The sequence below is a fragment of the Bidens hawaiensis genome, unplaced genomic scaffold (genome assembly GCF_021521415.1).
Source record: "Bidens hawaiensis isolate Kalapana, Puna unplaced genomic scaffold, B.hawaiensis_p1.1 tig00006055_1, whole genome shotgun sequence".
Classification (NCBI taxonomy): Eukaryota; Viridiplantae; Streptophyta; class Magnoliopsida; order Asterales; family Asteraceae; genus Bidens; species Bidens hawaiensis.
This window is the reverse complement of record NW_027491399.1, coordinates 1,281,830-1,353,918: the sequence shown is the minus strand read 5'-3', so window position 1 is coordinate 1,353,918 and position 72,089 is coordinate 1,281,830. Positions and strand designations below refer to the sequence as shown.

The 72,089-nt window shown below is 35.7% G+C and overlaps 2 protein-coding genes and 1 pseudogene across 2 annotated transcripts; 1 reads left to right on the top strand and 2 right to left on the bottom strand.

The window, feature by feature from the left end:
- Positions 1 to 43,260: 43,260 nt before the first annotated feature.
- On the top strand, positions 43,261 to 46,496 carry LOC143631269 (protein FAR1-RELATED SEQUENCE 5-like). Its single transcript, XM_077100084.1, has 5 exons — positions 43,261 to 43,291; positions 43,973 to 44,074; positions 44,894 to 45,123; positions 45,527 to 45,763; positions 45,843 to 46,496. Exons 1-5 carry the CDS (start codon positions 43,261 to 43,263, stop codon positions 46,494 to 46,496), a joined length of 1,254 nt encoding a protein of 417 aa, XP_076956199.1.
- Positions 46,497 to 67,964: 21,468 nt separating this feature from the next.
- Positions 67,965 to 68,423, bottom strand: LOC143631268 (protein SMALL AUXIN UP-REGULATED RNA 12 pseudogene; annotated as a pseudogene).
- A 1,960-nt stretch (positions 68,424 to 70,383) lies between these two features.
- Positions 70,384 to 70,812, bottom strand: LOC143631267 (protein AGENET DOMAIN (AGD)-CONTAINING P1-like). The gene has a single exon (XM_077100083.1). It carries the CDS (start codon positions 70,810 to 70,812, stop codon positions 70,384 to 70,386), a length of 429 nt encoding a protein of 142 aa, XP_076956198.1.
- Between the last annotated feature and the right edge of the window lie 1,277 nt (positions 70,813 to 72,089).

The window sequence follows — 72,089 nt, the reverse complement described above, 5'->3', positions numbered from 1 at the left end:
GGTGCAAATTACATGATTGGTTGTTAAGTCGTGACTATGAATATCATATAATTATTCTAAGTCTAGATAGATGGTTAAAAGTCACCAACGGGCCGTCGGTCAATATTTTGGGTCAAAAGTCAATATTTTGGTCAACGGTCAACAAAACTCAAACTTTAGTCTTCGGTTATCGAGACTTGGACTTTTCAGTCAACGGTCCATGACTTGGACCTTTCTGGTCAAAGTCAACAAAAAGTCAAATTTTGGTCAAAGTCAACGAAAAGTCAAACTTTGGTCAAACTTCTAATAAACAATGGGATTGTTTGGATACTAAGGGTTCTAGTGATCGCTTAGCAAATACTTATGGAGCTTGTTTGATTTAGGCACTAGAAAAACTTTGACTAAAGCAGTTGACTTTCATTTGAACCGCATTCGAGGTGAGTTTCACTGCCCCTCTTTTTACTTACTCCTTTTGGGGGAGAAAGCATGCATACAAAACATTTTGGATATTTTACACTTTGTTAATACCTCATGTGTACATAGTGAACTTAAACTGAAGTCCCCCATACACATTGGACCGTTAACAATTGTACATTGGCTGGGTAATGAAAGGTAGTACTACTTGATTTGACGAACCCCCTCGGGGCTTTCGGGAGAGGGAGTCACCAGGTGTCTTCACTTAATAGACACGCAATATACACTAGTCGTATTAGACTTCGTGGGTGGCAACAAACTAACAAGTTAGCCTCGGTCACAATGGAACTTACACTAATGTAACATGATTACTAGCCTAATTAACTAGTGGTATTACTGATGCATACATTATCCATACTTTATCCATTACAATGTTTACTTATTGGTTTGTTTGACAAACTTGTTTTAAACTCAAACCTGTGAACTCACCAACCGTAGCGTTGTCTCGTTTAGCATGTCTTTCTCAGGTGTTTAAAGTGAACGTGTGAACTTGAAACGAGTCTATGATGCACGGATCCCACTAAGAATCGAACTATGCTGGGAGCCTTTAATGAAATGTTATGTCTGGGCGTTTGGACACACACTCTGGGTTTTTAAGTGTTTTCATAAATTATACGCTTCCGTAAATGTAAAAACTTTATTGAAAATATACTTACCTCATTTATGATGAGCAATAGTATTTAAATATTTTCCATTATAAATTGGTTGTTAGTTATGACACATGGATAGATCCTATTATGTCACGCGCCTCACGGTAAGACCCCGTTAGTCAAAATCTGAGGGTGTGACAAGTAACAACAAGACAATAGGCTTCTCGACTTATTGCCAAAGGATTATTATGACCAAACAGATCCATATGAAAAGGTTGAAGAATGAAATCTATAGAATTGAACGTTTTGGCATGTGAAGGAGTTTGTTTTGTTCTCATGTTGAGCATGAAATACATTTTTCGATAGTAGAAAAAAATTTAACAGAAAAACCACTCACATGCTCGCCTTTTAAGAGTATGTTCAAATTCCTAAATTTGACATGTCCAAAATGATAATGAGAAAGTGATGAATCATTCTTCAAGGCCTTAGTATTCAAACATGAAGCAGTTTTTCTAAAACACAGACTGTTCATGTCTAATAAATAGGCATCAAGTTGAACACTTTGAGAGCCACCATATGGAGAGCATATACCGAATTTGTGTAATCTCATGTACCAGACGGTTTAATAATATAATCGTGTGCATTTGGAATATTACATCGTGTTCATCATATTCATATTGTTCGCATTATTGTTCTTGAATCACCATGGTGTTTGGATTCCGCACAAATATCGTGTTCGTGTTGATATCATATTGTAGTGATCCAGATTCGGGACTTACAATTGGTATCAGAGCCTTGGACGATTTCAGGCTCGTTATTGTGATATCAACGAATTCAAGATCCTGATATTAGCTAGCTTTGTTTGTAATTCCGGCAAGATTGTAACCGGAGAAGAAGAATTCTATTTTCGGCTCTGGATTGGATTTAACTTGGTAACAAATTAAGCTCCCTAATTTACGAAAGTTTGTTACAAAAAAAGTGGAAAGTTGGAGTATTCGGCCAAGATCAGCTCTAATTTAACCTCCGTTCTCGGCCACACTTAGCTTTGGCTAAAACTTGCTCAAAATCAGAGATTTCAGTCATTTTTGGTCAGTACTTGTGTTCTCGGTCAATAGAATTGGTCAACAAACCTAGTTCTCGGTCAACAGCCTGTCAATATATTGAGTTCTCGGCTAAGAAGAGTTTTCAGTCAAAGAATTGCTCAACGTCTGTGTTTTCGACTAATCTTGGTCAAACAATTGGGTTCTCGGTCAAACTTGGTCAATTCCCTTGTTCTCGGCCTACGTGTTTAAGTGTACTCAGCCTAGTTTGTTGGTTTGGGCTTGTTTTACTTGACTTATAATTTATTGGACTTAACATTTAATTGGATCCAAAATAATCTGTATTCTAGCTACAATGGCCCAGTTAACATATAGCAGCAGCTCCATCAACTCGTCTCTTCACCAAGAGCTTGATTCCATCATGGGCACCGCTACTCGTATACCCCGCTTATTATCCAATGAGCGGTTCAGTGAGTGGAAGTTCCGTTTCGAACACTATGCCAAAATGAAAGATGTGAAAATTTAGAGAAGCACTGTGAGGGGACCTCAGATGATCACGTATCAAAGAGAAAATTCAGACGAGGTTCTTGTAAAGCCGATTGCTAACTACGATGATGATGATTTTGCTAAGGTTGAAGAAGATGAGAAAGCTCTCTCAACTCTAACCATGGCACTCTCACCCGAGATTGCCCTTCAGTTTAGAGAACTCCGAACAGCTAAGGAATTGTGGGCCGTACTGATAGAGGTTTATGAAGGAAATGAGGATATGAAAAGAAGTCGCCAGGATCTGCTGAGACAAAAGTTTAACATGTTTAATCATATTCTGGGAGAGACACTGGAGTCTCAACTTCAAAGATTTATATCTCTTGTGACTGAAATGAGAACTGCTGGAATCTTTCTACAAACCTCAGAAATTAACAACAAGTTGGTGAATTCTCTGCCTAATAATTGGGACATGAATGTTGCAGTTATTAAAAAGACTAAATACCTCAATAGAATGAGCATAACTGAAATGATTGCTACTATTAAAGCCTGTGATATGGATGATAAACAACGGGCAATAAATCATTCTAGTTCCTATAGTGCTGCTGGATATAACGTTGCGTCTAATAGTGCTCTCATGTCGCAAGATAGCTTCTCACTATTCAAGCCCACTCAAGAACCACCACAGGGAAACTTTCAGATGTTTTCATCTACCCTTATTCAATCATCATCATCCAATTCACCCAACTCAGCTCAAGTATTTTACACCAAGTCTGGTCAGTCTACAAATGATTCTGGTAAGACCAACCCAAGTCAGAAATTAAGCCAGATCCCCACTATACCAAAAGAAACTCAAGAGAATATCGCATTAATGGCGGGACTTATGAATTGTTACCATGCCTTTCTGGCCGGAGATTTGGTCAACCCATGGCTACTACTGAATTAGATCAGATTCATCCTGATGATGTTGAAGAAATGGACATTTCGTGGCAAATTGCCATGGTGGTTTTCCGTGCTAAGAAGTTTACCAAAAGGACGGGTAGAAATAATTGGAACATGCCTAATAATCAAAAAGTGGGTTTTAACAAAGAGACTCTCAGGTGTTACAACTTTCACGAGCCTGGTCATTTTGCTCGTGAATGTACTAATCCGGCTAAGGATGGGAATACGGAAAGGGCTTTGGTTCCAGTCGGAAATGCTCGGGGTGAGGCTGGAGGCAGTTCGGGTAATGGTGAAAGAAGTATGGTTGCTCAAACGTTCTCTTGGGAAGGTCAGATGGCTGCGCTGAACATTGGAAATCAGACTGCGAATTTCGCAAATGTTGAAAACTCGTAAGAAGAAAACATTGCTGAGGAAAGGGTCAAGGAGCTCCAGTTTGCATACATGGCATTCACTTCTCCAGAATCATCTGAGGTACGTTTTCAACCATGTTCCTTAAATTGTGGTGAGGAAATAGAAATGTATAAACTTCATAATGACAGTCTAAGTAGAGATATGGAAAGAATAAAATCAGAGAGTTTCAAACTTAAGAAAAATGAAAATGGATTTTTAGACAAAATTGAATCTCTTAACAAGGACATTAAGAAACTTAAGTCTGATTTTAGCATAAAGAGCTGTCACCATCGTGATGCCAAACAAGAAATTGTTGAGTTAACTGCAAAACTGTAAGCCTCCAAGTTAGAGATCTTGAATCTAACAAGTAAGTTTTAAAAGGCTGAACTTGATTTTAAAAAATTCGATGGTTCCAGTAAAGTTGTTAACTCGATGATTGAAAACCAATTGTGGTAGAAGGAAAATGAAGGTGAGGGAATAGGATACAGTCAAGTTCCTCCACCTTACAACCACAATTATTTCTCTAACCCTGTCACCAAAGAACAGGAGGAAAAGATAAAAGACATGAAGTATGGTAAACATGTTCAATCTGAAACTGTTGGATCAGGATCCCTAGAGGAAATCAAGCCTGCTTTTAAATGTGTGAGCAATTTTGATGCTTCTACTTCATGTGCAGATATAGTCACTAATGTTGCTTCTGATAGTAAAGGGGTTCAGAATAGTGAAAATGAATCTCATTCTAACGTGTCATCAAACTCAGATGACACCACAACTCAAAATTGTACTTATAATAATACACAAAGTTGTGGCATCAAAGGGAATGCACGTAAGAAATCAGCACAACAAGGACAGTCTCGTCCTCATAGATCCTACGGATCTCCATGTGTTGATAAATCATCGGGAGCTACTTATATAAAGAGGCAAACATGTTACCACTATGGCACGCCAGGACATATAGCCAGAAATTGTGTCCATCGTCTATATGTTCCATACTACAAGCAAAATCAGAAGGATGTGCCAAGGGGAAAGAAGAATGGAAAAACCTTTCCTAAGAAGGAATTCCAACATGAGGCAACTCTATCCGTTCACATTAGAAGAAGGGTGAAGGCGTGTTTCGTCTGCGGGATCGGCGGGCACTTGGCAAAGGAGTGTCACTACCGTGCTGTTAATAGACAAGATCCTCAGGTGAAATGTAACAAGTTTCAATCGAATCCAATGGTTAAACAAAATTCTTATTTTAGAAAACCACGAGTATCTGTACAGCGGGTCACAGATACTTAAGGATTCAAAGCTGATATGACAGGTTTGCACTCAAATGATTTAGAAACTGTTAAAGAAAAATAAATTTTCAAAAATCAAAGAGTGTTGAGAGTTCTAAGAATTCGAATTCGAATTGCTCCACTCCAAAGTCTGTTCCATCAAATTTCACTAAACCAAGGCAGACTTGGAAACTTAAAACTCAGCATCCAGAATCTGTCATAACAAATGATTCTGTTAAAGACGGGAATGATATGAGTTGGCAAGAGGTCACATATGTTGATGCTCAAGGAAACCCCAAGACATTTATGACTTGGGTTCCTATGTCCAACTAATCCCGCTATGTGTGTAGGAACAACCTCAATTTCATTGTCTATTATATGGGTTGTTCCAGGCACATGACAGGGCAAATATTCATTGTTTTTAAATCTTTAAACCTTAAAATAGATTATTTGTTGCCTGGACGGGGATTTTAGGGTGATAGAACGTTTTTAATCTGCTCTCAAATGTGTAGGAACAAATCAGGGAATACATTGCATATTAAAAGGTTTGTTCCAGACATTCAACTCGCAAGGATGCAGAATCTCAACACAAGCTTATTTCTAGGGGGAGATTCTCACAAATGAAAAATGATATCTTGAAGATGAAAGGTAACCATATCACTTTGGTATGAAAGATTGATCAATCAAAAAGATTTTAAAATTTAAATTTTTATAAAAAAAATACAAAAATATGTTCACGTTTAGTTTTTCAAGTATAGTTTTTTATTTTGATTTACTTAAAAATGAGAAAATGACTTGAACGTACATGAGAAATGATAGTACATCAATTGGCTGACTATCACACTTTTTTTATTAAATACTTCGTTTTGACGATTGAGTCTTTTTGAGGTTAAATTTGTACATAAAAGTTTTTGCACAAATTTAGGGGGAGAAAATTAAAAAATTCAAAAAGAGTGTGCGTGCGTTCTTATAAAAAATATAATAAATGTCTTTCAAACTTCACTCTCGCTTAAAGTTATGTCAGCTGCTCAAGTTTGAAGAACATGTACTTGTATATGTTTGGTTCGGTGATCTACTTGTAGATTCACAGGATAGTCATTTATCTAAAGACTGAAAGCATCTGGGGCGATTATGATGTGTTTTTGTGTTTTGAATTCTTTCACTTAAAATTATGTCGGTTAACCACTTGTGGTCATACGGGATAGCCATTTACCTGACAACTGAAGAGTGACCGGGGTGACTGAGTTCTTAACATGTGTGTCTTCTATAACTTGTTGGGAAATGATATTACTATTCAGTTAATAGCTTTTTAGAAGCATCAAAAATATTTTCATTGATATTGTATGGTAGTTTTCCATGATGCGTAAAAGTTGAGGTGATATAAACTAAATTTTCTAAACTTAATGTGGAGAGTTATTTTGAAGATGTGCATGTCTCCAGATACATCTCTCCGAATGATAGGCATAAAGCAATTACCCAGTCATACACGAGCCCGTTAGTGTCTTGATCACCAAAAATATTGTGCTATTATGTTTATTATTATATAAAAAAAAAAGGAAAAGAAGAAAAAAAAGGGAAAGGATGAAAAAAAAAGGAATGAAAAAAAATAAAAATAAAAAAACTTATTATGAGTATGTATATAATTTGTGCTGTTAAAAACTTGGTATTTCAAAAGCTTAAAGGGTCAAACTAGAACTACAGAGATGGGGGCACACAAGTAAGTCCTGTCATGTCTCGAATGAAAGGCTTGTCAGTTTACTGGCACTAAGTCCAACATTCAACCTTAAAGCTTAAATTTGCTTTTATATAAAATCTTTTGATCTAGCACTAGGGGGTTGGAGTCAAATTGGGGTGATCTGGGGAAAGCCAAATACGCTTCGAGAAGAGACAGGAGGCACCACAGGTCCATGAGTGATGTCCATCTAAGCTTTATGTCGAACTAAACCTTAATCATATCACTGATGCAATGAAAATCATGCTAAGTATGTTATACCTGTTATCAACCTGTCTCTTTGTGTCGTAGTAACGCTGAACATGAATCCTTGTGACAGCCTCTTAAACGATATGATTCCATGTTCGGATCTTTTCAAAAAAGGCAGCGTTTTTATCAAAACTGAATTTTGATCCCTAATTTTGCTAAGTTACAAGAAGACCGGGTGATTAAATTTGTTTTATTTGTTGTTTTTGGTTTTACTTCTTGATTACTCTTTTCGAAACAAATGTGTTAAAAATTGTTTGGAAGTTTTCAGCTCATGAAATCTGATGTCGGTTATTGTGTTATAGTTGGTTTAGCTGGTATGATCTCATTTCAAGTCTTTTCAAGAAAATTAAAAAAATCAGAAAAATAAAAATTACAAAAATATGTCTTTCTTATTTTGTTTTTTTTTTAATTGTTTTCAAAATGTTATGGTTGATCTTTCTATCAAAGTTGATTGTTCTTTCAAGACTGATTTCTTGCAACGGAAGCATATGAAGTATCTGAGATTCAAATTGGATGATGCTGTCAAAGAGGGGGAGATGGTAGATTATTGGATGCAGATGTTGATGTTGTTGATCACTGAAGTTGTTGATTATGTTCTAATGAAGATTCTGAAGATCTTGAAAGCATCAGTCTAAGGGCAAGATTGTTGGGCCATAATTTGGTTAGACTGACGCGTATTAAAAGGCCATGACATGATCAAGACTAAAGTGATGTAAACGAAGACGAGTTGAAGAATTGCATTGGTGTAATACCGAAATCCTTATGGATTACGGCTAGGCTAGTCTGAAGTAAAATAAACAAGAACGAAGCTACAAACCAAGGGGGAAATTGTTGGGTCCATATTTGGTGGTTTGTACTTAGTTATATGTTTATTGAGTTTTGTATTGGGCCATGAATGTAAATCGAGATCCTTATGGATCTCGGTGGGCTTTGGGCTTTACTTGGGCTAGTGTTTTGGTTTCCCTATAAATAGACATTATTCTATAGGGTTTAGGGGTTGTTCACATTAAGAGAAGTTGAACACTTTGAGAGCCACCATATAGAGAGCATATACCGAATTTGTGTAATCTCATGTACCAAACGGTTTAGTAATATAATCGTGTGCATTTGGAGTATTACATCGTGTTCATCATATTCATATTGTTCGTATTATTGTTCTTGAATCACCACGGTATTTAGATTCCGCACAAACATCGTGTTCGTGTTGATATCATATTGTAGTGATCCAGATTCGGGACTTACAGTAAACAACAGGACCCATTCATTGAGAATTTTGAAACCAAGCTTCAAGATCAAGCATTCAATTTTAGTGAAATGAGTGAGTATTTCTTATCGCAAATTTGTGAGACGTTGAGCATATTGTAAAATTGACTTCGTCGAAGCATATAGTCCCATTTGAAACTTTCTCCTTTTAGTTAATTGCCCTTCCATGTCTATCGCGACATAGACAAATCGACCATCAAATAGTTGAACAAAAAACATCAAGGATTCATCTCCCGTCATATGTTGGGTGAAACCACTGTCTAACTACCAAATACTGTTGACAGTCCTCATTAACTAACCCTACATGTAATAAGCGATTAGTTAAACATGGGTTCCCGAGACATTTATGTCTCGTGGTCAACAGTAAAGTGTCCAAACTTGATTTTATTTCTAGGAAAACATTTATTTTTTTATTAGGCATCACTTAAAGATGAGTAATCTTTAAAAAACCAAGAAAAGACTTGTTCCATAGTTTACAAACTTTTGGGTTTCTCAATCTTTGGTTTTGAAATTGTTTTTGATGGATCTTTAGACTTTTCAATGTTAGGATCCTTTTCGATTTTATCCCTTTTATTTTTCCAAAATGGCTTTCTATTATGTTTTTATTTATTGACTCGAGATCTCACATTCATTTCACTGGTTTCACTATCAGCTTTATCGGTTTGAGATCCTGAGCTACTAAAAGATCTTTTCTGGAACTGATTACGATGCCTTTCAATATCAAGCTGTTTCTTGAACCAATGCTTGCAAGTTGAGAGGGATGACCACAAACAAAACAAAACTTTCTTTTGGGAGAAATGTTGCAGTCATCTATACTATATAACTATATGAAATGGGAGAAGATGGATTTGAAGAATGATAATAATTCTCATATATCCCGTCCTCTATCACCAAATTCATTTGCATAATATGTTTCAATGTTTTCATAGCAACCACAGCCATAATATTTTCTATCGACATAATTGTAATATTGAGGATGATTAAAAAGATTAATTGTTTTAAGAAAATGTTTGGCGATTGCGAGGTGGAACATACTTTCTTAAGGTACTAGGATGATTAACATTTTCAAACACTTTTGTTTTAATTGATTCAATCTTTCTGGAAGTACGAGGATGGTTACCATTTTCAAACACTTCGATTTTAATTGGTTCATCCTTAACATCAACACAAATTTTCAACCACATTATCACATTAACACAAACATTCTAAACCACATCAACACAAATTTTCAATCACATTAGCACAAACATTCTTAACCACATCAATAGATTTAATCATCTCATATTGAGTTTTTAGTTGTTTTTGTTTTACAATTTCTTCGCTACTTTGTAAAAAAACTATAGTTTTATTATCAACAATTCCACATTCACAAAGACATCACAAATCCTTCTGCAACTAGAAGGGTTTAATCATTCAGTGTACCATGAACGAGAATCAAGCCAACAATATTACAATCCAACTAAGTATTAAGTTTTTCAACAAAATTATTGCATGCCAAATTAAAGTATAAATCCAACATGTCAGAAGATCCCTCAACACACACATCACTCTCCTTTTGCTCCTTATTGACTAATCCAACTTCTACACAAGATGAATTACTCTTAGCACTTACGGATTTACTGATTATATCAATAGTATAAGATACCAGTGACTTTCGTGGCTTAGGTTTTGGCACATGACCAACACCATAAATCATTTTATCTTCAGGATACTGATTGAAATCAAACTTTGGCAATGGTTTAAAATTACTGTTAAATGGGGTGATACAACAACATATTTTGACCCAATCCCCCCCCCCCCCCCCATTTTTGTTTAATATCCAATTAAGGTTCAATAATGCCACCAACTATTTCAAAGGATATTTCAAATTTATTAGCTGTGATTTATCTGTCAAGAAATTTTATCTTAAGTGTTTTAACCTTAGCATGAAGTTCTTTCATCTTATTCTTATAAAAATTACGACTAGAGGTGGCATCAAGCAACAAGACATTAAGTTCAACCATATTAACTTTATGAGATTTAGTTCTTTCATTAAATAGTTTCTCAAATTTGCTAAAAATATTCTTATAGTAGATAAGTTCATCAATTTGATTTAGCAATTGTACATTATGAGCTCTATATGAATTTACTTTATCAATACAGAGTTGAGAGCATAGATGTTCATGTACCTCGAGACTAACCTTATGTGCTTGTTTGGAGATTCCATCCAACAGTCTCAACATCAGCTTCCTTCAACTTCTTCCCATCAACACTTGCACTTCACCCTGAACAAACGTCATCCCATAAAAGTTTATTGGCACCATCAGCTTTCGTATTTGGTTTTCCAGATTAAATCAACATAGCTTTGCCATTAGCACTTAGGCTTCCTTTGCCAATTAGCTTAGCTCCCGGGAATTTCTCCATCGGTAACCTCCATAATTATCAAACCATTCCCGGGCTTCTTTGGGTTGGTGCATTCTCTTGCAAAGTGACCAGGTTCGTTACACTTTTAACAACAAAGTCTGTCCTTATCAAACCCAATTTTTTTATTTCTTCTCGTCTTCTGAAAACTGTTCTTCCCATATATCTTGATGAAATTCGTTGCTTTGTGAATAGGCATTTCATTTGATACTTGATACTTGATATTCATCTCTTCCAGATCTTGCTGATTGATTTTGGTAGATCACCTTGAGTAAAGTCAGGTGGCATGAGGGTTCCTTGAAGAAATTCTTCATGAAATTTCATAAAGGCTTAAACAGTGTGATATGACAATCATTAAAAGGAGAATTTTGGAGTTTGGAGAGTTAACAAGATTTCCCAAACCATGAGCTTTCAATGCTTTATTAACAACTTGATTCGCTATATCTTAAATTGTGCTTTGAATGGATATGCCACTTAGGTTTGCAGACAACATAAACGCTTTATTTTCTTTAGTTTGCTCATCGAACTGATTACCTTTGATACCGTCGACAATATGAACAATCGGATGGGCTTGAGACAGTGATGTGTAGTGAAACACACTTACTTTCCGTATCATTTTTATCATGTTTTAATTACTTTTTAGTTTATTTATTAAGTTTTATGGTTTGTTTATGCTTGATATTACAAAGATGATTGTTTTCTTGTAGGTGATGAAGTTTGGTGTAAAAAAGAGTTAAATTGGAAGAGTTTAGGGGCTTAATTGTTCAACTTTCAAACTTACAAGTCAAGGCCCGACCCAAGCCCACATCTTAAAAGCCTTATATAATATTATATTAAGTTAATTAATAAAGTTTCCAGCCATTAATCATTCAAGAATCCCGAAATAAGAAAAAAAAACCCTAAAACCCTAGTTTCATCAGCTGCCGATCGCGGCTACTGTAGCAGCGGCAGAAAAAAAGAAAAACCGGCGGCTGTGACGGCTGTGGAGGCTAGAGGAAGAAGAAGGAGGCTCGGGGTGATCTTGGGCAGCTACTAGGGACCTTATACATCATAGATCTCAGCCATACTTGATAGTAAAACACTCATAAACTTTATTTATTTTTCAAGAACCCTAACTTTATTGATTTGGTCTATTGTTTTGAATTGTTTTGCAATTGATTGATAGTTTGTCTTGTTATTGATATTGTTTGGATCTTGAATGAATTTAATCATGTTTATGATGATGTTTATGATGTTTTCTTAAGTATATATGGCTGGCCAAAATCTATGTTAGGCTAAACTTGTTTGTTCTACCTAGGATAGATGATTGTTGAGTAGTTTAGACTTGTTTAATGGATTGTTAATGTTCAAGACTTAAATTATTGATGTAAAGTTTAACTAAACCATAAATTAGATTGTGTGTGATGGCTGTGTTTTATTGTTATTACTTATAATCCTCTTGCATTAGTTAATTGAATTAGTTTTGATTAATTGATTGCTTGTTAGACTCTTGACTTGGTGTTTGGGTTTACTTGCGGGGTGTACAACCGTAGGGATAAGTGGGTATTATAAATCATCTAAAATCAGTTAAAATACACCTTCTTTGAAACCGAGAGGTGATAAGAAATAATATTGTCTCGTTGCTTTTACTTGTTAGAATTAAGACTGCGCGAGAGCGGGTTTTTGTCTTGTCAAGTTTGAGTGTTTATGTGCAATTAGTTGGTTTAATTTGGGTTAAGTTAAATTGTTCCTCTATCCTTGGTGACATAGTATTTGTCTCCATTAGGATAGTGTGTCGATGAGACCGAGAGGAGAGTCGTCATTTGAACACGTTAATAATTGTTTTTCCGGTTTATTCTTTAAAATCAACTAAAATAAGTTAGAGTTTGTTAGAGAGACTGAGAGGTAATTTGAATTTCTTAAACAAGTTTTAGTTGTGTCATCTTTTATAACAGGTGTCATGAATATTTTCAATCCGTTGTCTTTTTATTTCTATTAACATGATTCATTCCTAGGTAGACGTCTTTATTCATTGAATTTAAATCAAAGTTTTCAAAGTTTTGTTAAAAGTTTTCATTCAGTTAAGTTAAGTAGTTAAAATAAATTATAAAATAAATTAATTAAATATTTTGGTGAGTCTTGGTTAGAGTTTTGTAATTATAAACGTTTTCACGTGTCTTCGAGTTCGATTTCCGGACTTTCCTTATCTGTGCTATACGCGATCGGTACACTTGCCGTTTGTGTGAACTAGGATAGATTGTTTGGTTTTTAAAGCTTAGTTGCGACTTGTGTTTTATTAATATATATATATTTTTTCGCACATCAAGTTTTTGGCGCCGTTGCCGGGGACACGGTTAGAGGCGTAGTAAGAACGACTCGAGTTAAGACTTGCCTTGTTTACTACTTGTCTTTCTTATTTGTTTTGTTTGTTAGTTTAAAATAGTTTAGCTAATTAATATTTCTTTTATTTATTTTAATAGTTGTATGCGACGTACTCGATCTCTAGGACCACCAGAAGTTGAAGGATTTCCCGAACTAGAGAGAGAGCTTCTAGAGAGACGTCGTACAAAACCGTCTTCCAGTTCATCTACATACGTCGGTATTACTTTTTCTTCTCCTACTTTTTCTGAACCCGTCATTAGGGATAGGATTATGGGCGACGCGAATCCACTACCGAGGAGGACAGTTGCAGACCGGGCCCGTCCGGTCGATGCTGGCGCAAGATCCAGCATTGCTCCACCAGCTATAGGAGTTCAAACGACTTGACAGATTCCATCTAACGTTCTGAACACGATAGCTCATTTTGCTCAGTTTCACGGGTTGCTCTATGAGAACCCGCATTCTCATCTCACTCGTATTACACGTATCTGCGACACGTTTCATCTTGCTGGCGTATCCGAAGACGCCATCAAACTCCGAATCTTTCCGTTCTCACTCGTTGATCATGCGAGTCTGTGGCTTGAGTCCCTCCCACAGGGATCCATAGCTACTTGGGCTGCCATGCAGGCCCAATTTCTTGAAAATACGATCCTCCGGCTAAGGCTGTTCGCTTGCGTAACCAAATTCATTCCTTCCAGATGGAGGACACCAAGAGCTTCTACGAGGCGTGGGAAAGGTTCAAAATTTACTCGCATTATGTCCAAACCACAGCCTACAAGACTGGGCGGTTGTTGAGAAGTTCTACAACGGAGTGACATACGCAACTCAGAGTATGCTCGACACAGCTGCAGGAGGTAACCTACTAACAACGAAGGATACGGATGAATGCATTGCCTTGTTTAACGGTTTAGCCATGAGTGGATACCAGCGACCACCAGTTAAGAGTACCAAAACCGTCGATTCCCTATCACGCGGCATGCATTCGGTCGACAACAGCACCGCACTTGCGGCACAAGTTGAAGCGTTAGCAAAGATCGTGAAGGACTTGCAGGTGAAAAGTAAGTTATGCGAGATCTGTAGAGGGGGACATGATACTGTTCAATGCCCCGTAGGTTTCCAGGAGGAGGCAGTCGACTTCGTTAATAATCCAAACCGAAATCAACATTCTTTCAATTCTTATAATTCGGGGTGGAGAGGTAACCAAAATTCCAACTGGAGGAACGGAAATCAGTCCGGCTTCCAGGAACGTCAGAGCCTATTCCAGGATTCTGGTGAGGGACCGAGTAGTGGGGAGAAGAAGCCCACGTTAGAGAAGATGATGGCACAGCAGACACAGATGCTGTCGCAACTTATGACTCGAGAGGACTCCCGTCACAAAGAAACTCAAGAGAAATTCCGGGAGCACGAGTCATTCATGAGAAATCAAGGAGGGTCAATTCAAAATCTTGAGCGTCAGATGGGAGAGATAGAAATTCGTCTAAATGAGAGGTCGCCAAGTACACTTCCAAGTAACACTGAACAAAATCCGAAGGCGTTCGCGAAGGCTGTGACGACAAGGAGCGGTGCGGGGGCACGTAGCGAGCCCGTGATTCAAGAGGCGACGAGAGGAGTCGTTAACAAGCCTGCGGTAGATGTGGAGGAGCAGGTAGACGAGGAGATTCAGTTGGAGTCTCCACCGGCCGAGGTGCATCAAAGGGACAGACCCGGAAGTTCAGCACAGGCCGAGAACCAACCATTACCCAGCACACCACCGAGAGTCTACAAACCTAGACTCCCATTTCCCGGGAGAGTCCGTAGGGATAGAGACGAGGAGCAGAACTCCAAATTTCTTGATCTTCTGAAGCAACTACATCTTAATATTCCTTTCCTTGAGGCACTCACTCAAATGCCCAAATATGCAAAGTTTCTTAAAGATATTCTTTCAAACAAAGAGAAGTTAGCCGAAGTCTATTCCATTCCTCTGAGTGCTGGGTGCTCTGCAGTCTTGCAGAGAAAGTTACCAGAAAAGATGTCCGATCCTGGGAGTTTCACAATTCCCTGCATCTTGAGTGATAATACGGTCGTCCATGCGCTGGCAGATCTTGGTGCCAGTATTAATCTCATGCCGTATTCCGTGTATCGCAAGTTGGGTCTAGGCGAACCGAGGCCTACCCGTATGAGTATCCAGCTTGCTGATCGTTCTGTGAAATACCCCCGAGGGGTGGTCGAGAACATGCTTGTTCGTGTCAACAAGTTCATCTTCCCGGTGGACTTTGTCATCCTGGACATGAACGATGACGATAGTGTCCCACTCATCCTGGGCCGACCATTCCTTGCCACTGCACAGGCATTGATCGATGTCTGCGAGGGTAAATTAATCTTAACAGTTGGGGATGAGAACGTCACCTTTAACGTTCGACAGTCACTAAACACCCCAAGTCTGCTGATGACTCCTTATACTTCATTGATACCATCATGGAGTATGTCGGGGAGTTTTTCAGCGAAATTTGTGGAGGATCTACCTCCGACACCCAGATTCTCGATAGGGAGATTCCGGAGATTGAAATGGCTGCCGTAACCAATCAGTCCATAAATGACGACACCGAGTCGCATACCCCTGAATCTGGCGTGTCTGCTGAGATCGTACGAGACGATCCGATGGACCGACCTTCAGTCGAGATTCCTCCTCTTTCCTTAGAGCTCAAGGATTTACCTTCCCACCTTGAGTATGCTTTGTTAGATGAGGAGAGGAAGCTTCCGGTTATCATTGCATCTGCGTTGACCAAGGTCGAGAAGGAGAAGTTGTTGAGGGTGCTACGAGAGCACAAGGAGGCTATTGCTTGGAAGATTATCGACATCAAAGGTATCAACCCTTCGTTCTGCACTCATAAAATCCTCATGGAGGAAAATTTTAAAACTGTCGTCCAGCCGCAACGGCGGCTTAATCCGAAAATGCAAGAGTTCGTAAAGAATGAGATCATTAAACTCCTTGATACGGGGATCATTTTCCCCATTTCTGATAGTGCTTGGGTGAGTCCAGTCCAAGTGGTTCCTAAAAAGGGTGGCATGACTGTCGTCACCAACGAGAAGAACGAGCTTATTCCCACGAGGACTGTGACGGGATGGCGAGTCTGCATTGACTATCGCCGATTGAATGATGCCACCAGGAAAGACCACTTTCCTCTCCCATTCATTGATCAGATGTTAGAGCGTTTAGCAGGTCAGCAGTACTACTGCTTCCTAGATGGTTTCTCCTGGTATTTACAGGTTCCGATAGCTCCCGACGACCTGGAAAAAACCACTTTCACATGCCCTTACGGAACGTTTGCTTACAAACATATGCCGTTCGGACTTTGTAACGCTCCGGCCACATTCCAGAGGTGTATGGTGGCCATTTTCCATGATATGATCGAGGACTCCATGGAGGTGTTCATGGACGATTTTTCCGTATTTGGGAGTTCCTTCGATCATTGTTTATCAAATCTTGAGAGGATGATGTCCCGCTGCGTTGACACCAACCTAGTCCTTAACTGGGAGAAATGTCATTTCATGGTTCGCGAGGGAATTGTTCTAGGTCATCGAATCTCAAGTGCGGGGATAGAGGTTGACCGGGCAAAGGTCGAGACCATTTCTAATCTTCCCCCGCCTACTTCTGTGAGATCAATTCGTAGCTTTCTAGGTCATGCCGGGTTCTACCGCCGGTTCATCAAAGATTTTTCTAAAATCGCGAGACCCATGACCAAACTTTTGGAGAAGGATGCTCCATTTATTTTTTCTGAGCAGTGTATCGAGGCGTTTGATCTTCTAAAAGACAAACTAGTTAACGCCCCGATCATGGTTGCTCCCGACTGGTCGTTACCATTCGAGTTGATGTGTGACGCGAGCGACTTCGCAGTCGGAGCAGTTCTTGGACAACGGAAGGATAAACATTTCCATCCGATCTACTATGCAATCCGGACCTTAAATGGCGCACAGGAAAGCTATACCACCACCGAAAAAGAGCTTTTAGCTGTGGTGTTCGCTTTCGACAAATTTAGGTCCTATCTGGTTTTGTCCAAAACGATTGTTTATACGGATCATACCGCTATTAGATATCTTTTCAGCAAGCAGGATGCTAAGCCTCGTCTTATCCGATGGATCCTGTTGCTTCAAGAGTTCGATATAGAGATCCGTGATAAAAAGGGGGCCGAGAATGTGGCGGCTGATCATCTTTCACGACTAGAGGGAGTTGATTCAGGAGATTCGGGAGTTAGGATCGACGATCGTTTTCCAACGGAGAGTCTGATGTTCGTTACTGCACAAGAGGAAGGTTTTCCTTGGTTTGCTGATTTCGCGAATTTTCTCGCTGACGGATACCACCCAAAGATGCCTTACCAGCAAAAGAAGAAATTCTTTGCTGACATCAAATTTTACCTTTGGGACGATCCGTATCTTTTCCGCATTGGTGCTGATCAGCTTATTAGAAGATGTGTGGATGTCAAGGAAGGATGGCAAATTTTGAGCCATTGTCATGTGGGACCGACTGGAGGTCACCACGGTGTGAGTTCTACGGCAAAGAAAGTCTTTGATTCTGGTTTTTACTGGCCGTCTATCTTTAAGGATGCTCACCTGTTCGTTAAGAGTTGCGATCGTTGCCAGCGTGTCGGCAACATTTCTTCGCGAAACGAAATGCCCCAGAATGCCATTCAAGTTTGTGATGTTTTTGATATCTGGGGTATTGATTTCATGGGACCGTTTCCATCTTTGCGTGGAAACAAATACATACTCGTGGCTGTCAATTACGTGTCTAAATGGGTTGAGGCCAAAGCTCTACCCACCAATGATGCCCGAGTGGTAGTCCGTTTTCTGAAAAGTCTATTTGCTCGTTTTGGAGTCCCGAAAGCCTTGATCAGTGATCGAGGTACTCACTTTTGCAACTCGCAGATGGATAAGGCGTTGAAGCGTTATGGGGTCACCCATCGGCTTGCGACCGCCTACCACCCACAGACTAGTGGGCAAGTAGAAGTGAGTAATCGGGGAATCAAACGTATTCTCGAGAAAACGGTTGGTTCAAATCGTAGGGATTGGTCCGACAAATTAGATGACGCTCTGTGGGCCTTCCGTACAGCCTACAAGACTCCGACTGGTTCCACACCATTTCGGATGATTTATGGGAAGGCCTGTCATCTTCCTGTTGAATTGGAACACCGCGCTTCATGGGCCCTTCAAAGGGTTAATCTTGATTTACCCACCGCAGAGGGTAATCGTTTCCATCAATTACATGAATTAGAGGAGCTCCGGGATCACGCATATGCACAATCATTTCGGTATAAGGAGCATACGAAGGAACTGCATGACAGAAAATTGAAGGGTAATAAGCAGTTCAAGTGTGGGGATAAGGTTTTACTGTATAACTCACGATTGAGGTTATTCCCGGGAAAGTTGAAATCCCGATGGTCGGGACCGTTCACGGTTACTGAGGTTTTCCTGTATGGCACGATTGAGATATAAGATCGAAGCGGGAAGTTTAAAGTGAACGGCCATAGATTGAAGTACTACATTGGAGAGCCGATAACTGATCAGACAGTCGAGGTGTTCTACCTTGACTCATTCACCGAGGAATAGTCGTGATGGATGCATCACTCGGGAGACAGCCCGAGTTGTAGAGTTTGTATTATGATTCCCTTTACTTTATGTTTTTATTTGTTTTATTTTTATTTCTATTTATAAAAACATAAAAAAAATACAAAAAAAATAAATATTTAATAAAAATCATAAAAAAAATTAAAAAAATTCAAAAACACAAAAATATGTTTATTTCTTATGTTTTTGTTTTCTGTTTTGTACGCCGCTACATGCGAGCGAGTTTGAGTTGCTACAGGTATTATATTGCGCATGGTAGCTCTGATGGCGTTTTGGAACTGGTTCACCCGAGGTTGCGGCCGCGAATGAAATGCTATACGGTCGTTCGAATCATACACAGCTGATAAAGAATTTGCATCTAAACCAGGGGAGTAACCCGTTCTCTATTTTAATTTCTGTTCTTTCAAGTTTTAATTTTATGCCTTACGTTTTATTTTTATTTTATTCTTTTCCTTGTTCTCATCGAGGACGATTTCGTTTTAAGTGTGGGGATGGGAATTTATTTTACTTAGTTGTAGAAAAAAAAATTAAAAAAAAATTCTTAAAAAAAATAATAATAAAAAGTTTTCACTTGTTTTTCGTTTTCATACGTTGAATGATAAAAAAAAGAAAAAATGTCCCTTGTTTTTAGTTTCTTTTGCATTAAAGTGGGAGATGATGATATTTATCGTAAATCGGTTTTTCAAACTACTAATAATATGAGATAAATAAAAGAAAACGCACTTAACTTGGGATGTGTCGGTAGGCTCAGCCTTGAAAATGAAAGGGCAAATTTGATAAAACGGTTAAAACGGAAATCTTTTGTGGGTAAAGCGTTTTGTCCGTGGAAAATAAGCAATGAAAGGTCGGGCCATACTCAAGCCTCAAATTTTGGTATGAAAAAGTGGAAATATCATGAATTTTTAAAAATCTGAATACGTTATCATATGATGCTTGGGTAGGTTTAACGTTAGAGTATGCCGTGTAGCCTGTGATATAAATCTTAAAATGCTAGTTTAGTGTTTTACACCTCATCGGCGTATGGTTTTATAACCTTAAATCCTGCATTGATGGGATGCTTCGGGTCCGGAGACCATGGGTCTGTATGCAATCTATTTAGCTGGGTATTCACAATTTCTAAGTGGGGTTGTGGATATTTAAAATAAAGCCAAAGAGTAAACCCTTATAAGTCTATAAACATGATCACAAAAAGTACGAAAGTACAAATACACTACAGACTTGATCGTCCACGCTGTTAGTCATGTGGGGTCCCCTTGCTCGCGTCTCATTACCATTAAGAAACGGACCACAAGGGACACGCTACATGTAAGCCCTACAGATAAAATTTTGCATACTCACCTATGGTTATGGATTTGGGGTATTGCTTGATAACGGGGGTATGTCATGTTGTGGGGAGCACTAGCTATAAATAATTGAACCTTAATCATATCTAATGGCTGCTTGGTAGACTTTGATGCTTAAGCTTAGGTGGATAAACAATACCCTTGATCGTCTTAACTATTCATAAATATGGAGCAATAGAGTTTTAATTCTGCTAACTTTGAGGTTTAAGTCAAGTTGGGGTGGTCTGGTACGGTAAAAGCAGAAAATAAGCGGGTCTTAATTGTGTAAACCACTAAGTAATATTATTGTCGGATCCTATTTGTCCCGGTAAAGATTAAGGCGTGGGTTTAGGTGGACAACAATATCGATGATCGCGGTTTTTGCGTTTTTCTGAGCTTTAAAATATAACCTATATGTGTGATTTAACTTTGATTTTCCGATTCTGATCCAACTGCATTAAACTTTTTCAGGGACGAAAAAGGTTTAAATGTGGGGATGTTTGATGTGTAGTGAAACACACTTACTTTCCGTATCATTTTTATCATGTTTTAATTACTTTTTAGTTTATTTATTAAGTTTTATGGTTTGTTTATGCTTGATATTACAAAGATGATTGTTTTCTTGTAGGTGATGAAGTTTGGTGTAAAAAAGAGTTAAATTGGAAGAGTTTAGGGGCTTAATTGTTCAACTTTCAAACTTACAAGTCAAGGCCCGACCCAAGCCCACATCTTAAAAGCCTTATATAATATTATATTAAGTTAATTAATAAAGTTTCCAGCCATTAATCATTCAAGAATCCCGAAATAAGAAAAAAAAAACCTAAAACCCTAGTTTCATCAGCTGCCGATCGCGGCTACTGTAGCAGCGGCAGAAAAAAAGAAAAACCGGCGGCTGTGACGGCTGTGGAGGCTAGAGGAATAAGAAGGAGGCTCGGGGTGATCTTGGGCAGCTACTAGGGACCTTATACATCATAGATCTCAGCCATACTTGATAGTAAAACATTCATAAACTTTATTTATTTTTCAAGAACCCTAACTTTATTGATTTGGTCTATTGTTTTGAATTGTTTTGCAATAGATTGATAGTTTGTCTTGTTATTGATATTGTTTGGATCTTGAATGAATTTAATCATGTTTATGATGATGTTTATGATGTTTTTCTTAAGTATATATGACTGGCCAAAATCTATGTTAGGCTAAACTTGTTTGTTCTACCTAGGATAGATGATTGTTGAGTAGTTTAGACTTGTTTAATGGATTGTTAATGTTCAAAACTTAAATTATTGATGTAAAGTTTAACAAAACCATAAATTAGATTGTGTGTGATGACTGTGTTTTATTTGTTATTACTTATAATCCTCTTGCATTAGTTAATTGAATTAGTTTTGATTAATTGATTGTTTGTTAGACTCTTGACTTGGTGTTAGGGTTTATTTGCGGGGTGTACAACCGTAGGGATAAGTGGTTATTATAAATCATCTAAAATCAGTTAAAATACACCTTCTTTGAGACCGAGAGGTGATAAGAAGTAATATTGTCTCGTTGCTTTTACTTGTTAGAATTAAGACTGCGCGAGAGCGGGTTTTTGTCTTGTCAAGTTTGAGTGTTTATGTGCAATTAGTTGGTTTAATTTGGGTTAAGTTAAATTGTTCCTCTATCCTTGGTGACATAGTATTTGTCTCCATTAGGATAATGTGTCGATGAGACCGAGAGGAGAGTCGTCATTTGAACACGTTAATAATTGTTTTTCCGGTTTATTCTTTAAAATCAACTAAAATAAGTTAGAGTTTGTTAGAGAGACTGAGAGGTAATTTGACTTTCTTAAACAAGTTTTAGTTGTGTCATCTTTTATAACCGGTGTCATGAATATTTTCAATCCGTTGTCTCGTTATTTCTATCAACATGATTCATTCCTAGGTAGACGTCTTTATTCATTGAATTTAAATCAAAGTTTTCAAAGTTTTGTTAAAAGTTTTCATTCAGTTAAGTTAAGTAGTTAAAAAAAATTATAAAATAAATTAATTAAATATTTTGGTGAGTCTTGGTTAGAGTTTTGTAATTATAAACGTTTTCACGTGTCTTCGAGTTCGATATCCGGACTTTCCTTATCTGTGCTATACGCGATCGGTACACTTGCCGTTTGTGTGAACTAGGATAGATTGTTTGGTTTTTAAAGCTTAGTTGCGACTTGTGTTTTATTTATATATATATATTTTCGCACATAAGACAGAAAGGCCGTTCCAGCCTTGGATCTTGTTGATATTCCAGCTTGATTAAGAGAGCTCACGTGATTTGCCATTCTAAACCTGTCATCCACTAGGATTGGATGACGGAGATCAAGTCTATGAGCGTTGTCTCATACATGTCTATTGTTCTCTTGATTGTGGTTACATTATCATTCCAAGTATATGGTTAAGAATTCAATAATTCTTTGTTAATTTTTCCAACCTCTCGAGTGATACCAACACTTTTAATCTCGTTGTTTAAAGCCTCAAAATGATCAATGATTGACTCAATGGTTTCACCTTGAATGTGATTAAACACATTGAATTTACCATTCAACATTTCCTTTCGAATTTCCTTCATGTCAAAATTACCTTCAAATTTCTCCACCAAAGCATCGCAAAGTTCCTTAGCCGAAGTTCATTCTTTCACACTTTTGAGTGATCTTCTTATCCAAACACCTGGTCAAGAAACCAAGAGCCTTTTAATCAATTATTATCAATTCCATGTTATCGGGAGTCGTGGCACTTATAGGTCATTTAACCGTTTGACTGACATCATTTACGATTTGAGGATGATGATGTCCATTTTCAGTTGAATTTAACACTTTTAACTCTTGTGTCCTTGCAAAGTTCTTAATCCGGTATTTCCAATCATTGAATTCATCAAAACTTATGAGTTTAGAAGGCTTGTCCATCACCAAGTAGTGGTTCAACAAGATTTCAGCTTATAAGCCATGTTTAGGTTATTACATGTAAGATTTTCAAGATTCTGTTTAAAAATGAGATTACAAGTGTGATGGGATTGCGAATGCGTGTAGCATCCCAAATTTCGTTTGATATTTTAAATAAATCGAGGTTTAAATGAAGTATGAAAGATACATGTCATTATCTAAAGTATGAGGGTGTTAAGTGTCATTAGATGAAAAGTTAAACATGAAACTTTATCATCTTCCTATAAATGTAGCCACTTTCTCATTTATAACCATCCTAGCCTCCAAACACATTCAAAACCAAATTCCCGTTTTTGAGAGAATAACCCAAAACGATCCGACGATTCCCGGAGATCTAACCATCAGATCGGTCTAAAATTTTAACTGTGTGTTCAATTCATATAAATGAAGATTTAAATTGATCAGATCTTCGATAAGAGGTCGGCGAATCCATTGTTTATCAGCAAAACCGTAACAGCTAAAAATGAATATTATGGCAACTGTTTTGGTTTTTCGGCAACTGTAGCGGCAGTTTTCATCAACGGGAAACCAATGGACTTGTATATCGTGGCGAGAGGGTTCTGTGGCCACTTGAATCACTCAATTCCGAGTTCGTTTGATATGGTTTTGGTCTATTCGAGTGATTTCGAACATAAACCTCAAATGTACGTTTATGTTAAAAAGGTTTAGTTTTCGTGAAAGGATTCGCATGAAAACTTGTAGGATGATAGAAGGGGTCACTATTATTGATAAAGTAATGAATTTGATAGTAAATAGGTTAGTTGGTTCGTTTCGGGTAAAACGAGTAGTTTTCGGTTCGTTAAAAGGACGGCTAAACGAAATCGGTTTTGCATGAAACTTGATAGGAATAATTTATCTTGGCTGAACCAACATTATAGAACCCGACACCGCAGCCCCGGGATTCCGAATGTGCCATTTAAATCGAGATCTAGCTATAATCGTATGTTTAATCAATCAAAAACGAGCTTAAGGGTCACCTTATCTTGGATTTGGACCACCCGAAGCTACCTGGGGCATAAAAAATCAAAATACGGCCAACCGTGGTGGTTAACGATGGATGACGGTGCCAGAATCATTGAAAAACCCTAAAAACGCATTAAAGAGGGGCTGATCTACACATATCCAACGGATATGTGCCCAACGGATAAGCGAGGAATGGATAGCACTTATACGGCGTATATGTGTACACTTATACTGCGTATATGTGTACACATATACGGCGACACATATACACCGTATATGTGTACACATATACGGCGGATATGAGCAACCCTTATACGACGGATATGTGAAGCACGAAGTATACAACGGATATGTGTTATGCATATATGGGCGCATAAGTTCCACACTTATATGGTGGATATGTATTACGCATATACGGGTGTATATGTATGGAAGCATGTGTATATGTACTTATGCGTTGGATACATATATGACATATACGCTGGATAAGTGGATTTTCGGATAAAAGAGAGATATACGGCGAATAAGTACGTATACGACGTGTATGAACTTATACGGTGTATAAAAAAAGAATAAATGATAAATTTTATACATAAAGGTAATGATTAAAATGAGAACGACTTAGAAATAAAGACATAGGCTAGAATAGACATGCAAGAATACAAAAGTAGTAGTTAACTCGTTTGTGCTGAACAGTTAGCCGTGCTCAATAGATGAGAGGTGTTACCATCAATTTCGAAAGAAGCAGGGCACATGTGAGTTTGACGCCCCATTTCATTGTTATGTTTTCGGGGATGTGTGCATACTCGATGTGATTAGTTAATACATTTACCTTAATTGGTAAATGTATGATATGTGAATGCTTTATGAATAATATATGAATGATAAAGAAAATGTTTAGAGTATGTACGAAAGTGTGTGTGTGTGTGTGTATATATATATATATATATACTAGTAGGTACCCGCGCGATGCGGCGGCAACATTTACAACAGAGTTTTTCTACGGTACTCGTATAAACGCTTTATACTTGCGTTTGGTTTTGTATTGTCATATAAATGCTATATTATTTGATAATCCACAAAAAGATAGCGTAAATAAACATGAACTTTATAAACCGCTATATTTCATTACTAAACATAAAAAAATATATTCTACAGAGAACTTAAAATCAGCTAGTTCACAACCCAAGCCAGATCCTCCTTCGTTTCCCTTAGGAATACCATTCAAATTTGATATAGCCGAAATGCATCAAAAATATCAGCAATTGTTTGATTTCAACCACAAAACGAATCATGAACAACGTTATTAACCTTTTGTAGCGTAGAATAGACGTGCACAAAAAAACCGGTTCCGGAACCTAACCGGTGGAACCGAACCGGAACCGGTTCCAGTTCCAACCCGGTTGGAACAATACCTGGTTTTGGTATTTTTGTACCCGAAAATCGTACCCGGTTCTAATATTTATATGTCAGTACCGGTCCCAAACCGGTTCCTACCCGGTTATTAATTGGAACCGGTTTGGTTCGTACCCGGAATAACCGGTTCCGACGGGTTTTTTTGAAGGGTCAAACAAAAGTCAAACTAGCCGTTGGAACCGGTTCCAACGGTAATATAGCCGTTGGAACCGGTTTTTTTTAGACACCAATTAGCCGTTGGAACCGGTTCTAACGGTAATATAGCCGTTGGAACCGGTTTTTGGGCCAAACCTATATATAAGTTGTTTCCATTACTTGTTTCACCACCAAACTCAAAAACAAACTACAATACTACTCCTTTAGCAAACCCCTTTACTAAAAAATAACTATTACAAACATTATTAAAACATAAACGATACTAAACATAACAACTAAAACATAAAAAACAAAGTCCGTCGTTTTAACCCGGGAATACTTATTTTTGGGTTGTAGAGCCGGACGACTCTCCCACTTCCGTTTTTTAGCTTCCATTCTTCTTTTCTCTCGACAATACTTATTCGTATGTTTTCGTAATGTCGAGTTGGACGCTGCATTAAGAAACTTCGAGCAATATTTGCAACGTGCCAACTCATGTGAGTCGGTCATGAGACACAAATCGTAATGAACCCAAACATCAGGGCATCTTGTTGTTTCGATCACCATAACAACGTCATCATTGGTTGCCATTTGTTGTCGGTTTAAGGTTAATTGTGGTTTGGAGTGTGTTTTATAGTTTTGGGAGTGGTTTAACAAGTACACAAACAAACCTTGCTATTTATAGAAAGAAGATAACCTATTTATAGTTAAAAAACCGGTTCCAACGGTCTAAAACGGTTATATAGCCGTTGGAACCGGTTCCTAACGGCTATATTGTTTAAATTTCAAAAAAAACCGGTGGAACCGGTTTTTACGTAAAAACCGGTTCCGGTTCCAACCTACCCGGTTCCTAAAAGATTGCATTTTTGGGCATCGGTTCAGGTCGGGAACCGAACCGGTTCCTGACTGGAACCGGTTTCATTTTCTACCCGGTGTGAAAAAAACCGGTTCCGAACCGGTTCGGGTTTTCAAGATGAACCCGATTTGTGCACCTCTAGCGTAGAACCGTTTTTAGGGTGTACAGTCTGAAAGATAAGGGAAAATTTTCAGATATATGATCAGATTATGTGTATCATTGATGCATTTCAAGTACTATTACCTGGCACGTTCACCTTTGTGGCCTTTCAAGTTTCACCATTTTCGTTGTCATGTAAAACGCAAAACTGATGAAGTGAACCCAAGAATCAAAGAAAGGAGGTGGTTATGGTTTAGAATTCTGATTTGAATGGTTGAGAAAACAAGTTACTTTCATTGGGAACCACTGGGACGACTATGTTCAACTTTCATGCGATTAAACCCTAGTCGTAAAATCTAGCCACATAAAACAAGCTCAATTATGATCCATCTAAACACCTATATCAATACAAAAACAATCATCAAACAAACTCTAAAACGCTAAATAAGAACATATATCCATTTTTAACTATTTGTTACAACAAAACAAAGAAACTGCTATATGAACCAATAAAAAAATTCTAGTTTCACACACATCTCCGATCAATCCAACTTAAAATTCAGGTTGATTTTTGCAATTTCCAAGCCTATAAACACAATTTTGTTTAAAATGTAAAAGCATAAAAATACACTAATAGCTAAACGAAACTAAATTAAACAGAGGTGATAATTTAATCAATCTTCATGCAGCATCTTCTAGCAAACATAAATAGCATTTGTGTGTATGATTTTGAAAAAGAAAGTGTAGTTCCTTTCAACTGTTTGCATTGGTTTTGTTGCATTTTGGAAAGAAATTTGACCCTCGACCCGACCTGACCCGATTCAAAATTGATTCTTTCTAAATATTACCCGCCAAATTCAAAATTGGTTCTTTTTAAATATGACACAACCCAAATCTAAATTGATTCTTTTCAAAATTGAACCGACCCGTTCCAACCTGATCCGCTTTATATTAAATAAAAATCAAGAAGCGAAAAGGTTTATTTGAAAAAAAAAACTAATTAATTATTTTGAATAAGACTAAAAATGGACAAAATAGTGTTTTCAGATCGAACTAACCCAGCCCAGCCTATTTCAATCCGGCCCGTTTCAAAGTAAATAAAAACCAAGATGCAATAAATGGAATTATGAAACAAACTTTCCGACCCCATGTCACAAAAGAAATCCGACCACCATCTAGCATACCAGTAGGGATGCTCCTATTTGCATTGATGAGAAGCCCTGCCAACCCCAAATCACATGCGGGTCCACTGATATAGTTGCTCTTCTTTAAGAACATCACTAATAAGTAGTTTTGCTAAAAGAAAGTATCAAAATTAATTAAAGAATATATGAATTTAATAACAAACCTGCAAGCTTATCCCATTCATTATAGTTTTGCACAGAACCAGCAACATCTTTGTATTGGAGTGAGTTGATGGAAAGGCCCACACGATCACGGGTTCTAACGATCTTAGTTCGATCAACAATTTGAGATCTCCCGATTTATCCTCTTTGTTAACCCGTGAGTCCACAGCCCGACCTACATACAACTTATTTATTAAAATACATTACGCATATTGACTTGTTTAAAAATGTCAAAAAAATAATTTTATATATGAAGTTATGAGCACGAGGATTAAACATTTAAACAACTCACTTTCAATCCCAAGCTAAGTATCCTCTGTGAGTGCAAGTATCCGATGCGGTTAGTGTCTTGTATAACATATGTGTTGGCGTTGACTTTTCAATCACCTCATTATCATCATCTTTTTCTGCATATTCTACTACAAGTGTACTACAACCGACCCCGGGCCATTTTCGCTCTAGCTGTTCCATGTCACTGATATAAGTTTAACAAAATACTAATAATATTAATAATCAAAAATGCAAACCAACCTGAGAATCTTGAATCAATGATACTTTAGCATAAACATCACTGGACCCAAACACAGCCAATATTCATGAAATTCACAATAATGAATAACATGATTGAGCCTTTAAATACAATGAAAAAAAATAAGTAGTAACAAATATTATACCAGAAAAACAAAAGGATGAAATCATATTATGGACGAATTCACAATTGTTGCATCTCAAAAATTGTAACAAATCAAAATGGTATGTCTCTCATTGCGTGAGTTAGAAAAATGATACAAACTACAAAACATCAATTTCCAATTAATCAATTTATAAAACCAACAATCTATATTCAAGTTCTTAATTTCAAAATTCACAATTTTTAAATTTCAAAACCGCAACCCTATTTTCATAAGCTGAACTGACCACTAAATTGCAAAACGACATGAACTTATATGGAAAAATCAAAAGTAACTTTAACTTGAATACTAGGTGAGTCAGGAGAGGGCTTATAGATTTTGGAAGCAGTAAGAACCCTGAATAATGCAGGCAACAACAGCTCTTTTCTGTGAACCGCCACTTGGACCTTTCACCGCACCAGGTCCTTTACCGTCGCCGCCACCAGATGAGCTAAAAGTTGAGTTCAGGGCAGCCTTCGCAAAAGTTCTTTAAGTTGAACCAGCACGTTGATTCACATGGCCCTATATTAACACCAATAGTCAGTAAATAGTACAGTTAGCAAAACTGGTGGTACAAGTCAGATAACAGGTCAAATGGGCTGAGTGGGATCTGATAACAAATTAAAACAAATTCAGGTGCAAACGGACAACGCTGACAATAGTCCCAAATTGTTGGCTAAACTGATTGAATAGTTGTGTGTCCACCTTATGAATGAATTAATGAAACAAGGTACCATTTATACATGTTTTTAAAGTGTTTTATATACCTTTTTTAATGCCAACCGAAATAAATCCTTCCAATTTTGAACCACGTCCCCAGCAAGATCTTGTAAGCAAAAAAGAAAATAAAATATGACAAATTAAATTCAACAAAACTCATGATGATATCTTATGATACGATGTTAAGGATTATAGCTTACAAAACATAAACGCACAACAGATGTACGGTACACTACGGTTTAAAACGTTGTCAATTTTTATCTGAAAAATGTTAGATCAGATTATCAGCTAATTAATCTACTCACCCAAACATCATTAATTCACAAAAAGACTATAATGAGTAAAAAAGTTGCATTCATTTAACTTATTTATTGAAGACATTATGTTCTATTTGCAACAAAATGTCCATTGCATGTAACTTCAGAAGAAACAATCTTGTTTTTATCATGTTTCAACACAAAACAGTCAAAAGTTGAGAAACCGCATCAAAAACCTAAAAGACATACTCGTGACCTGTTAAAGTCGAAAATGGATGTTGAAGAGGGAGAATGAAGCCAGATAATCCAACTCAGAACCTGTTGAAGACAAATTCGTGCATGAAAATTCAACAACTTAAACATAAATTTAATGAATTAAAACTTTAACAATGAATTTTAGCTCTAATTTTTATGCTTAGAGAATCCATTAACCATGAGACTAAAGAAAATCAGAAGTTATAAATGACACAAACCTCTGCAATGGCTGTCTTCAACCCGACCCGACCTGACCCGAGCAGCTTCAATTGGTCCCTTTAAACACCAATTACACCCTTAAAAATAAGGGTATGGATCGAATTCAGTAGATTAAAATCATTAACGAAGGTAATCAAACCCAAAAGCATACCTCTTAAAGTCTCGATCGGAATATGCAAACAGAGCGGAATATATTTCTCTCAATCGTGAGGTTTGGATGCCATTTAGGGTTTCTTGTCTTGTTCCACTGCTCCCGTTTCTATACATCTGGCAAGGTGACTTTTGAGGTTTTGAAATTTAAAATATATGGATTGTAACTCTTAATTTTAAGAGTTTTAGATGAAATTACCATATTACCTATCCTATATGTATTTTAATATAGTATATATATATGTATGTATGTATGTATGTATGGTTACGAGGGTGGAAAACCCTGATAATATATGTGAAAGGAGGGTGACATACACCCTAATAATATCTGTGAAATGAGGGTAGCAGACCCTAATAATATATGTGAAAGGAGGCTGGCACACCCTAATAATACATGTGAAAGGTAGGGTGGCAGGCCCTAAATAATATATGTGAAAGGACGGTGGCAAGCCCTAAATAATATATGTGAGGTTATAAGGTGAAAAGTTCTTTAAAACGTAGAGATAATTATGTATGTATAAGTAGTTATAAACAAGAAAGTATGAAAGTATGAAAGAAAGAAAGAAAGAATGAAAGTATGAAAGAATGCAAGTATGAAAATATCAAACTATGAATGTATGTATGTGTGTATGTATGAATGAAAGAAGTAGGTTAAGTATGTAATATGTATCTACGGATACGTATACATATACATACATGTAATGTATGTTGTCTGATTAACTAGAACTCGCTCGGCATAGCTAACTTTTAGTATGCACGCAGGCAAATATGATGAAGGAGATGGCTTGAGTGGGGACACATGGCATGGACTGAGTCTACTGCATCTAGTGAAGAAAATTTATTATGTTTTATATTAAGATAATTTAAAAGTTTAAAGACAATATTTTAATATTTTGTAATGAATGTTTGATGTTTTTATATTCCGCGAAAAGTTTTCATTCACTCTGATATTTAGAACTGTGTTTATGAGTAAATCTAATGCTAGAGTAGAGCACCGGGACTGGGGCCTTACAATGCGTTCTTGATTAAAATTGCGAAAGCGGTTGTGAATGTGATTATGAAACTGGTTGTGAATTTTATTACAAATGCGGTTGTGAATGTGAGATTGCGAATGTGATTAGGTTGTGAATATGATTGCGAATGCGGTTGCGAATGGGATTGCAAATGCGGTTGGGATTCACAATATAACTCAAAATCCAAAACTTCAACATATCGTGAACCCACACATTTTCTAGGTTTCTAAACACTAACTTTCACAAATAACCACCCACACAAGTTCAAACATTTTGTTCTCACTCTCGGATTCACAAATCCGAATATGACAAAACAAAAATCCTAAATCTAGCCCATTTCTTGCAATATCAAGGTCCAAGATAGTTCAAATCTAGCGTCTAACACAAATCTAAGCTCAGATTTACCAAATAACACGATCAAAATATGAAAAGATGACCCGAAACCCCCAAAAAGTTGAGCCGAAGCTCTGATACCAACTGTAGATTTCCGGATGGATCTAACAACTTGTTTCAGAGCAATCTATGATATAATGAGTAGAAATCACTACTAACACATGGATCTAGGATGTTTGTAAACAATACCGAATGAAAAATAAGAAGGAAAGATAAAGTTTCAAGGATAACCAAAAGATGTCTAAAATAATGCTCATTATGTAGGGAGCCTCATGCTTCATTTATTGGGCCCAAAAGGACTTGCCCATTCGGCTTACAAGATAAATTAGCCTCATCCCAATACTAAGTGTTAAACGAAAGCTAAAATAATATTAAAATAATGAGTCATCAAATACACAAGCGTAACATAACATAATAGGGCCCAACACTTGCTTATCTTCCACACCTCTCTTCCATGCTTTTCGACTTGACACTCACAAAACTTCAGCAAAAGGAAGGGAGGTGGTTATGAATTTCGTGAACCTACCTCCATATTTGCCTTGGCCTATGGTGAAAAGGTGCATGTGTGGTCTTCAGTGGGGGTACGAAGAACCCAACCCATTATCACCAACTTTCATTATCTAGTTATGACAAGAAATGGGTAAAGATGAACCTTGATAGTGGTTGTAACTTGCATACTTGGCGGATGGGGGTGCTTGATGGTTTAGTTTTAAGATTTCCTCATCGAAGTCTGGTTCTTCAACAAACTAGTTTTCAAATGGGTCTTCTATGGGTGGTGGTGGGTTGTTGACTCTCTAAAAATGTGAACAAAAGGAAGGTAGCAAGGGGTAGAGTGGTGGTAATGGGATATCAGGTGACGCAACATTTAGACCATACACACTGATGCTCATTGTGAGCTTCGTTTTAGGGAAAAACGAGTCCCACACCACCCCCTCCCTTGTTGTGATGCTCGTTTTGGGTTGCATCGTTGTATATACAACGGTGGTTTGTGAGAGATAAGGAAGAAATGGTAATGACTGCAAGGGGGGTTAAGGTTTTTATTTTTACCAGTACGCCATTTTTTTTTTGTAAAACTAGTCGTTGATTGTGACGCCACACGTTGGAGAACCCCCCCCCCCCCCATGTGCTTAACTACCAATACACATGGTATTATAGCATACATGGTGTTAATTTGCAATATGGTGGCAACGCAGTGCTACCATTGGACTACGTTGCAACACCTTGTAATGCCACATCATCAGGCAAAATAAATGTATATATAAAATTTATATATTTTGCGTCATAATCTATACCAGTGTCGATACTATTTTGACAGTATACTGATTTATCTATTTTTTTTTGTTAAGTGCTCTTACCGTATATTTTTTTATGTTATGTTCATAAAAATGATCTAAAGTTATACAAGTCTTGATACTATTTTGAGCCTTTAATATTTTTTTTGTATCATATGAAGATCGTTAATGTTTTTACTATTTTTTTGGTTTAGTGCCGGTTACTAATTTTATTTAGTGATGGTATCATATTTGTTTCATTAATGATGCTAATATCTTTAGTATAAGCTATAGGAGTGTCGATATTGTTTTGAGCATTACAGATAGTTTTTTTTCTAGATTTAGTGTTGGCACCGTAACGAAACTAACTGATATCTACTGACTTCGTGTCGCTAAGCTGCAACACGATGGACTTTGATGTGTCTTTATATTTTTTCTATCTAAATTCCATAAAAGTCTTGTTATTACTATTAACCCCTTGCAAAGATTGAGAAATTGAATAAAAGTGGATTCGTTAATATCCACGGATCATTATATATTTATTTCACTACGTGAAAAATAGGCTTTAGCCACACATGTGCTGAAATCGGTTTACCACACTTCAGATTAAATGTGTGGCTAAAGGTCACCAATCATAGGTTCAACCACACAACATTTATTTGTGTGACAGAAAAACACACATGCTAGAACCTTTAGCCACACATGTTTGGTTCATGTGACAAAAACACACCTGTTATGAACCTTAGTCACACATGTTCGGAGCTTAAGCCAAACATGTTTGGTCGTGTGACTAAAAAACATACCTGTACACAGCTGGTCGAAACCTTAGCCACACTTTAACAAAAAAAATGTGACAGTTACTAGCCACACTTAGAAAAGTGTGGCCGAATGTGATCTACGACCACAATAGGTTTCAATGATGTGGCTGAATGCTGATACATATTGTCACACTTACGGGTCAATGTGACCATATAACATTGTTTGTTAGCCACTTATATGCTTTTACGTGTGACTTAAAGCTAACGATGACATTAAAACAAAACGCGTGACTATTAACATTTAATGGTCACACTTTAATTATTTCATATGTGGCTAAAAGCTAATATATATGGTCACGCTTACGTGTTTATGTGACCATAAAGCATTATTTGATAGTTACTTATAATATTTGATGTGTGACTAAAAGCTAATAGTGACAGCAAAACAACAAATGTGACTATTATTAGTTAATGGCCACACTTTATGCTTCATGTGACCATCACCTTTACCTCCTCCCAATTACGAACCTAATCCATAAACATCAATTGAAGCTCATTACTCTTCTTCATCACTTAGCTTCTTGCTACAAACTTCATCAACCATCCTACGATCAAATCTAACGGAGATTTTTAACATGATTAATTAGAACCCTAGAGATGTCATAAACATGTTAGGGTTTGAGTTTTGTTGAGAACAGTTGGCTGACAGATTCGTTCTCGTTTATTGATTGGTCTGTAAATCAATGTTAAACAATGATTATTAATCGATTCTTGATTTTAGAATACAGTATTCTGAATCTAGTTTCCAGAAAGGTAAATTTTGTAATTTTTGAATGAGTGTTGAATACGTTTTATGATTTTACAAAAACATATGTCAAAAGCTGATTCGGGGAGTTATATTCTGATCCATTTTTCGGACACCATAACTCCCTAATAACAAACCCAAACGGGTTGGTTCCACTTCTGTAAATTATTATTATGAGTTTAAAAGATAACCCAATTGGTCTTACACAATTTAGTTTAATGAGTTGATATAACCGCTAAACTAGTTTTTTTTGCGCAATCTGCTGAACTGTTAGTACCTATTTGTAATGGTTGAATTATAGTGAGTTTTCTATGCATAAGAAAAATATAATAAAAATATTTTGAAAAACCTAATTCATAAATCCTACCGTGGTAAATTTTGTAGAATTTATCCTTAACCTTTTCTTTGTAAATAAAATCAGTTTGTACATGCCAGAATCTATCTCGTGAGCTGAATGATCATAAGTTAAGTTGTATGATGAATATTTGGTTGCTTTGCCATGATATGATGTGTGGATACATGTTAGGACTTTTGATACTGTTAACATTACTTATTATCACCAACGATTTGTCGGGTCAAGTTTGTGTTTATATGTGAGTTCATACGTGGGTCTTAAAGTCATGTGTTGTTGAACATACTCTCATAACTTAAAACACTTGTACTAGGTAACAGTTAGCGAGTCAAATGCATTCATTTGGTTTTGAGAAAACTCTATTACACGCGACACAAGGTTTTGGATTGAAAACATGGACATACTTACATGCTGGTTTTGAAAACACTAAACGTTTGCCTATACTTGTTTTCTGGATTGAAAACACAAAACGTTTTGAAGTATTGGTAATGTAACCTGCTGAAACGGGAAAAAAGAGCTGAACTGCTGACTTTTTATTGCTGAATTGCTGCAAAACTGGTCAAAACGCGTTGAAACAATCTGTTAAGTGCTGAAACGAGCTGTTAAGTGCTTAAATGAGCTGTTAAGTGCTGAAACGGACTGAAAAATCGCTGAAACGAGCTGTTTAACATGTTGTTTGCTGTAAAAACGAGCTGTTAAGTGCTAAAAGGAACTGAAAACTCGCTGAAACGAGCTATTTAACATGTTGTTTGCTATAAATACAAGCTGTTAAGTGTTGAAACGAACTGAAAACTCGCTGAAACGAACTGCTTAACATGTTGTCTGTTGTTAAAATGAGCTATTAAGTGTTGAAACGATCTGAAAAATTGCTGAAACGAGCCAACACGAGTGTTCTCACTCAACGAGTTGGGTTTTGGTTTAGGCCCACTTCTCAGTTTTTTTTTGCTGAACGTTGACATGGGAGAAAACGTTTTTGTTTTTTTTACTTTTTGCGTTTTTAACGACCCGAAACCCATTTTGACCTGTTCTGACCTTGACCCATTTTGACCCGGACCCGTTATGACCTGAACCTTTTGACCTTGACCCGATACGACCCGAACCATAACAACCTTTTTTTTAATTGACTCGTTCGGACCCTGACCCGTTTCGATCCTAACCCGTTCAGACAACCCATTTCAACCCAACTCATTTGCCACCCCTATGTTTAATGTATATCGACGGGTTAGGCAAGTTGTACCTCTTAAGACACAATTTTAAAAAAATATTCAATAATAGTAATAAAAAATCATAAGTCAAATTATAAATAAAAACGGAAAAAGTAAAAAAACTAAAACATTTCCTCTGTTGTCCTTGTTAAAAAAACGACCCGAAACCCGTTTTGATCCGTTTCAACCTTGACCCATTTTGACCCGGACCCGCAATGACCCAAACCTTTTGACCCTGACCCGTTCCGACCCGAACCATAACAAACCTTTTTTTAATTGACCAGTTCTGACCCTGACCTGTTTCGACCCTAACCTATTCCGACCCATAACCCGTTTCGACCCAACCCAACCCATTTGTCACCCCTATGTTTAATGTATATCGACGGGTTAGGCGGATTGTACCTCTTAAGAAACAATTTAAAATTATATGCATAATGGGCCATTATAGATTTCAAGGCCCAATATGGTCTATTAGTACATGTATGACTTGTTTTAGTCTATTATGGTCTGATATGACTCCCTATAACACAATATAACCCTTAAATATCTAATGTTACATATCGCACGCCATAATAGGTGACTAAGAGATTTCAAGCCCTAATATGGTCCATTAGAGCGACTATGACATGAAAAAAGACTATAATGGGCCACTAACACCAACAAGGCCCAATAAGACCTATTAATGAAAGTATCATATGTTATCGGCCATTAACATCTAACTATGACTAATGACATTTCTATACAACCTTCTTAGAACAACTATGATGTGATAAAGGCTATAATTAGCCACAAACACCATTTAAGGTCCAATAAGGCCCATCGATGAAAATATGACATATTATTGGGCGTTAACCAAACTATGACTCACTAAACTCATATAAAACCCTTTTAGAGCAACTGTGTTATGATAGAGACTACAATGAGTCACTAACAACAATCAAGGCCCAAGACGGGCCATTAATGCAAAGTATGACGTCCAACTATGACTCACTACACTCCTATACAACCTGTTAATGTAACTATAACATGATAGAGACCATACAGGCCATTAACAACAATCAAGACCCAATATGGCCCATTAATAAAAGTATGACATGTTATTGGGCGTTGACACATGCCTATGGCTCACTACACTCATATACAACCCTCTTGTAGCAACGGGGACATGATATATGCTATAATGGCTACTAATACCAATCAAGGCCCATTGATGAATGTATGACATGTTTGGGCGTTAACATCTAACTATGACTAATGATAGTCCTATACAAACTTCTTAAAGCAACTATGACGTAACCAAGGGACACTAACATCTAAATATGACTAATGATAGCCAAATAAGGCCAATTGACGAAAGTATGGTGTGTTTTAGGCGTTAACACCTAACCATGACTAATGACACTCCTATACAACTATTTTAGAGCAACTGTGACATGATAAAAGCTATAATGGGACAGTAACACCAATCAAGAACTAGTATGACCCACTAATGAATGTATGGTTTATTGGGCTTTAACACCGATTACTACACTCTTATACAACTCTTTTAAAGCAACTATAAATATCACTTGTATTTATTTTATATGTTTTTATATCTAAAATAGAATTTCTTATATTATTTAAGGTTTAAATAGTTGCATATATATATATATATATATATATATATATATATATATATATATATATATATTTACACTAACAACCCTTTATTTTAATTATTAAAAATAAAAAAAATTATTCTATTTAGTTCCTATTAGTTTCACTTTCCTCAAAATTTCAAATTAAATTCACCCCCTCTTTTCTTCAAAATATTTTGAATTACCCTCACATTCTTATATCTAATTTGACCACATATTTAACCTACCTTTTTTTTTCTTTCTCTTCATTCCTTCTTATTCTTCATCTCTCTACACCCACTATAATTCTTCATCCTTAATTCTCTAACTCACTCAATTCTTAACCAAATCTTTTGATTCCAGGCTCTAATCTTATTACTTTTGCGAAAGGAATTCACGTGTGGTGTCGGTTTCCATCAATTCTCTCTAAATTTTTGTCGGATTCGTGTTGAGTGTGAAGAACCCTAATAATCATGTTTGGGGATTTTCAATTTTAAGTGTTATTTCTTGTAATTAAAGCTTAGTACATCTTCTTTCATTGCTAAAAAGGTATGTATTTCACTTGTAATTGAAGCTTAGTAAATCTTCTTTCATCGCTAAAAGGTTAATTGCTGAATTTGAACCCTAGAGATGTCATAAATATGTTAGGTTGAGTTTTGATGACAACAGTTTGCTGACAGATTCATTTTCATTTATTTATTGGTATGTAACTTGATGTTAAACGATGATTATTGAACGTTAGTTGATTCAGGTTATAGTACTATGAGTCTGGTTTCCATAAAGGTAAAGTTTTTAATTTTTGGACGAGTTTTGAATACCTTTTATAATTTTACAAAAATACTGGTCAAAGCTGATTCGGGGAGTTATATTCTGGTCTGTTTTTCCGACACCATAAATCTCTAATGACAAAACCAAACTGGTTGGTTCCAGTTCTGAAAATTATTATTATGAGTTTTGAAGACAACCCAATTGGTCTTGCACAATTTGGATTAATGAGTTGATAGAACTTTTAAAAAGTGTTTGTTGTGCAATCTGCTGAACTGTTGGTACATATATGTAATGGCTGAATTATTGTGAGTTTTGAATGCATGAAAAAAATATAATAAAAATTGTTTGAGAAACCTAATATAAATATTTTACTGTGGTAAATTTTGTAGAATTTATACTTAATCTTTTCTTAGTGAATAAAAACAGTTTGTACATGCTATAATCTATCTCGTGAACTAAGTGATCATAAGTTAATTTGTATGATGAATGTTTGGTTGATTTGCCATGATACGATGTGTGAATACATGTTAGGAATTTTTAGTACAGTTGAAATTGATTGAAATCACCAACGAGTTGTCGATTCAAGTTTGTGTTTGTGCAGTATACATTATGTCTAATGTGATTGTGCGGATAGCCGTCGTGCTATGCGTGGACGTACCACGGTACCTAGTAAGGGTGAAAACCACGTGGTGGGGCATCACTTGCTGGATCACAAGAGGATGGTGTTGGTAGTGGCGATGTCGATGGTCTACAAATGTATACTTGTGGGAAATAAATCATCTATCGTGCCTCGGGATACCTCTGGGAAGAAATTTATTTTAAAGATTGAGGATAAGTATGCTTTTAGTTTTAACATTTTCATTATTTATGTTACAAATATACTTACTTGGTTATTTCAATATTATTGAGCGAGTCATGAGATTCATAGGACTATCATAAAAATACTAATTGAGCACTATAATGAACCTTGGGCTACATTCAGAATGGTGCCAAAGAATGTGATCGCTCGTATGTTTGCTCGTTTTCGGGTAATATATTAGTTAATTATTTTAGGGTAGAGATATTGTACGATAATGGCTTAACGTACGAGAGGTACGCGAGACGCTCAAAGGCAAAAAAACAAGGCAAAAATACTAAAACGCTCACACAAACCCTAAACGCTCATAATGCGCTCAAGAAACGCTCAAAAATGGTTTTCGTGAAAAAAATGAAAAATTAATTGATTACCGTCCAAAACTGTTTTTTCGGTGAACCAGCGATTAATTGGATATGTATTAATGATTCCAAGATGCTGTGATGTTATTTCATGGATCGATTTGTGAAAAACGGGATTCACGTAAGTAATGTATGTTAAGGTATTATTGTATTGGATCTTTTCCCAATTATTTTATATCTGCTTGGTTGTTTTAGTTTTGCATATTTAACTTTTACTTTTTATTTTATACAGATTATGTATAGTTATGATGCTAATATTTTAACAATTTTAGGTTCAAAAAGTTAGAGCCGAAATGGAAAACGAACTAGAAAATGAAAGAAAGTCAAGAAACGAGTTGAAAGAATGAGTGCAATGAATGGAACAAATGGAAAAAGAACTTAAGGAAAATGAAGAAAGGAGGCAAAAACAATTTAATGTAACCAGTTTTGAATTTATTTTATTGGGTTTGTTAAACTTATGAAAAAACATGTTTTGATTTTATGCTAATGTATTTAGTTACATTTATAAAGTTATGCTTTGAAATATTTATATTATGCACTGTTAGAAGGTTAAAAATATGATTTAGTATAATCCATTTTAAAAATAATTAAAAAACTGAATTCGGTAAGACACATTTAGCCACATTTATCTATGTGTGACCAAAAGTATGATAATAGCCACACTTTATATTACAAAAACATTATGTGTGACAACGGTAAGACAATGGCCACACCACAAACTACAAAAGAGTGTTTGAGTGGCAAGTTCACATTTTTAGCCACATTTACAATAATCTCCAGTGTTTATACGATATGATTAGCCACACAATACATCACTATGTGTGACTAAAAGTTTGACAGTAGCCACACTTTAAATTACGAAAAGCATTATGTGTGACAAAAGGTAAGACAATAGCTACACTATAATCTACAAAGAAGTGTTTCAGTGGCAAATAAACATTTTTAGCCACATTTAATGTAGCATTCAGTGTCTATAAATATAATTAGCCACACTATTATTAAATTCAAGTGGCCATTGCTTTTATATAGCCACACGGTATAGGTCTCATTGCTCGCTTACCACAACCCTATTGGCCACATTAATATAAAATTCATGTGGCTGAAACACGAATTCATGTGGCTGAAACACGAATTCATGTGGCTCTATACGTGCAATGGTCCCACCTAGTAAATAGTCATATGGCCATTTTCTACTGTTTAGCCACACTGATTGGAGAGGCTTCTTGATGGCCAGCAACTAATGCTAGTACCTTTTAGCCACACAAGGGCACTAAAAACTGTGTGTGGCCATATGATACCTACGATGTTGTGACCTTTGGTCACACACGACCTGAACCAGATGTGTGTGGCTAAAGGCCTACGGCCACACTTTTTTCGTGTTACCAAAGGTCATTTTTAACATAGTGTTTCTATCTCTTAGTATACACAGAATGTGTGAAGGATGGAGCTGGTAACGATCGGTATCGATGCGAACATCACTCTGCAAAGGGTGATACTAAAGAAAATCACAATCAGCTGGTGGTGGTGGCTGGTGATGTTAGAGTGGCCGGTGGTGGTGGAGGAGGGAGTTAGGGGTGATGGTCGATGGCCTGCAGCGGCGGTGGTGTCGGTATCGGCAGTGGTGGTGGTTGTAGTAGTGGTGGTGGTGTGATATATACTAAATGAGCTAATATAAGAATGATGAAATCAAATATGTAATCTATATTGAATTTGAAGTTGATCTCAATGATCTACAATGGATAACTAACCACCGAAGTGGTCCGAAGGCTATGCTCTTTTCATGCTGTGCAATGAGCCTTACAAACTTTCCAATATCTCTCCCCTTCCCAAAGTGACTAACGGTCCTTATTTATAGAATTATAAATTACACTACCCCCTCCCAGAATTATGAAAGACTATTAAGTAACAAACTAAAATAAGATCTCTATCAATACTCCCTCATAACACAAGACTTGTCCTCAAGGCTTGATAGAAGACCCCACAGTCGTATGAATAAACTCATCCGAGTGGAAATTGTCCATTTGCTCCAACTATAAATGCAGCCCCTTGATTCCATCTAATTCATCATCGATCCCCAAGCAACAACACAAAAAGTTTACCCTCCAGTATGAGATGGACTATAGAGTTTTCCACACTTGTAGCTGAGTCCTTTCTTCCTACGTTCCTCCCACTAGGTGCCAGATAAGGAAATAACACCTCTATCATGATAGCTAACTTGACCACTATCACGTCCATAATTCCCAACAGTTTTGGACACCGGATTGCCCGACGAACGATGTCTGATCCTTGAATCCAACAATGGCAGCCCCACATGTGAAGAGTACCGAAAACGAGGCAGCTACCCGCTGTAATCCAATGGCCGAAGCATCACCTCAACATCGTTAGCTAAATACATTGCATCGATGAAAGAAGTTGGACGATGTTAATGAACCCTTGATTTGACATCATCCTTAAATTTAGAGATAAAATAACTGAGTCTTTGGGACTTCGGTAAACGAGGAACCAAGGATAACAAATACTCGAAACCATTGCTGAATAGTAGCTAATTGTTCATAAGGATTCTAAATTGCGAAACCATTGAGCATTGTAATAATTCATATTGAAATTTGATCCAAGTCAAGGAAGGGCGAACCTGAAGGACGATCGTAAACAAGTGTTGGCCACCACCAATCATACTTAATTGAGAAAGCTGCAACTGAGAAGCACCGGGAGTGTGATTAAGATTGAAAAACATATTAGCCTTCCATGTCTAGCCTTGAGAATCAAACCTAGAGAACTCAGGCAATTTCACCTTCTTCACAACCCATGACCAGAAGAAGCATCAAGCGAATCAGAATTCAAACTAGATGAAGTTAAAGCCATACTAGAAGAACCCAATCCAGAAGAATCATCAATATGCTTCTTTTCCCGATATTTCATCCAAGCAAGCATCACCTTACAGAATTTAGCCGATTCCACCCGATCCGCTTCTAACACAGAGAGATAAGCCCTAATTTCAGCTACATCATAATGAAGTTGTTGAATTTGTTGGTCGTGATTATCCAAATGAGAAGTCTGATTCACCATGATTGAATAGAAAATTAAAGGAACAAAACCAATGAAGCAATATGGAGGTAGAAATCAGAATTAGAAATCAGAGTTAGATCCGATAATGAGAACTGAAATCGAAAGGAGGGTAGAGGTGTGGTAGGTTGGACCAATGATATATACTAAATTAGGTAAAATAGAAATGATGAAATCAAATATGTAAATTATATTGAATTCGAAGAAGATGATATCAAGGATCTACAATTGATAACTAGCCATCGAAGTGGTCCCAAGGCTATATCGTTATCATGTTAGCTATGTTAGATCCCGTGTTACACACGGACGGAAAATATATAAAACTTCATATATATATATATATATATATAGAGCAAGGTTAGAATAAGAAGTAAAACTATCCTAAGAAGTGTAAGAAATGTTTTTGACCCTTAGATCTAGTTTTCCATGTAAGGGCATGATTGTAAACAACCATTTTCTTTTATTTAAAAATAATAAATTAATTAATTTTAATTGTATTTTCAGTTATAATCTTTTTGTCTAGCTATAATCTTGGAATAATATCAATCATGATATTTACTAAAAGCAATCATACTTTTTACTAAAAAAAATCGGATGATTTCAATGATTTTAAAATATCAACATCCACAAACCATTAACGAATTTTAATATCTCTTTCTTAAAGAAATCATTCACCATGAGTAACTTCAAGAACGTCGATGAACTAGGTAAAACTATAGATCCTCAGTTGTTCGTCGATAGTTTTGTTATCAGAATCATAACATCATCTTAGGGCTTCATATGTGTGGCTTAAATTCATATTCATATTCGTAGTGTTTTTGTGTTATATTACAAGATGTTGATTTAGTCATGTTTTGATGTGTGTTTTTGTTATGTTATAAACACATCAACGTTACATGACGAGAAGATGTTTTAGGTTTTATTATTTCAGTTCGGGTGTTTATGTATCCAGTTCCATTTTGATTGGTTAGCTGTGTTATATTCCAGTGTTTTTTTTGTTTTATTCAACACGCATCAAGGCGACATGACTAAAAGATGATTTAATATTCCATGTCAGCTATTTATGTGTCGGTTTTATATTGATTGGCTTGTTGTATTATATCTAACGGATGTTTGATTGTTTGTTTTTTTTTTCACTGAATTTTTGTTTACATCTAACTTGTAAACTTTTCAGATATGAATTGATCTCCTTGTTCGGTTATTGCTAACTTGCATAATTGCTAACTTGTGTGTTTTTGTGTTGGTCAAAGTTTGTTAACCTTTAGTCATCAAACTGAACAGCTTTTTTTATGTGTTTTAATAACATATATACAATACTTTTGGGTGGTGTGTAAATTTTATTGTGTTATTTGTTGTATATCTTTACTTACCTTACCTGTTTCTTATAGATCAACCCGTATACAAGGAAGTTGGTATACAACATATATCTCCCAATTCTGGTAGGAAGACATACACTCCAGTTGTGTCTGCGTCAATCAAACCTAATGAAGGTATGATTTTTGACAATATTGAAGCGGCAGAGGCATTTTATAGAAGATACGCTTTAGCGGGCGGTTTTTCTATTAGGAAATCAACCTAGTGGGTGGAAAATAATGTCGTTCGTTTGAAGTACTTTGTTTGCACTAAAGAGGGTTCAAGAACCGTTAAGGAAGTTGACACACTATCTGAAGATTTCAAAGGAAAAAACAGCGTAGGAATGGTTCTCAAAGAACCAATTGTGATGCAAAATTAAGGTTAACTTTAACGGATAAAGGAAAGTATAGGGTGAAATATTTTGGTGAAGAACACAATCATCCATTTGTTGATGAAGACGATATCCATTTCTTAACTGCTGCTCGGGAGCTTACGTTCACACATAAAAAGATGTTAGACGATCTTGCTAACATTAACATCGGTCCAGTTAAAGCTTTAACATAATGAGGACCATGTATGGTGGTTTCGATAAAGTTGGCGCAACAAAGTCTGATTGCAAAAACTATAAAAGAAATATCAACTTATTTATCAGAGACTACGATGTTGAGATGGTAGTTCAGCGCCTTAAGGCGAAGAAAGATTATTGTACTAATTTCTCATGTGATTATTTTTCTAGCTCTGACGACGCGTTAAAGGGTTTATTTTGGGCAGACGAGAATGCGAAGATGAATTTCTACGTTTTTGGTGATGTTGTGTCATTTGATGCAACATATCGACATAACAAGTAATAACACAGGAACACTTATTTTTTTTATATAATCCATTATACTATTTTACAAACTGATTAGTTATTATTTTTTGTGCAGGTATAACTTGGTTTTTTTTTCATTTACTAGGGATTGACAACCATAATCAGAATGTTACCCTTGGTGCAACTTTGCTTGGATCGGAAACCGCCGAATCCTACATTTGGTTGCTGAAGTGTTTTAAGAGGGCTTTTGGTTATGAACCATCAGTTGTTGTATCTGACCAAGACCCGGCCATGAAACGTGCAGGTGAAGACGTTTTCCCTAATTCTAGGAATAGGCTATGCATGTTGCATATTATGGATAAGTTGTCCGGGAATGTATAACAAAATTATGTTTTTGTTAATCCCTTTTTGAATGTTTATTTGTATACCATTCTTACATTGTATTCTTTCAGGTTGGATCCCACCTTTGCAACACCACTGACTTCAAGACTCGGTTGTGTAATATTGTGTGGATGGACTCAATAACACCAGAACTTTTCGAAAAGGAGTAGGCTTCAATCATGAATGACTTTCAGTTAAACGACCACGATTGGATGAAAGATATATTTCACATCAGACAATCATGGATTCCTGCATACTATCGTGAAGAATCAATGTCTGGTCTAATGCGTACATAATCCCGATCAAAGAGCGAGAACCATTTTTGTGGAAGTTTTGTAACGCATGATGCACTTTGGTTGCGTTCCTGGCACATTTTGATACTACATTGGATCATCAGAGACACGAACATCGGAAGAACGATCATGACTGTAGGTACAAAAGAGCCGAAACATGGAGTAACTTTGCACTAGAGAAACAAGCTTCTGAAATCTACACACGAACCATTTTTTTTTATGTCCAGTTGGAAATACAAGCAGCTCTTCACAATTGCACTTCCATGAGTTACCTACCTGTTGATGATTATCTGAAGTTCAATATTCGGGAATTTCTACACCTACCTGCTTCTTTTCACGAGGTATATAGTATGACATTTATTTTTCGTAGTGTGTTTATGTCTTGTAACTTACTTAAATACAACTTATGATTGTTGATAGGTTATGATTGGTAAGGAAGACGTCACTGAGTATTGCAGTTGTAAGAGGTTCAAGCAATTTGGTTTACTATGTCGTCACATCTTCAAGGTGACACGCATTTTAGATATAAGAGTATTTCCCAAGCAGTACATTAATCGTAGGGGGATGCAAGATGCTGTCTCTAACAGCCCTATGTGGTCAATTGGATTTGATGAGCTCAACATAGACAAAACTACCGACGTTTATTGTGTTGTTCGAGACATAAACATTGCTCATGATCATATCATAAAAAAGCTGATTACTGATATGGAAAAGTTACAACATTACCGTGACTACATCAATCGGTACAAATCCACCATTGATGAGGTTACTTTTGATGCCCCTAGGCCTAGTCGGCGAGATAGGTTTGTTGATCTAACTGGTGTTACCCAACCAGAGCAAATCAATATTCATGCTCCAATTGGTGTTAGGAATAAAGGATGTGGGCTTCCAATTCACTATAGGTCTTTACGCGAGCAAGCTATAAGTCAAAGTCAGCTGGATAAGCCCCCAAGGACATGTAGAATATGCCACGAACCTGGTCATGACGCCCGTAACCATCACAAGTACCATATCAACGAGAACACTACAGAAGACAGACTGAGCTCGTCACATAATGAGAATATGGAAGAATAGCCTACTTATCTATTTGTTTTTTATATTTCCTTTGTTGAAATCAAAACACTTTAATATGGTTTGGTTGATTCATGTTTACATTTTTCACTTCAGACACCGGTTAACTTTATCGATGATTTCATATTTATGGATACTTTACCATTTTTGGTTGTGTGTTATTTTCATAATGGTACGAGAATCTTAATGAATGATTGGTTGTTTCTTATTTACAGTTTATTCATATCAGTTTTTTACACTGATTCGATTGTCCTAACTAAATCATAATTATTCAAATACATTTATGCCTAATATGTTGTGCGTTATTTTCTTAATTGTTACAGATACTTTATCAACATCTGGTTGTTTCTTATATTCAGTTTTTATGCCTATAGTTTTCTAACATAGTCAATTGTCACTATCTTCTCATTGGGTATCGATGACAATAATTTCATTTATATACACTTTCAATTGCAACATCCATATACTAACAAAACAAAACAAAACCAACGATGTGTTTTTACATACCACAAAGAAGCACAACCTGAGTGACATATTATCCATCATTATCCATTAAAACATACTCAAACCATATCCATCAGAAGATACTAAAACCCTTAAACCAACAACACGTTCAACAAAAGAAGTTTACCAAAACATAAAAAAGTCCACAACCATATCCGTAATCATCCATCAAAACATACTAAAACCGTTAAACCATCAACACTTGCAACAAAACAAGTTTTACCAAAACAAAAACACAAAACAGTCAACAAATATTCGTTGGAAAGCAAAAGTCCGACAACCTTATATCCCCTGACACCTAACTAATAATCAAATTCAAGTGAGTTTCAATCTTTCTAACATTCTCTTCGACGCCGCCTTTTGCATCTTTTCTTTCTCCGCTGCTGGCATTTGTTGATACTCCATCACATCGTTTACAATAACACACTTCAACAAGTTGATTTCTGTAAGTATAATCTTCGATATGTATTTCCTCCGAAGATCGTTCAGCTCTTCCTTTTGTTTTGGTAACACCCGACCACGTTTGTCAACCTCTTCACTGATCCCACAGTCAATATGCCACTCTTTTGTGTTTCCTCCTTTAAAAGTCTCCATGTGTCTCATCGCAAACACTCCACAATCAACATAGTTGTATACAGTTTTCCACGGTACATCAACTCTTTTTATATTTGAGCTTCTCATCTTCGACGCACCGTGGTTTTCTACAAATGCCAAGTATCCTGCTAGCGTCTCCCTCTGAAACAAATTCGCAAAAAATTTTGTTATAATTCTAAAATTCATTAGTATTAAAAAACATAAAAATCACATACCATCTTTTCAGGCCACCCTTTATATCGGCTCTTAAATGACTCCCTCATCCCCATATTGTCAATCATATGAATATGACACATCTTCAGGTTGAAACACATTAAATAGAAATGTTTAACATATATTATCGGTATTAACACCAAATCCACCCCATGAATGCTTTTTAACTGTTGCATACGCAGCATCTTATGCATATTCTCACTGAATATTGATACTCTCGTGGACACGTCTTTCTCGTAATGATCCGGGAGCTGTTTTATGCATCAAAACAGATTAACAACTGCAACTACCTAACATCTAATTACAAAATGTAAGTTGACTTACCAACATCACAGACTAACAATACAGCCTACGCACTGAGTTGTGTTTCGCTCGGATGGATTCCTCATGGTTTAAAACACTTGCCCACGCCGACATCACTGATACATGCACCCACGCATCAGGACGCAAAGTTTCCAAAATGACACGTCTTATGCTAACGCCATGTTCCGTGCTAAATACGACATCCCTACATTAAACCCAAAGCAACGATTAACGTTTATGCTAAACATATCAACATTTACCATACCAAATACATAATTAAGAGAAAATATTATTTACCAGTGATTCTTGTACATGCCAAACATACACTCGGCCACACCAATTTCCTCTTTTGTAATTGAAGATTTCAATTCAACCGCACGTTTTGCTAAAGGCGAGCAAAATGCTTCTGATAGGAATCTATGTCGTCTTGTCCTTTCTTCATTGAACACTAACTTGTTAATTGGTGAGTCCGGAGTAAAGTGAAGAACTTCTTTCCCCTTGCTTCGTGTCATTGATGTTTCAAAGCCTTGAGTTTTATCGGCTGAGTCAATGTTAAATTTGGTTAAACTAAACGTCACCTTTCGTTCTTTTGGTGTTGTCATTTGTGAACCTGATTCATATTCACCGACACCCTTTTCCACAAATTCTGACTCCCGAATAGGCGAGTTAGTTGTACACTTTTCAACATTCGAAGCACAGTCTTTATTATTCACATCCTCATCCTTTTTACCAGTGTATTTAGCAAGATTATTCTTCCAGTCGTTGTCCAGTTCTTTAATTAAAAGGCTACCGGAACACATGTCGTTTGCTTCTTCAAACTCACGACATATATCGTCGTAAACATTATCAAAGTGTTGGATCAGGCCCGCTAGCCTCTCAGCCCTATCCTGTTACTCAATACAACAAACATATTATCAAAAACATGAACCAGGAAATCACAAAACAAAAAACAAAACAAAAAAACCATTTACGGTTTCGTACCTCCTCGTCAGTTTGCGTCCCCATATTCTAGAGATCCTCCACCTTCATAACTGTCTACTTCAGTCTCAGTCTCTTCTGACTCTACCACAACACCCGTATGTTTCATATTATCATCCACATCCTTCTCTTCTACGCAAACTTTTCTCGACACTCCTGTTTTACTTTTTTTTTATCACCATTTTTTTAAATCTTTTTTGGTGAATTTTCTCACCACATTTTCCCCATCAACATCCGCTTTCTGTTTCTTTCTCTTTTTCTCATCTTTGGCGACATTTCCCACTCGTTTTCCTAGCGTTACGCAGCTACCCAAACGCTCATTTTCCTTTATGTTATGCAAATTACTAAGGTCACCGTCGGTGAATATCTTAACCAGTGTCAAAAACTTACTGTTTTCCACAATACTTCCAAAGTATTCATTTGCATACACAAGCTACATACCACACATTAACAACTTAACATTAATTAACAGCAAACAAAACATTCATTAACAACATAAGAATAAAAAAAACTTACCGCAAGCAATGTCATTGACCCATTGTACTCTCTTTTTTCTTTCCATTTTTTACGGGTTCTCCTCATCATTTTCACCATGTACTCACACCAATTCAGGTCCATAACAGCATCAACATCTTTAATTGATGGTATGAATCGCTGGTTGACTGTGTTATTACCTGTGATATCCCCCATATACGTGCCAAACACAACAAGAAAGTTCAAACTAAAATGCCAACCGCAATCTATTTGGAATTTCGCGTACTCCATAAATCTAAGTGGGCACACCTTTGCCTTTGGGTCCGCGAATTGACTCCTCCACTTTCTTACAACATCTTCTACCCTTGGCCTCATTGTCTCGACTATCCCAACCTTCCCCCTAGGTATCCCTAAAAGTCTCTCTACTAGTTCTCGATTTATTCTAATTTGTTTATCTCCCAAATTCAAGACACTACTCTCATAGTCGTAGTTTTTTACCAGCCAATGACCCAAACCCGTTGGTATATTCTCTATAGTGATTTCTAGAATACTACCAAACCCCATTTGGCTTACTATTTTCTTCTGCTCATTTCTCATATTTTCGATATACTCATGGAATAAGCTAGCTTTAACCCTAGGTCTTATCATTTCCCCGCTATACTCGTGAAACACAACCTTTGGTCCCATTTTACCCTTACTATTACACTTCATTCTCACAGGTGGATTTACAAAATCATCATCTGAGTCGCTCTTGTTACCTGTGTTTTTTTAAACATCAACTCATTAAATCACATCGGATATAGCACTCATGATTTAGCCTACATCTACTTATGTAACATAATCCAACTTACTATTGATGAGGACTGGATACTTGCCACGTGTCTTTGCATTTCCCGAACTCGTCCCTACAAAATAGTAAATACAATCAATACAAACCATGTTCATTCGATATGAACAATCAACAACATATGCTCACGGTGGTTACCTATCACCACACTTGTTTTCTTGATTTCTTTCCCAGCCTCGACATCTCTCATACTTGCGTTGTAGGCTATTCTTGGGCTTCTTCGAGCTAAACACATCAACAACAATTACACACCAACACATCAGTCATAGACCATTACAAACCCACAAGCAACATAATTCTTAACAAAAGACACAACATACTAAAAACACAACATAATTCTCCTAAACAAAACACACAAACCTTAACCAGTAACACACAATGTGATTAACACACATTTATCATCAGCTAAACAATAACAACAAAAGCATCTTATTAAAAACAAAACATACTAAAAACACAACAACCTTACAAAAACAAACACAACATACCTAACACAACCTTCACCGGTAACACACGACCGGAAGAAAACACACTCACAATCCGCTAACCAATTACAACAAAAAAATCTTACTAAAAACAAAAAATAATTATTATAAACAAAAACACCACAAACTTAGAGCAACCTTAACCAGTAACACACAAACGACAATAACACACACTCAAATTCAGTTAACCAACATCAGCAGAAGAATCTTGTAACAAACACATCATACTAACAAACACAACATACAAATAACACAACAAACTTAACATTAACACACAAACGTCAATAGCAAATCACTTATAACAAACAAAAAACAGAGCATAAGAAGAACAAATATAACCCACCAAACCCTAGATTTTTGGGGGTTTTGTTATAAACATCTAAAATCGATTATTTCTAAAACGCACCTTCATTATTAATCGTTAATTTTACCCTCCTCATCGGTGATTTCGTCTCCATTATCTACAATTTCATATACCCAAACAGTAAGTATGTCGCCGGAATCTTAGAAAAGAAAGGGACTCCGACGTCGTTGAATACCAAAGATGAAGAACACTACACTAAGTTTATAAAACCCACAATATACCTGTCAGAATCTCTGAATCTCTATATGAATAACACACCGATTTTTTTTTAACAGGATTCGTATTGAGAATCACCTAAATGTAATATGTTATTTGATTTAGTGAGAGAAAGTGATAATGATTATAGGAGCTGATTATTCGTACTTGCCATAGATATTGAGTTGACGGGCTTGCATGTTACAATACTTAAATTGACCTCTTTACCCCTGAACTACTTCAAACACTCTACTAAAATATAACACACCGAACTAAAAATACACTAGCGATCTCCACCATCAGATCCTAACATCCAACGCCCGATATTACTTCTCACACTTTTTACAAAAAACTCACTTCTTCTTCTAACCCCACCATATATATATATATATATATGTTTATGTGTGTGTGTTATATACTTTTAATGAATTGTAAACGTCAGATAATCTAGCATTATTATTATTATTATTATTATTATTATTATTATTATTATCATATTGTTGTTTTAATTAAAAGAATCCAACATACAAAGACAAATTGATAAAAATAACAATATAAAACATAATTCTAAGTCATGTCACATATTTTTAACTTATACCATGAAACAAAAAGGATATATTAATTAAAACTTCATCATCTGCTGAAGTCGTATGCTGTAAACTATTAAGGGTAAACATATAGATGTATCATAAGTTGTGTGTAATAAAATGTTTTTATTGAAATTATAAAACATATAAGCACAAAATATAAAGAACGCTACAAATATGAATATAACAATAAAATTCAAATCACGTGACGTAAACCATCATTTCAATCCAAACATTCATGCATCTAGTCCAAACATTTATAAATAATTTCCCAAAATAAATAAATAACAAAGTCTCAAATTTGTCTTTATTACTTAATAAATGATGATTATAACCATTTATTTTGAAACTTTCTTCAACTTAGGAGTTAATGTTTAAAATTAATGTTCAAATTAACATATGAAATTATATAAACGGAAAATTGATGAGTTGGAAGCCTATATGGATATGTTAGTTGAATGCCACATGAAAATCTTGTATTGATCTAATAGTATACTAAGATTCAATGAGCCTACCCTCCCAAAGTGACTAAGATCCTTATTTATAGATATTAAAATTATAGTTACTCCCTCTCACAATTACAAAAGACTATTAAGTAATAAACTAAAGTAAGATCTCTATCATAGTGCTAGTGGTAGTGATCGATGGTTGTAATGAAGGAAGGAATTGAATGAAAAAAATAAAATAGGGAGTGTTGGATGAATGATTTTGATGTATTTAGAGGGAATGAGATTAGTTGTGAAATGATTCTATTTCATTAACCACCAATAGCATTTTTTTAGTTATTTCACGATGTTCCATTTCTTTTGATCCGTCTGTGATTCCTACCTACCAGACACTACCTAAGTATTACACGTGATTAACATCATCGTAATTAACCGCTAAAAAATAAGGAAGGCCATCCGTATGCAATATTGTTTTCTAATAACGACTGTCATATGTTAAAATTCTAACAAAGAAGAATGCAAAACCACTTAATATTTGGCAACACCGAAATATTATAGTGATGTTAACAATTCTCACAAAAACCATATATAATGCCACAATTCCAGTATCTGTTGGGGCCTTGTTTTATAAACATTATTATACACAAATATTTAGTAGAAGTTAGGCGTCCGTTGTGGCGTGCCACCAGAATCGGCCTGGCGCGAGCCACATCGGCCACGAATATCACAACGGTCAACCGCAACCGGTCAAGCTAGTGAGCAGCCGCGAGCCGACTTACGGTGGCTAAAGTGAACGTTGGGCCTTAGGAAGCGTTATCTAACACTTGATGCTTGGTTAAATAAGAAAAAACTTATTTTTATATGTTTTTACCTATATATACCCCCCCCCCCAACTTTTAAAATATCAACACTCTCAATTCTCTCTACACTACTTAAAAAGTACCATATTTCTCATCTACCTTCTGTAAAAAGTATGGTTCAATGGGGTGAGTGTTACTGACCGGAAATGCCTTTCAGTCAAGACGACGACAACGTGTTTGTCACCACCAGGATAGAGCATAACTTGAGTAAAATGCCACCACCGTCTCCCAACTTTTTTTTTTCTGGAGACACAAGAGGTTCGTAAAGATGCCGCCAAGGGAAAACGACCCAAAAACAGAAGAACCAAGGAGGAGCGGAAGGCTCGAGCCAAGCGACTGAGGAGGTCGTTCCAAAAAGAAAAACAACTCATTGGTCAAAAGACGAGCAAAATGCCTTGTGTCGTGCTTGGTTTGAAATATCCGAAGATCAACAAGCCGGTATTTTATTTAACCTTCTTTTTTGTTTCGTATAAAATTTTATAAATATGTTTTAAACACTTGTTAATCTTTATTTAATTGCAGCAGACTATCAAAAACATCGTATATTTTGGGGCAAAGTGCGAGAGTTGTTCTATAGGATGGTGGGAAGTAGGGACAGTATCGAAAATATGATATCGGGAAGATGGTTCGAAATTTACAAATTTGTCAGACTTTTTACAAAATTTACATAACAGAAACAGTCGTCGAATGCGAGCGAGCGGGAGCCATGATCTTCAAGTCTACAAATTCACATGCGACGAATGGAAAGCCGAAGTGTTCAACAAGTACGGAACGTTAAAAACGTGGGACACGGACTACTGTGGCAATTCTCAAGTCGTGCTCAAAATGGTTCGAGTTAGTTACATCTCGGACCATGATGGTGGCTCAATGCCAAGCGTACGAAACTACTTCGTCTGGTGCGCATGTCTCATCTAGTAGCTCGCATGCTCATGCAGGGATCCACCTAAACGTGTTCGGGCAAGAGTATCAACCACAAGTCCCACGTCGAACATCCAGAAGGGGCCGAGGAAAATGATCAATCACAAGTACTGAGGTCGATTCGGAATTTGTTGAAGATGTCCACAAAATATCGAGTAGTATCAAAGCGGTGGCCAAGGTGAAAGTTTCAAAAGACAGATTTAGGAACTTAGTCTTTCTTACCAAGGACTTTAGCAACCTCAATCCCATGCGCCAAGAGGTATTCGAACAAGGACAGGCGCTTGTTCTTGAGAAAATCAAAGCAGATCAAGAACGAAGGAGAAGAGCAGGAGGCGGCAAATATGAGGAATAAATTTGTATTTTTATTATTAAATTTGTAATTTTTTAATATTTTTAGGATGTTTAATTTTTTTTTTTATGTTTTTAGGATGTTTAAGGTTTTTTTATTATATAAATTAGTTTTTTAGTTATATTATTATGTCATACTAAAAAGAATCAAAAAATTTGTTAAAGTCACCGTTCGCTTGAACCACAACAGACTCAGGTGGCTTTAGTGGTGACTTCAGCGAGCGTGTGACACGAACTACTGTGGCAATTCTCAAGTCGTTCTCGAAATGGTTCGAGTTAGTTACACCTCGGACCATGATGGTGGTTCAATGCCAAAGCGTACGAAAACTACTTCGTCCGGTGCGCATGTCTCATCTTATAGTAGCTCGCATGCTCATGCAGGGATCCACCTAAACGTGTTCGGGCAAGAATATCAACCACAAGTCCCACGTCAAACATCTAGAAGGGGCCGAGGAAAATGATCAATCACAAGTACCGAAGTCGATTCGGAATTTGTTGAAGATGTCCACAAAATATCGAGTAGTATCAAAGCGGTAGCCAAGGTGAAAGTTTCAAAAGACAGATTTAGGAACTTAGACTTTCTTACCAAGGACTTTAGCAACCTCGATCCCATGCGCCAAGAGGTATTCGAACAAGGACATGCACTTGTTCTTGAGAAAATCAAAGCAGATCAAGAACGAATGAGAAGAGCAGGAGGCGGCGAATATAAGGAATAAATTTGTATTTTTATTATTAAATTTGTATTTTTTTAAATATTTTTAGGATGTTTAATATTTGTTTTATGTTTTTTGGATGTTTAAGGTTTTTTTGTTATATAAATTAGTTTTTTAGTTATATTATTATGTTATACTAAAAAGAATCAGAAAATTTGTTAAAGCCACCGTTCGCTTGAACCACAACACACTCAGGTGGCTTTAGTGGTTACTTCAGCGAACGTGGGACACGAACTACTGTGGCAATTCTCAAGTCGTGCTCGAAATGGTTCGAGTTAGTTACACCTCAGACCAAAATGGTGGCTCAATGCCAAAGCGTACGAAAACTACTTCGTCTGGTGCGCATGTCTCATCTAGTAGCTCGGATGCTCATGCAGGGATCCACCTAAACGTGTTCGGGAAAGAATATCAAATATAAGTCCCACGTCGAACATCCAGAAGGGGCGGAGGAAAATGATCAATCACAAGTACCGAGGTCGATTCGGAATTTGTTGAAGATGTCCACAAAATATCGAGTAGTATCAAAGCGGCGGCCAAGGTGAAAGTTTCAAAAGAAAGATTTAGGAACTTAGACTTTCTTACCGAGGATTTTAGTAACCTCGATCCCATGCGCCAAGAGGTATTCGAGCAAGGACATACGCTTGTTCTTGAGAAAATTAAAGCAGATCAAGAACGAAGGAGAAGAGCATGAGGCGGAGAATATGAGGAATAAATTTGTATTTTTATTATTAAATTTGTATTTTTTTAATATTTTTAGGATGTTTAATATTTTTTATGTTTTTAGGATGTTTAAGGTTTTTTTATTATATAAATTAGTTTTTTAGTTATATTATTATGTTTTACAAAAAAGAATCAGAAAATTTGTTTAAGTCACCGTTCGCTTGAACCACAACAGACACAGGTGGCTTTAGCGGTGACTTTAGCGAATGTTCAGTCAGTATCCAGTCATCACTTCATGGCTTAATATTATTGGATGAATTCAGAGTGTCTTCAACAATAACACGTATTTTTATCTTGAGTTAGATTTGACAAGTGTGGCCATTAGTTGTGAACATTTTATGTTTGCCATGTGGCCATATTTATTTATATGGCCATCATTATCATTTATATAATAATAGATCAAAATAATTAATTATACCTTATTATATATTAGCTTGGTAATTGTTGATGGGTCATATTACTCTTAATAGTTAATAAAGAGTTTCCCCTTGGGTGTATATATAGAGAGAATAAATTAACATCATAACCTAATCACACACACATGATAATTTGTGTGCCTCCTATCTCCTAATCCGGGTTCCTCTCAAGAACCTTAACCATCCTTAACTATACATCCTAAAGGGGAACTCGATCAAGATGACAAGCATGTCGACTACATCATACCCTTCTGCGGTTACTACTCTTCATGCTGTAACAGGTTCATAGGTTTAATATATATCATGTTTTATATTACTTATACGAAGAACTGATCAACATGTGGCATCAAAGTGATGTTGATTAATCAGTTCTTCATGTTTTCCGTAAATCTGGAATTGAATCAGAAGACATGAACTAAAACTTGATAAACCCTAATTTTTTAGGTTTCTTTTTTTCATGTTCTATTACGAAAAAAATACATGAAACTGTTTAAAATCGCTAAAATTCATATTTAGTAAACTCTAATATTTTCGAAATCTGTTAATTTCATGTTTAAAGATTTCGATTCCAAGTTTTTTTTTATGTTTAATTGTTAAAATTTTCGATGATGTTTTTCGTGTTCATCATTATTATCGAAAATTATACATATGTTGGTTCAAAATCTAGATTATATTTTGTTAATGATTATTTAGGGAAATATTTTTTCAAATCTTGGATAACTTAGAAGTTTTAATATTTTCATAAAAGATTTGAATCCCCATAAAATAGGAAACAAATATAATTGTTAATCATTAAAAATATTTGAACCAAATCTTATCATTATTAATTTAGTTAATAAAGATCATGAGTTAAGGGCATAAACCAGTTTACGGGTTCACAGGCTATTTAAAAATCATGTATTATGGGCTTAAAATAGCTTATGTGTTCTAAGAGTTTATGAGTTTCTAAAATGGTTTGGGGTCATAACCCATAAACCCGAAAACTCACTAATACCGGAATCAACATTTTCCATAAAACTCCATAAAATCATGTAAACACCCAAATACTGAAAAACCCACTAAAAGCCGGCAACTGGCAATTCTCGGGAACCCAAAATTTTCGATAACAAATTCCGCAAAATAAGGTCCTACCGGAAACTTAAAAATCCTTACTCTAAACATTTTCCGCTATTAACTAATTAAATGTTTTGCCATTCAAAAGTGTTTAGCGGGTCGTACACAGTAACTCAACGACGCCAAAGAACGATAATTTTATTTTCAGTAGGATCGGTTTTGCCATTCAAAAGGGGGTGGCGGCGCAGCTTGTTGCCCGCTTACCTGCCTCTTTATTGTAATTGGATCCTTTTATTTTGGAATGAATTTATCTTATAATTAAAAAAAATGTTTTGTAAACCTTAAATATTATAAAATTTTACAAAACATAAAAGCTTAACTTGAATGAACTTTTGATATAACACTTCTGCCCAAAGGTGATGAGTTGCATTTACCCTATCATTCAAGTATAACTGAAAAGCTTTTGTTAGTTTTGCCTAACATGATGCATATGTCTCACTTATGCCCAAATGTGATTTGTTACATTTTTATTTAGCAAAACTAGCCCGTGCATAATTAAAATAATTGTCTCACTTCTGCCCAAAAGTGATGTGTTACAATTGTTTTGCACATATACTTAAATAAATTTTAATTCTGCCCAAAGGTGATTTATTTTTTGTTTAAGTAGAACTATTAATTATAGTCTATTAGTTTGATGTTAATAATAGACATATCGCATCTTCAATAAAATATAGTGATCCTCATATTAATGATCCTTCATTAATCTAATAATCATAAACTTTAATCTATATTATTTTAATATCTCATAATATTACTCACTATATTTTCTTCCATAAATAACGATCTAATCCAAATCATCCACTCTAATCTTAATATACAATTGAATTTTGTCTCATAAAGAGTTTTAATAACATTTAGCTCTTCTCAATTTTAATTATTCATTAAGACATGATATGGCTATCATACTCTCTTTCTAATAACAATCATTATATTAAAAACTAGAGCATAACAAATGGGATGCGTCAATCATAATGTCTCTTATAATAATGATAATCAATAATTTATTTAAATAAATGCTATCGCTAGAGTTATACTTGATTTAGTTTTTCCTAAGACTAATCAAAATAACTCATAAGATGCATGCATTCTTTCTTGAAAATTCTAACTATACGGTTAAATGGCATTACCGAATACATCATAATGTAAAATACCATGACCCATAAAATTAAGGGCTTACACATGGAAATAAATACATTTTTTTAGTACATTACATACTAAAATTTTCAGCTGTACAATGTTGTGCCTTACGAATCAACTATAACACTCATAAGTAACAAAGGAAAATGAGTGTGTTGATCAGCAACATATGTACACGAAAAGAAATGTCTGGTGCTAGAAATAAGATGTTATTCAACTCACTACCACTAAAACCTAAAAGAGGATAATTCTAAGGTTCATAGACAAAATACAAATATTACTTCCAGCTTTAGGTTTCTTAAGGAGAAGCCCCATTGCAAAAATATGCCATTAGATTAGGCATAGACATTACAAGACTATCCATAATTCAACAGAACAACTGACTAAAATTGATAGTTGTATAATAATGATATATAAGTCTGATAATCCTAATATTCCCATTAACACATGATTTGTTGAGTCTAGTTATATATGTTTACCCGAAATCAACAAATAACTAACATGAGTGTTAGTGACAAATTTAAATGTTAAGGTTATTAGAACCATGATAAACTGTCTTTTAATTACACTTTATGATACCTTAAATATTCTGAAGATTAATCAGAATTTAGTATCAATACTTAAGTTACATTATGACAGTTATAAGGTCTGCATAGCCAAAATAAAGTCACTCTTACCTTAAACTCTTATATTATTTGTTATCAATACCTGGATTGAAACATTTATAAAATAGAACTAGATGATAATGTATACTTTCACGACTTTTGTTATAATGCAAATAAAAATTTAACAAAAGACAAATGAGACCTATAAAATTCATCCATTAAAACCAAATTTCATGAGAAATCAATTACATGGTTGATGAGGGTGATTTTTCATATAATCTCAATCTTAGTGATTTAAATCATGTGTTAGATGCCCTAAACATTGTTTGGCTTAAGAAATAAGTATGGGTCCACCAGAAGTTATATTTCACTTACATTAGTGGAACTTATTCAAACGGAATATTCAGACATAATTCTTTTATCATTTAAAATGCTATTTACTTGTATCTAATTAGTATTCTATGGTATGCGGTCTTAAAGAGATCCGTTCATATATACTTAATACGATTTCTTCTAAATATGTCCTTTTAAGTTTATTATGACATCTGGACGTTAATGGAATCAAATCAAGTCTAACATATATATGACAGATTCCCACGTCATGTACATCATTGAAACTTCTCTTGTATTTTTCCTAGAGATATTAAAGATCAGTGGGAGCCTTAAGTGTCTCAATCATAACTTACAAGATTTGCAAGAGGTGGGGGAGTGAAAACTTGATATTATCTCAAATACACCTCTTGTACAAGACACTGCTCCATCATAACACTATTCCATCAAAACTTATCTCTTTAGAATTTACCACTACTCTTACAAAAGTTTCATTGTTGCTTAAATGTGGACAAATTCAGATTTCTTACTAAATTAATCCTCACCAAGAGAAACTGCAACAACTTATACTATTAACTTGTTTCTCTGTCAGAATCTATTGGTCTTTAAATACTGACCCTAGGTATGTTAATTTCCTAAAGGTTTCTAAGGTCAGTGGGAGCAGTAAAAACCTTTATAATGACTTGTTAGAAGTACAAGAGGCGGGGGGAAGAGAGATATTAAATTTTACTCCAATTACACCTCTTGTACACCATATTGCGCCAAATCTTACACACTTAGAATCCTGAAAATGATATCAAACTAACTAAGAGCTAATCCATAAAACTGAGACTTTTAAAATTACCCAATAATCAACTTAGGAGGCCATCTAGGTTTTAAAACCTACTAAATTTGATGCTTATGTAACCTCCCTAACTAAAGTTGAATTGGATGTTGGAAAGTTTAATGATCATACCCCTTATAACTAAACCATTATCATCAATCATAATTGACTCCATAAGTCGCTAACGTTTTGAGATTTGGTTGAATCACCTAAAGGTGTTCATAACTAAACTAAATCCTAACACAAACGTTAAGACACTAAGAAGCATAATTGATTATTAAAGGTTAGATTCAAAAGGGAATAAATCATCAAAGAATATTATAACCTATATATTATAAACCATTTCTTTGAGGATCATCACTGTTCAAGTAGCTTATAATAGTTAAAGAGCTACGTTAGAAGAACATTAAAACAACTTTCCCTAATAACTGACTTACATATCTACATGCTCATAAAACAACCTAAATGTTATAAGCTGAAGGTTAATGAACATTTAGTCTATAAGTCAATAAAATCCATATATGGGTTAATGCAAACATCAAAATTTGATGAAATATTTATACAAATATTTTCATCAAAAACCAAGTGGATTAAGTACCTACCTCAAGATGTGTGGGAGCACCTAAAAACAAACTTGTCCTTATATAGATGACATTCTTCTAACAAGTATATGTTACATAAGTCAAAACATTGTTCACACACTTTGATATGAAATATCTCATAGATATCCCTTACATAATAGATATCATCACATTCTGAGATAGACCCAAAGGGACATTAGTTTTTTTCTATAAGTTTTATCTTAAATGGGTCCTTACACATGTAACAAACATTATTGCTCTATTTAGAGGATAATAGGATCATTGAGATTATTACCTTATGCTTCATTAAGTAGAAGCCTTATGTAGGTTCAAGTCTATACTTGTTCAGATATTACTCAAAATTGTAACACACTAGATATGCCTAGATTAATGTGAAACATCTAAAAGAGTATTAAAATATCTTTAAAAGAAACGAAAGACTATAATTTAAAAGAAGAAGTGAGAATTCAAACCGGTATATTACTCTAAACTTTGTCATATTCAGACATAAGAAAATGTAATTTTTGGGATATATTCTTATGTCAGTAGATAAATCTATCTCATGGAGGAGTCATAATGAACTGATAACAACAACCTAAGTCAAAACAACATAATATGTTGATTAATTACAACATTGTTGTCAATAAATGTTGTTGAATATTTATTAGTGGACTCGTAAATTTTATTAAACTCCAAATAACTTATATATTGAAGACTAATTGTGATAACGTCAGCTACCATGTTTTCTCAAACAGTAACAGTTTGATAGGTGTTGCATTAAATTTTGATATGAAATTAATTATTCGTTTATGAACGAATTGAGGAATCTAAATTTTCATATCGAATACATTCATGATATGCTTAAGAATCCTATAACTAAAGGCCTATTACCCATAAGTATTATGAAAGCGCTTATAATCATGAAGGGTTTATTAATGACCACGTACAACTGCATATCGTACTATGAATGATTAACTATTAAATTTCCTCATCAGTTTTGATTTTGTACGTCTCTTAATATGTTCTGCATGCATAATGGCATATAGACGAATTAAATATACAAATCAAATGTTCTGAAGGGCTTACTTGAAAATTTTGATCATAACTACTTAGGTTTTAAATAAGGACTGCAGTATGATTAATGGGGGTCTTGAGCTGATGTCCAATTCAATGACTGTATTTCTCTGCTCCAATTTGAGTTTAAAACTAAAATGAGTGTTAACTCCTGATCAAGCTTATCATATACTCATAATAAATGATTACTCGGCCAAGTGGGAGAATATAAGAATAAATATATTTTATATATTTATTTATATGGCCATCATTATCATTTATATAATAATAGATCAAAATAATTAATTATACCTTATTATATATTAGCTTGGTAATTGTTGATGGGCCATATTACTCTTAATAGCTAATAAAGGGTTTCCCCTTGGGTGTAAATATAGAGAGAATAAATTAACATCATAACCTAATCACACACACATGATAATTTTGTGTGCCTCCTCTCTCCTAAACCGGGTTCCTCTCAAGAACCCTAACCATCCTTAACTATACATCCTAAAGGGGAACTCGATCAAGATGACAAGCATGTCGACTACATCATACCCTGCTGCGGTTACTACCCTTCATGCTATAACAGGTTCATAGGTTTAATATTTATCATGTTTTATATTACTTATATGAAAAACTGATCAACAATTATGTTATACAAAAAAGAATCAGAAAATTTGTTAAAGTCACCGTTCGCTTGAACCACAACAGACTCAGGTGGCTTTAGCGGTGACTTTAGTGATTGTTCAGTCAGTATCCAGTTATCACTTCATGGCTTAATATTATTGGATGAATTCAGAGTTTCTTCAACAATAAGACGTATTTTTATCTTGAGTTAGATTTGACGAGTGTGGCCATTAGTTGTGAACATTTTATGTTTGCCATGTGTGCATGAAGGTGCAACGTGTTTCAATGCATGCATGTCTCTTTATCAGTTGTATCTATATATATTATACTACATATTAAAAAATCGATATTAGTTATTATATATATTAAAAACCATTTTTGTGTCGGTCTCTACTTTTTACTATTCACATTTGTGCAACTCTAATCCACACACGTATGTGACTCATCCTCTATCTCCTTTCATTATCTTTTTTGTTTCTCTCCATTCGTCCATTCTCTCTCCACGGACGTCGTCGGTGGAGGGTTTTGGCCGTACCACGAGTTGTTGCCGCCGTGGCAATCACATATCTGCCCTAAATAGACGATCGATAATGAAGACGGTGGCAACTAAGAATAGAGTACAAGCACGAATCGGAAGGAATAGTCATGGTATCTCCGGTAAGTGCACACTTTAATTTCATTCCTGTTTCTCGGTTGGGCTTTTTGGTTCGTAATTTGATATGGTAATTTCCTGTAGGTTATTCAGAAAACAAATAAGTGATTTGACTTATTTGGGTTGCTCTTCACACACCGTTTAAACCTCAGAACCAAAAAGGTAATATTTTGTGTGGAAGGTTTGTAAATTTCAAATATTATGTGTTGTATGATTGCTGTTTGGTGTTAACGTCCACTTCAGCTGACGTTTCATATGTTGAAAATTTTGTTTTAAATCAAACACCGTGGTTTGAACAATCAACGTTCACAAACAACAACAAAACTTCTACAAAATCAGAAATTTGGTCTGCTAAATATGCCAAATCGATTTTCTAGAATGAATTGATGAATAATGGGTATGGTAGAATTAAGCCAACATTGAGTGGTTTATAATATTAATTAATAATATATATCTATAATAAAGAACCTCACAATCATTTCTAATTTTATGTTTTGATCTTGATTGCAGGTCTAGGGCTTTATTAGGCTTGAGTTCTGAATATGATAAGTGGAACAATCGGTGTCCGGTGACATACTAAAGGGTTCAAACGGAAATGATCATGAGGTATATCACTTGCCATCTTATTAATTCTTTAATATTGGTCTACATGATTGAACCAAAAGGAGTGCATGCAGCATCAAAATTATTCAACCTGTTACACATTCACTACAAACACAAGATATATAATATGATTATGAGACACACATTGATGACAACATCTAACCTAAGCACTCACAAACCGAAATGTGGTTGTTTGGTGTTAGGTTTACTATGTTTTACAGCTTAAGTATGTATTTTTTACTGCAAAGTTGTCATCTTTTTGATTGGTTTACCTGAGTGGTTTATAAAGAACTACTGCAAAGTTGTCATGGATTTGCCTTCAGTTTTTCTTTTTTGGTTGATAGAAGTACTGGCACAAAAGGAATTTGTATAGGCAAACTAGCAACGTTGGCAAAAATCCGAGACAGGTTAGTCCATAGGTATAGTTTAGTTTTCAAGTATATGCGGTGACTTGGGTAGGATTTGTCTTTTTATGTCCCTGAGTAGGCCTATAAACGAACCGAACCGAACCATACACAAATTGTACTTCTATCAACCAAACAACATTCACTTTTCAACGTTGGCTTGCTCATGTTAATTCATTTAACTTTAACCAAACACGAACATGTAATAGGACCTTATTTTTGTTGTTCATTCATTAAGAAAAAGGAACGTGAATAAACGAACATAAAGGAACGTGAATAAACGAACATAAATGAGCGTGAACTAACGAGGATAAATAAACGAGCGTGAATAAATGAACATAAATGAACGAATATACGAAACGTGTGCCATGTTCTTTCATTTAATTAGATGAAAAATAATGTGTTTGTGTTCGTTCGTTTATTAAATAAATTAACATCGATGAACTTCATGTCAAACAATTCATCATGTTCGGTTCGTGTGCCTATCCATTATTTTTATATAGGAAATCTAGAGTGATACAAGATGTCATTTGATATCAAACTGAATGTAAAAGACAAATTTACCACACCCTCTGACAAACATAATATTTATTTTATTGATAATAAATAAAGATCGACAGCCAGTCTCTAGTGAGGTAATAAAGTTGAGGGACAGCCAGCCCGGAGTTCATGCAAGGCTCAGCTTAAAAACTAAAGTTAAATCCATGACGAGCATTTTTTGTATATCATTTACTTATTCTGTGATCTATTGTATGCTACTTTTTTTCAGAAAAAAAAAGTAGAGAAAGGTAAAGAAATTGAAGACGATGAATTAGACCCACTCTTAATGACATGTATACAGCACATGATACAATAAAGGAGCCCAAAATTCATGTTCATGTAAATTAGTTTGTGGTTACTGGCTACTGAAAATGTTATTTAATCTTCACAGCATTGAAGGAAACCGACCCTACAACAGGTGTGATCCTTTCTTATGGGTTGATGACAGAGATGCCACATCTTTTATTTAAGCAAGTAAAAGAAATAACGGCGCAAGCCTTCGACTCATGGTTAGCATGTACTAGGAAACTGTTATGTTAATACAACAGAGACATTCAGCTTCAAAATGGATCATTTTGCAAGTATTTTTAGGTTCATAATACATTTGCCATTGTTTTTGCTTTGTTTGGACCAGTTGGTGCTTTATGCTGCTCGCATTAGCATTTTTAGATCTTTAACGGTTATGGATTTGTTTTGCTTTGTCTTCAGACCTAAACAACATTCAAATCGACCGGTAGCGCCCCCGCAACGAGGGGGTTATAATACTAGTTATATTTAAAAATTATTAGGCCAACATAGTTAAAACCTTATATAACCCACTGTTCTGGCCCTTACTCTTATACGGATCACTAGGCGTGTGTTCAGATCTCATAAACTCTACTTTTTATTTGAAAATTTTCAGCCGCAATCTTCTTATTATTTATTTACTTTTTTCTAATAAAATTCTCATTTCTTCTTGTAAGGTTTAAAATATAATGTTTTACAAATATTTAAAAGAATAATTGGAAAATAATTGTTTTTATCTACGTCTCAATCGTCATTGTAATGATAAAGATTTTAAGGCTAACTATCCTAGCGAATTCGTTTATGTGGATTAATAAAAGAACGGTATTTCATTCTTTGATTTTTTTCTCCTTTTTATTTTGTTAAACATCCATTTATTAAGAAATAATGTTTACAACGAAATGAAAGACAAACGAACAAAAAATTGCGCCGCTATCTCTTTTTAAATAACAAAACTAAGATGTTTAAAAATAAAATTCATAGATTTTGGATTGTAACATTATTATTCCTAAAACGAATAACAAGTCCACAATCTCATACCATGAATCCAAAAGTATTAAACGCGAACGGTATAAGACAATCCACAATGCAACCATGTGCCCTTCCCATCTACCCATTGCCACATAAGTTACTCAACATCAAAACTTCACTTTTACAAGGGTCATTATCATGTGGGTCCCACATCTCCTCTCACAAAACACCATTTCGTTATCCCTTTTAAAACCCTTGGCTAAGGGCTTTTTTCATTCTCATTCATCTCTCTCATCCATGTTATAAGCCATATCATCAAAGGCAACTAAGGGGGTGTTTGGTAGAGGGATTTGATTGGGAGAAATGGAATTAGAAATATTTCTTTTGTTTGTTTTCCACTTTTCATTTCTATTTCTCTTTCTATTTCTCTAAAACTAGAGAATTCCATTTCTCTTTAAAACAAAGAGAAATCCATTTCTCAGCAGCCTCCTCATAGCATGTCACCACCTCGTCTCCGACCACCACCCCGTCTCCGGCCACCACCCCGTCTCCAAGTCTGCAACCGCCACCTCGTCTCCAAGTTTGCAACCACCACCCCGTCTCCGCCGTTCGCAGTGGTGAACACAGAGATGGTAACCGGTTGTAGGTTGCAGGTGGTACGGGTGGACGGAGATTAGGGTTTCAAGTGGTGGTTCGTGGTAGGTTAGGGTTTTCAGATGGTCGGGTGATTGTGGTCGCAGGTGGGTGACAGTGGTGGTGGAAATCGGCGGTGGTCGCAGGTGGCTTCTGATTATCATCATCATCATCGCCACCACAAAATCTCCAAAGAGGCAGTGATGACAGATCTGAGCCTCCTTTTTCTATATCTTATGTTCCAAAAATTTGAATCTTTTTAATTTCTTGTGTACTGTGGTTGAAGAAGGGGATTTGGTGGCGGCAGCCGGTGGTGGTGGGCTGTGGTTGAAGAAAGGGCTGTGGTGGTGGTGCTGGTGGTGTGGGGCTGGTGGTGGTGGTGGTGCTGTGGTGGTGGTGTTGGTGGTGGTGGGGCTGTGGTGGTGAGTGGTGTCAGGTTGGGTGGAGGTGGGGTTGGGTATGGAAGAGTTCTCTGTTTATTTTCTCGTGTACCAAACAAGAGAAATGATTCTCATTCTCCATACCAATTCTCTTTCTCTACAATTCTATTTCCATTTCTATTTTCTCTCCTTTTCCATTCTCTGTACCAAACACCCCCTAAGGGCCTTTTTATTCCCTTTGCATTGAAGATGGTCTAAGCTATACAAGTACTCGTTGTCGAAACCACCCGTGTTCCCACGATTAGTTACTTTAATGAAACAAGTTTATGTTTGTGAATTTTTAAAGCTGCATTTGTTTTCAGGTACACAAATTTAAGGATGAAAATGTGATTTCCCTTTCTTTAATGCTTTATTAAAATAACCAAACAATTCTGTCAGAAATGGAAGAGGACGGCTAGGATCACGCCGAACATCAAAGTACGTACCAAGCACAGTCAAACAAGAGATGTACAAACAAACAAACAAACAAAAAAACTCAAAATCGAAATCATTCATCATCAATTTAACATAAGCAAAATCATCTCATTAAAACCACTTTAATCTTAATCTTACATCATCTATCGATTTTGGCCCAAGGATGCATGCTTTGAAACCTAGATGGGATCGAACCACTTCAATCCACAATCTATACAAATAAAAATAAAAACCAAAAAACTAACCCTAACCCTACTGACAACAAAAACAAGACCGGTTAGGATTTGACTGATTTCAAACCCTAGCTTTCTCCAACAAGGGAGTAAAACAGTTGTTAACTTCTTTACAATGCTCGGTGACATCGATCTCGGTACCGGCAAACATCGCCATGAAATCATCTAAATCAAGACCCGAGACTCCATTCACGTTTCGGTTCAAAACATTCAACAGCCACTTGAAGAAACTGACGTCACACGGGATGACTAACCCACCGGTAGTTTGGAACCCGAATTCTTCTTCGGCTTTGTTCAGCAAAGATAAGAACACCGGGAGGTTTAAGAACCGGGTGGGAATCACGAACCGGTGGCGGTCGGGACCCACGTACACGGCTAAGGAACCGGCGGATGGAAGTTGTTGTTGTTCCGTGTCGGTGTCGGAGTCGGAGGTGATGCAGCGGCGGCGCCACCGTTGCATGACTTGTTTGAGGCGGACGATTTGGTTGATTTTGTTTCCTTTTTTCGCCGGAGAAGGCATTGGAAGTTGTTGGGAGTGAACGATGAGGTGGAATGAGTTGAGAGAGAGTGAGTAGATGCTACCGTTTTGCTATTTTATAAAGGGAAAATTTTGTTTTTTATTTATTTATTTTTTTTACATTAAATGTTGTAGAAATATTGGGTCATAAATGTTTTGATTTTTATTGATTAAATTCTATATTAAATGACTTGAGATTGAGTTAGTTTATACTTCTTCTTTTTTTTCTGACTTCATCTTTTAGAATGACAAATTTTCTTTAATGTTTTTGTTTATAGGACTTAAACCAAACACCTTATTATCCTCGTGTGTTTAAAGATTTTGTGATTTCTTTCTAACATTTCCATCGAATTTCAATAAATTTCAAAAAAGGAACGTGATGCTTCTTGTTTAATAAAAGTAAATTTACATTTTTATGAGAGAAAGGTGGTATTATGACAACTAGTTATTATCTTTTAACGGATTTAACAAAACTGTTGATGTAATTCTTGTGGTTTTTTGATTATACAGAAGGACCTCTACAAATGCATTAATAAGTAAGCGAGTGAAAAATTTTGTGTATATAAACACGAGCACAATAAACACTACACGACAACACCACGTGCGAGAAAGTAAAACTGATAAATTAAGTAAAATCGTATCAGCTAAAACAAATGTGGGAGAATAGTAACTAGAAATTTATGAAAATGATAAACAAATCACTAGACTTAAATGCACCATTAATACCCCAATTTAAAGCGCAATATAAAATGTTTCAACAAACGACAACAAAAGAATGAGTTTCTAGATAATTCGTCTTAGGTGTTGTTTGGTTCATTCAGATCTGAATGAGTTAGATCTGAATGAACCTCTGTCCCATTCAGCAACAACAATAAGTCTGAATGATTCAAACCAATTTTAACCATTCAGATGTTTTTCTGTTTGGAACCAAAAAGTCAGAAGTCTGAATGAATCAAATGTTTACATCTAAATGGTTCTATTCAGATGTAAACAAACAATCCCTTAATTCAATCATAGGTGCGGCAACTTATATGATATTTAAAATTTAAAATTTAAACTAATACGAGTTACATGTTCTATGTCTATACAAAAATAACTAGAAATATATTGAAGTCATTATAATAGTGCATATAAATCATCATTAAAAAGAAATATATTAGAAGTCATATTACAATTAAATGAAAAGTATTAGAGTTTATTAAAAAAATCTTTTTGAAAAAGCAGTTTAGTAAATGTTTTTATATCTATACATGAATATGCATGTCTTTATCAACAATTGGTGTTATTATCCCAATAATGATGGTTTAATATTGCAACTTTTCTAGATGGTATCTTTTAATATTGAAGTACCCAACCGTACAATGAAATGACTTTCTGAACTTGAAGAGCTAGTTTACAACTTATAAATATTTTAATGATATTTACTTTTATAAATGTTTTAATGATATTTACTTTTAAGAAATTCTGAAAATAGTTCAAAATAAGAGAGATAAATTGAAAATAGTCTAAAGTAGGTTTCATTCTGAAAATAGTCCTCTCAAATCTATCTCCCACGTGAGATTGGGATTCGTGACGTGAGATTTGGGTATCCTATCACAAACTGACACGTGTCCTTTCACAGATAAAGTTTCATAGAAATTTGACTTGGTCGATAATTTTCAAGTGAAAATAGTTTTCTTAAAAACCATAGGTTTGGAATGAAAGTTGTCCGTCACGTGAAGTTTCAAAGTCATCGTTATCCGCGTTTTTTTGAAATGCATCTCCTCGGACGCATTCCAAATAAATTTCGTCAGCTACGTTAAATTTCAAAAAAGTTGGAAAAAAACGATACGTTTACAAAAAACATAGTATTTGTCCGATGATTTTTAATAAAGTAAAAAAAACGATTAGTTTACAAAAAAGTTTAATAGAAACGATAATTTAGCTCTTAATTTTATCTTCTCAGTTGATTTTCATTAAAGTTTTATAAAATCGCATTCCAAATGCGGGTGTGCATCCAAACATCATTTATATCATCCCAATCTTGATAAACGCGGATGTTAACAAACGGGTAGATGATATCCTGGTTGGTGCTGTCAAAATGGACCAGATACTCAGTTTTCCCGATTTTGCTAGCAATTCGACCAACCCACCAACCATCGTTGGCAAAAACATAAACCTTCTGGCCGAGTGCAAAGTCAGTAACAACCACATCATTAGGCTGTGGCCTTATTTTGCGGGCCGTAACAAACTCTCTAAGAAACCCAGACTGATCGGCTTCTAGCAGGGTACGGAACTGAATGATATACGTCTTCTTGCCAACCCGGGACATTATGTTGCCATCATAATACGATCCGACAAACCCATCACCCAGATCAATAACTTCAACCTGATCACTTCTCTTGAATTTCATTGTTCTACAATATAATTTGGTTGAAGTGGAAGAATATTTAAGGAAAAGACAAATTTTTCGGATTTTATAAAACTTTAATGAAAATCAACTGAGAAGATAAAATTCAGAGCTAAATTATCGTTTCTATTAAAATTTTTTGTAAATTAATCGGTTTTTTTTACTTTATTAAAAATCATCGGACAAATACTATGTTTTTTGTAAACGTATCGTTTTTTTTCAACTTTTTTGAAATTTAACGTAGCTGACGAAATTCATTTGGAATGCGTCCGAGGAGATGCATTTCAAAAAAAAGCGGATAACGATGAATTTGAAACTTCACGTGATGGACAACTTTCATTCCAAACCTATGGTTTTTCAGAAAACTATTTTCACTTGAAAACTATCGGCCAAGTCAAATTTTTATGAAACTTTATCTGTGAAAGGACACGTGTCAGTTTGTGATAGGATACCCAAATCTCACATCATGAATCCCAATACTATGTTTTTTGTAAACGTATCGTTTTTTTTCAACTTTTTTGAAATTTAACGTAGCTGACGAAATTCATTTGGAATGCGTCCGAGGAGATGCATTTCAAAAAAACGCGGATAACGATGAATTTGAAACTTCACGTGATGGACAACTTTCATTCCAAACCTATGGTTTTTCAGAAAACTATTTTCACTTGAAAACTATCGGCCAAGTCAAATTTTTATGAAACTTTATCTGTGAAAGGACACGTGTCAGTTTGTGATAGGATACCCAAATCTCACATCATGAATCCCAATTTCACGTGGGAGATAGATTTGGGAGGACTATTTTCAGAATGGAACCTACTTTGGACTATTTTCAATTTATCTCTCTTATTTTGGACTATTTTCAGAATTTTCCCTTTACTTTTTATTTCTTTAAGATTTAGTGTTAAAATGAGAGATTTGGCAAAACCTCACCATTCACATTAGCTAAATTGATTTGGTTGCAAGTAAGATGAGACTTTGGCGGTGTGGTTAGACGTTATTCGTTATGATTTAAAGAGAGATGGAGGATGGTGCCAGGGGTGTTTCAAACTTTCAATTGAAGATCAGTTAAGCTAGCATAGGGCGGCGCCCTCTATGATGCCATATATATCGCTTTGTTTAATAATTGAATAAGTGGTTATAACTTATAAATTAAAGATACATTTCATAAATTATATTTAATATGCACACAACTCTTGTACAATCTACAAATATGAATATAAATGTTTAACATATAATTAATTTTAAATAGCAAACTTGATAATCAAATAAATATTCCTTTT

Coding starts and splice junctions, on each gene's coding strand:
- LOC143631269 (XM_077100084.1), top strand. CDS start 43,261: ATGAGTAACTTCAAGAACGTCGATGAACTAG. Junction 44,075..44,893: donor GTCAATCAAACCTAATGAAG/GTATGATTTTTG, acceptor TTCATTTACTAG/GGATTGACAACCATAATCAG. Junction 45,764..45,842: donor TACCTGCTTCTTTTCACGAG/GTATATAGTATG, acceptor GATTGTTGATAG/GTTATGATTGGTAAGGAAGA.
- LOC143631267 (XM_077100083.1), bottom strand. CDS start 70,812: ATGAAATTCAAGAGAAGTGATCAGGTTGAAGTTATTGATCTGGGTGAT.